The 72,089-nt window shown below is 48.1% G+C and overlaps 4 non-coding genes across 4 annotated transcripts; all 4 read right to left on the bottom strand.

Annotated features, from left to right (window-relative positions):
• Positions 1-20,440: 20,440 nt before the first annotated feature.
• TRNAK-CUU (transfer RNA lysine (anticodon CUU)) lies at positions 20,441-20,513 on the bottom strand. The gene has a single exon. It is a non-coding gene; the product is annotated as a tRNA-Lys (tRNA).
• Positions 20,514-38,218: 17,705 nt separating this feature from the next.
• Positions 38,219-38,291, bottom strand: TRNAK-CUU (transfer RNA lysine (anticodon CUU)). Its single transcript has one exon. It is a non-coding gene; the product is annotated as a tRNA-Lys (tRNA).
• Positions 38,292-49,575: 11,284 nt separating this feature from the next.
• On the bottom strand, positions 49,576-49,647 carry TRNAK-CUU (transfer RNA lysine (anticodon CUU)). The gene has a single exon. It is a non-coding gene; the product is annotated as a tRNA-Lys (tRNA).
• Positions 49,648-70,242: 20,595 nt separating this feature from the next.
• TRNAG-GCC (transfer RNA glycine (anticodon GCC)) lies at positions 70,243-70,313 on the bottom strand. Its single transcript has one exon. It is a non-coding gene; the product is annotated as a tRNA-Gly (tRNA).
• Positions 70,314-72,089: the final 1,776 nt, after the last annotated feature.

The following is a 72,089-nucleotide window of genomic DNA, read 5'->3' as shown; positions in this document are numbered from 1 at the left end:
TGAAGCCCTAGCAACAACAGAAAAAGAGCGGCGGAGTCAAGGTGAGCTGGGGAGCCGGCCCTCCCAAGACGCTTTTTGCTCCGCACAACAACAGCACAAACACACAAACAGAAAATGGAAAAAGGCTTACTGCCAAAATTAATAACATCAGGAAGGAACAAGAGCAGACCCGAGAGGAAAACGACAGCTTAAGAAACAAATAAGCGAATTAATAGCGGAAATGCAAGAGATGCGAAAGGCAGGCTGCTCCCCTGTCAGGGCACCCTCACCCCCACAACAGAGTGTAGCAAGTTTAAAAACTAATGAAAGAGGAAACTCAACAATAGACGATCTAAAGACATTCATGCAGCAGCAAATGCAGCAGATGCATCAGCAGATACAGCAACTAAATCAAAAGATGGCCCTGCAAGATCAAAGCTTCCGCAACTATGTAAAGAGTCAAAACACACAGAAAACAGTAAATGACGCTAGGGACCGCCTCTACAATGAGCGCAGGTTTGGATCAGAATCCCAGGGAACAAACAACAGTACCAATACGATAACATGGCAGGACAACAACTAGAGATATGGCAGTGGAATTGCCGGAGCTACAGGCGTAAGCAAGGGCTCTTACAGCAATCCATTAACACTAGAGGAAACCCACCAGATCTAATACTTCTACAAGAGACAAATTGCACCCCAACCCTAAAAGGATACTCATGTCAGGAGAACGGAAGAACAGCAACTCTCATTAGCAACAAAATCACAACCATAGCTCATAAGGAGTTTGAAGACACACAGCTATAACACATAATAACTGAAGTGATTCCCAAGAGAAAAAGAAAAGCTAAAAGCACTTTTATAGTAAATTTGTACAGCCCACCTAAAAATAAAGGAGACTTCATTAAGCTTTTTGCGGAAGCAAAGAAGCTTGCAGGGCAGAATACCCTAATAATAGCAGGGGATTTTAATGCGAAAAGCCCACAATGGGCAGCAGGATCGAAGATAAAAAGGGGCGCGGCATCTGCACAGCAGCGGAAAACGTAGGCTGCGAGTTACTCACAGATTAAAGTCAGCCTACTATACAGGGTAATAGCGTAAGCGTGGACACATGTCCCGACCTAACCTTTGTCAGGGGCGCTAAGCAAGTCGAATGGGAGAACCTGCAAGAAAATCTTGGCCGCGAGCACTACATCTTTAGGGTCAGCACAGAGGCAGAAAGGATCAAAAGGAAGATCGGCAAGGCAAACCTAACTGACTGGGATGCCTTCCGCACCTACTGCAAACAACTTAAGGACGACATAACTTCGGCAGAAGATAGGAGCCAACAGCTTAGACAAATCAGGGATCTCTACACTAAAGAAGTGGATCGAACAGAACAAGCACCAGAAGTGGACAAGCGACTCCTCAGGCTCTGGGAGGCAAGACGAGGCCTGAGCAAGCGGTGGAACGCCAAAAGCTAAACAGAAAGCTAAAGAAGAAGATTGCCGAAATCAACAGGCAAGCAGAGGAATATGCAACGCAGCTGGCAAGACAAGGGTGGCAGCAGTTTAGTACCTCGCTGATTGGCACCCTCAGCACGGCTAGAACGTGGCAGATCCTCAGAACACTCATGGATCCGAGCAAAAGCGAGGCGGAAAGCAGCAAATCCATCCAAAGGCTAATTCATCAGTACGAAGGTACAGAAGAACAGCTGCTCCAGGTAGTACGAGAGAAATGCTACGGGAAGGACTAGGTAGACGGCTACCAAGGCGACTGCCAGGGCGTAGAAACCCCAACCACGGACAGACCCATCACAAGAGAAGAGGTCGTCGAGGCCATAAGGGCAACAATGAAAAATACGGCAGCAGGGGCGGACAAGATTCATAACTCGTTAATCCGAAATTTAAGCGACGAAGCAGTCAGCCAACTCACCCGATACCTAAACAAACAATGGGAAAAAGGGACGGTCCCAGCGGAGTGGAAACACGCCGTAGTCGTCATGATCCCCAAGCCCGGCAGAAACTCCAAATTGAAAACCTCAGACCGATCTCGCTAACATCATGCCTAGGCAAGCTGTACGAGAGAATAGTTACCCGACGAATACAAACGCATCTAGAAGACGGAGAATGATACCCCAACACCATGTTCGGATTCAGGGCGAATTTATCAACCCAAGACATCTTGCTACAACTAAAAGAAGAGGTACTCGAAACAATGCCAAAGAACAGGGAGAACGTTGTCATGGCCATCGATATTAAAGGGGCCTTTGACAACGTATCCCATGCCGCCATTATGGAAGGACTCAACACCACCAACTGCGGGAAGATCCATGACTACGTTAGAAGCTTCCTCACGGACAGAACAGCGACGGTAGACCTAGGAGACCTGCGGAGTGACACCTTTCAAACGCCATGCAAGGGCACTCCGCAAGGCTCAGTAATCTCGCCAATACCTTTTAACATAGCGATGGTCAACCTCGCCAAGAAACTCAGCCAAGTCCAGGGGATTAGTCATGCAATGTACGCAGACGATATCACTATCTGGACCACCCAAGGCTCACTGGGGGAGAAGCAGGAGGCGCTACAAGAGGCTGCCACCTGCATTGAAGAATACACAAAACAAAGAGGACTTAAATGCTCCACGGAAAAATCTGAGCTACTCAGAGTGGGTAGGCACCCTACGGATGCTCCGCTCGAAATAAAACTAGAGGGCCAGAACATCCCGGAACAAAAGATGATCAGAATCCTCGGCATGTGGCTGCAAGGAAGCCGGAAATGCAGTCATACACTCAGCCTGCTAAGCCAAGCGGCAGGACAAGTAGGCCGGATGATCAGCAGAGTAACGCACAAGAGATATGGCATGAAGGAGGAGGACACACTCAGGCTAGTCAACAGCCTAGTGGTCAGCCGGGTAACATATTCATTACCGTACCATGTGACTATCAAAGCAGAGAAGGCGCAAGCGGAGACAATACTCCGGAAGGCATACGAAACAGCTCATCTCCCAAGAAATACATCCAACGACAAGCTCATGCAACTCGGAATCAGCAACACCTTCGAAGAATTAAGAGAATGCCAGCTCAAGGCACAAATTCGAAGACTCAGCAACACAACGACTGAAAGGGCGCTCCGGACAAAGCTAGGTCGAGAAATAGAAAAGCCACAAAATAGCAGGGCCGCAATACCAGACCCGCTAAGAAAGAAGCTATGCATACAACCTATCCCCCGAAACATGGATCCAAACCGCCATGCTAACAGGAGACAGGTTAGGGCAGAATTTTATGAGAGGAACATGGGGCATCGGGACAACACAATCTACACTGATGCCTCCCTATACCCCCAAACACACAAAAATAGCGCGGTAGCAGTAGTTGTAAATTACCACGGAGAACACATCACAAGCCTCACAGCCGAAGTATCTAACATAACGGAGGCAGTGTCGCCCTGGCAGCGAATGAAGGATATAGGACAGGGAGATCCCTTAACATCTTAACGGATTCACAAGAGGCGTGCCGGAACTATACTAGAGGCAGAATTAGCAGCACGGCACTCAAGATCCTCAGTAGAGCTCTGCTCCCTGAGGGACGACCAATACACAACATAATCTGGATGCTGAGTCACGCAGGGATCAGGGGCAACGAAGGGGCAGACAACTTAGCTCGAGGAATGACCAGCCGAGCAGGAAACTCATTAACACCGGAGGGGCCCAGATTAATTGCGGGGACAGCTATTCGGAATTATTAAACCTATATAAGGGGCTAAGATTCCAATACCACCCACCACATAAGCACTATCCAAGGAGGAAGCCACAGGATGGCGAAGACTGCAAACAGGCTCCTTCCCAAACTTATACATATTAAACAAGATGTTCCCCACACAGTATAGCGCCAACTGTCCGTGGTGCGGAGCAAAACCAACACTATATCATGTCACATGGGAGTGCGGAAGAAATCAAGCATTCCACAAACACAAAACACCAAGTGCGGAGCAGTGGGAGAGCCGGCTCACCAGCTGCGAGCTAGGGGTCCAAAGGGCCCTCATAGCACACGCAAGTGAGGTGGCCCGACTCAGTGGAGCCCTGGACTAGGGGCCCACTCACGGCCATGGAGGACCAAGCCTCAAGACGAAGACTTCGTCCTCTACCGCTGCTACTTCCTAAAGGAACCAATAAAGTTTTTCGTTCATTCATTCTTGTAGCAAAGAGCACATTCACAGCATCGAATGTCCTGTATGCAGGCATAACATTGTTCTAAATAACAACGTTTTTGTTTCCGCAGAACGAAGTTGTGAAGGAACTTCTGATTATATATGTTACATTGTTCTTTCACACTGCTGGGTACTGTATTGATTAGGGCGAAAGCCTTATTTTCCTCACTGAGCGAAAACCCGTCTCTCTCTCTCTCTCTCTCTCTCTCTCTGTGTGTGTGTCTTGTATCCGTCGAGCAGCGCCAGCACTTTGGCCGCCGGTCAAAGCTTATGCGTCGACGCTTCTTCGGTATGCCATCGGCAGCGCCGGCCGCCTGGGACGAGCTCAAAAGTGCTGGCGTGCCTTCTGAGGTAAAAGCAAACGCGCCACGATCAGTAACACTGATCATCACTTCATGATAGACTGCTATGCAGTCGATCCGTGATGTGTACGTACCTTCCGTCACATACGCCTGCCTCCCACCTTCGAAAACAGGTGCCTCGTTTTCGTCAATAATAATAATAGATAGATAAAGAGGAGGATAGAAAGGCAGCGATGTTAACCGGAAAGGAGATCTGGTTGGCTACCCTGCACTGGGGAGTGGGAATTAGGGGACTGAAAGGAGGAAGAGGGAAGAAGAAAAAGGCATAACACACACACACGCACAACGCTGTCACAATTTGTCACTGAATCCAGTCGCTCTCAAGTAGGCAAAGAGTGTCTTGTCTGCCTTGAGGGCAGTCGACTGCTGTGGCCACGGACCGAGGATCTTTTGCTCTTTAAATGGGCGTGGATCGAGGCGGTCCAGGGCACAACACAGTGTATGTCTTCACTCGCAAAATGGAGGGCACTCACAGAGAAGATGAGCGATGGTCTCCTCACAACCACAGCTCTCACAGGCAGGACTGTCGGCCATCCCCATCCGGAAAGCATAGTAGAATATTACTATTAAAAATGATAATAATAATAATCATAATAATAATATTAATAATAATAATAATAATAATAATAATAATAATAATAATAATAATAATAATAATAATAATAATAATAATAATAATAATAATAGGTGTTTGGAGAAAGGAAATGGCGAAGTATCTGTCTCATATATCGTTGGACACCTAAACCGCGCCGTGAGGAAAGGGATAAAGGAGGGAGTGAAACAAGAAAGAGGTGCCGTAGTGGTGGGCTCCGGAATAATTTCGACCAACTGGGCATCTTTAAAGTGCACTTATATCGCACATCACATGGGCGCCTAGCGTTTTGTCTACATGAAAACGCAGCCGCCGCGGTCGGGTTCGAACCCGGGAACTCCGGATCAGTAGCCGAGCGCTCTAACCACTGAGACACCGTGGCGGGTGTCGTCAAAATTCGTGAAAACTCATTGCTGCGTCGACGCTCACCTCAGAACGATCGCGCGCAATTGGCTAAAGCAGACACGAAGAAGAAAACAGGTACTTTTCCGTGATAAAAAATAAAAGAATCTGAAGCGCCTGCAGCGCCCCATGTGCCTCAAGAGCTGTGCTGAAAAGTGTAAAAAGCACGTGTTGCAGTATATGTCGCAATCGTATTCTGTTTTGAAAACAATATTGCTCAGCGCGGAGAATTTAAAGCACTACTCTCTCTCAACATGGCCGCAAGCAGCGCATACCGCGTCATCCGATCTAGTGCGTCCAGAAATATGAGGGCAGCTAAAAACTGTCCCGGACTCGTTCCTGAGCAGTAAGACCGTTGGAAGAAGCTGTGCCGTCAAATACTCCGGGACGACAATCGAAGAGAGCAAATGGAAACCGACCATGAGAAAGGCAAAAAGAAAGCGCTACTTGCGTCGGCCGGGAATCGAACCCGGGTCAGCCGCGTGGCAGGTGAGTTTTCTACCCCTCAACCACCGACGCCAACATTTGCGACACTTTATTGACCATCTATTTAAAGATCAGATCATTATGCAAGTTTCTCTTTATGTAGGTCATTGCGCCGGCCGTCGTCTGCTTACAGGTGGCTGCTGCTCTGGTCAGAGGACCTGTCGTCGTTACGTGCTTACTCACCGCAGCGCCAGAAAAATCTTCCTGGGTGTGTAATTCTTTGTTTAAATGCTTTTCAAACCTCATCATTTGATTCCAAACAATACCTTAAGTAGTTTATGTAGCAGGAGCTTTTTTTTCGTTTTTAAAGTCTTTGTCCTCGAGTCACTACTTCACAAAGCCGTGTACGTCGGCTTGCAGTCGAATGTCAACGTTTCATGTAAAAAATAACGCGCTGCTTTCACTTGGTTCCATGAGTTTTCATTTCTTCATTGTTTATTCACCAAGGCTATACTACCACGACCTCCTAATGGTACCACTATCTGCAACATGTTCCGTAGCCGCTGCTTTTTAGAGCCGTACTTGTTAAGGGGAAGGCTGTAGGCTAACGCTTGTGGGGTTCGTGGTTGTCGTCACCACAAAGCGTCCATCTCGTACGTTACCATCTCGTACACGTAGCCAGCGTAGCGCGCTAGCTTCGTCGCTATCAGAAGTGCAAGTCGATTGTTTTTTTTTTTACTATGTTCTGTATTGCTGTGCTGAATTCTTTATGCGTTTACTGTTGATGTAATTAACCCTCCCGCAATAAGTCCAAACGGAGAGCTGTAGGTACCTTGAATAAATGAATAAATAACTAATAACGAGACGGGGCTTCATTCGAAATCATTGAAACGTCGCACAGATTGCATCTTGAAATGACTGCCTGCATGACATACTGCCCTACTGTAATTAACCCTCCTGCAATAATTCCAATGGAGAGCTGCAGGTACCTTGAATAAATGAATAAATTCTAATAACAAGACGGCGCTTCATTCGAAATCATTGAAACGTCGCACAGATTGCATATTGAAATGACTGCCTGGCATGACATACTGCCCTACTGTAATTAACCCTCCTGCAATAATTCCAATGGAGAGCTGCCGGTACCTTGAACAAATGAATAAATACTAATAACAAGACGGCGCTTCATTCGAAATCATTGAAACGTCGCGCAGATTACATCTTGAAATAGCGGCCTCGCATGACATATTGCCTCACTGCGCAAAGCAGCCGCAGCAAATATGATAATTAAAGCTCCCAACCGCGACATATCGCACATCAGTCGCGATGCAGGAGGGCCACTAATGGAGCCGAAGCGGAGCGTTGTGCTCTGAACACGCCCGTATGCGGCATACAAGATCAGCAACTGCGTGGTGGTTGAAACAGGCCAAATACTATCGGGACGATAATCGCAAACGATGCTCAAGCACGTGAATACAAATTTCTCGCACCACAAAGCAAGCGCTTTAACCCTGCCAAAACTAAAACGTAGTCGTCATACAATCATTCGAGGCAACAGGCTTCAAAACAAATGCAGCAATTGTCAAAGCACAAAACTTCTCAAAAAGCACAACACAAAAATTTCGGTCATCGTAACAAATTTTTCGTATTTTTGGCCAAGAGCTTGTGCCAACAACAGAAATATTCTTACCAGCAACAAAATTCTCGGTATTTTTATGCTGTCCCTTGTTGTAGGGACATAATTACAGAAACATGCTGCAGAAAAATGTTTCATTATAGTTGTACAGGAAAGTACCACACTAGAGAAAAGTCGGTTCGTTAGGATGGAACGACAAAAAATTTGTTGTGTTATTCTGAGCAAGATTCTGTCACTTTTCTTTTGCTGGGAATGTGAGTCACCCAATACTAGAGTGATCATGCGCATTTCCAGGGATGTGACCGCCGTTTATTATATTTAGAACATTTCCGCCCTCAAGTAACGCATTTGAAAGCCCTCATCTTTGCTTCACGTATGGGGACGAAGTTAAATTTTCTGTACAAGCAGGGGACGAATTTCACTGCCACCTATCAGTTCTCACTACTCCGATGTTCATTCTTTTACAGCTACAGCATTTTATGCTTGGAGTCAGCGTAGCATGCGTAATGAAAATGCCCTAGTCGCTCGCTTCTTAATCAAAGGCGTGTAGTGTCAGTTATTCAAAAATGTCGAAATCATTTAAGAAAGTATTCTGTAAACATTTTACGAAACCGTACTCACGATTCCCTTTCGCGCAAGTACGGTTTCGGAAAATGTTTACTGAACGAAAAATCTAAAAAAAATCAATGTGGATTAGATCAGCTAATCCGGGATATACACAGTGAAAGCTGTCGGCGTCCATTGTGTCATTGGCGTCGGCGTTGACAACGTTCTAGACTCCAGTTATTTTGAGGGAAGGAGGGGCGCTTAACTGGCTCCCTCGTGCACCGGACTCCTCAGTCGCGCTTTGAGGTACAGGGCGATGGTGGTGAGAGAGGGAGATGTGGGCTGCATGCATTAGCGCTGGCAACGTTGTGGCAGACACACAGCACTGCACCATTAGCTGCCACCTGCCAGAGTGGCAAGGTGGCGCGCTCCTTATCCAGAGTGCAGAACGCAATCAAAGCAGGTTTTTGCAGTTTGACACCAAGGCCACGTATGTTAAAGCGAGATTCAGGTGTCCACTGACAAAGGCAGCCAGATGTGCGCCTTCCTTTTCGTGAAAACGAACGGCCTCTGCAACGTTGTGGTGGTGGTGGTGAAAATATTTATTGTGTAATCATTTATAGAGAGGGGTATTGGGGTCGTTACCTGAAGGGTCACGCGTTGTCAACGCCAATGAAGCCAGTGAACGCTGGCTTGTTTTGTTTTGAAGAAACGAAATGGCACAGTAATGTCTCAAACATCTCGGTGCAAACCCAACTGCGCCGTAAGGGAAGCGACACTCGCTGCGGTGGCTCAGTGGTTAGGATGCTCGGCTACTTATCTGGAGTACCCGGGTTTGAACCCGACTGCGGCAGCCGCGTTTCGATGGAGGCGAAACGCTAATGCGGCCGTGTGCTGTGCAATGTCGTCGAAATAAATCCGGAGCCCTCCACTACGGCACCTCTTACTTTCTTATCTTAATCCCTCCTTTATCCTTTCCCTTACGGTGTGGTTCAGGTGTCCACCGAGATGTCAGACAGATACTGCGCCATTTCCTTTCCCCCAAAACCAATTTCCACTTTCAAGGGAACTGATAAAGGAGGGAGGGAAAGAGGTAAAGAAGAAAGAGGAAGTTGAAAATTGAAAATTGGTCTGAGAAAAGGCGCGGCGCGGCGCGGCGGAGTGGGGTAACACCTGTGGAACGACGCAGCTGGTTGCCATACATACGGCGCGTGCGCAGTTGTGGCCTCGGACAGGCACTGCGAAATCCACTTCTACTAGCCTAGCGTAGATTTCGCGACAAAGTAATTTCAAAATTTCTTACAAAGATAGCAAAGGATATGCTAGTAGCTGGCTAATAAAAAGTGTTTTTTACTTGTTAATTGGTTTTATCGGAAAGGAAATGGCGCAGTATCTGTCTCATATATCAGCGGACACCTGAACCGCGCCGTAAGGGGAGGGATAAAAGAGGGACCGAAAGAAGAAAGGTAGAAAGGGATGCCGTAGTAGAGGGCTCCGGAATAATTTCGACCACCTGGGGATCTTTAACGTGCACTGACATCGCACAGCACACGGGCGCCTTAGCGCTTTTCCCCCATAAAAACGCAGCCGCCGCGATCGGGTTCGAAACCGGGAACTCCGGATCAGTAGTCGAGCGCCCTAACCACTGAGCCGCAGCGGCGGGTTAAGAAAAACTGAAAATTGGTTTTTCCGGAAAGGAAATGGCGCAGTATGTCTGACACATCGGCGGACACCTGCACGCATAGAGTTTCTTACTATTACCTAGAGGGAAAACTGGAGCCCTGTCTTTGGCAGCTTGCATGGAGCTTCCTCGAGACCACATCAGCCACCATGGGCGCTCCAAACATCATGGGACGAACAGCTACCGACTGCAGAACCACAACTTTTGTCAAAAAATAATGCAAAAATAAATGTTGTTTGATGATCAAGAATGCCCTAACATTCAATAGCATGTCTATAAATTGGAACAAACGAGCAGAAAAGCATGTAAATGTAAAGTTTGCCCAAAATAAGATCACCTGCTCTCCTATTGGCCAAGTATTGCACACCACAAATCCAATATTTCGTACTTTAAAGGAGCACTTTTAAGAAGAAATATGTTTAAAATAAATGTTGCTTAGGCACTTTAAGAGGTTTTTTAATGGCATTTCCGAAAACACAAACCTTTTATTGGCGTCGTGTGCTGTCGCGTTTTCGTTACTATGGCTTTTGCGCACTACGTTCGCGCCAAAGTCGTCTGCGCGCGGGGCGCGCCGTGGACGGAATGGCACATCTCAGTAACGCTACTCTATGTTCCCGCAAAAAATTCACCTGCTCAGCACCAAGTAGCTCACCGGCCAATGATGCTTTCAGCGTCCGTGGCGGCTGAAGTGCAGCGCTGCCAGCATTCTCTCTAGTTAATGGTATGAAACTCTATGCCTCAACCGCGCCGTAAGGGAAGGGGTAAACGAAGGAATGAAAGAAGGAAGGAAGAGGTGCCGTAGTGGAGAATTGCGGAAAAAAATCGAGATCACTGCGGTAACCCGCACTGCAGTAATGCGAAAGCATTGACGCCTCCTCGGCACTCGTCGCCTCTCTTTCTTTCTCTTTGATTCTCTTTGCTCCTCTGTGCCTTTCTTTGCTCCTTTTTGCCTATTGCCGCTATGTGCCTGAGAATTTGTGCAATTCGTCTAATTCCCACCACGCTTGGTTCCAAACTTTCAAATTTGGTGCCGCGTGTTGGCTCCGCCCACATTTCCGGTGACGTGGAACTACTGTTCCTGCGTTTCAAATTTAGCACCACTTTTTCCCCGGCCACACCCACTTTTTTCACATTTTTGACTCTAATTAATTAACTGTTCTTCCGATCGTCATCAATTTTTTTCCCCGCATCCTCATATCATCCTCCTTCGATTCTAACCACTTTTAGACGTTATCTCTCTCTAATTCCCCACCATGGCTGCGTACACGTTTTGATGGCACGAAACCGCCGACATCGCCTAGTAAAGCTCTCGCTTTAATAATTTCGACCGCCTGGGGATCTCTTTAACGTGCACTGACATCGCACAGCCCACGGGCGCCTTAGCGTTTCGCCTCCATCGAAGGGTAGCCGCGAGCTGCCACGGTGGCTCAGTGGTTATGGCGCTCTGCTGCTGACCCAAAAGACGCGGGTTTGATCCTGGCCGCGGTGGTCGAATTTCGATGGAGGCAAAATTCTAGAGGCCCATGTGCTGTGCGATGTCAGTGCACCCCATGGGGTCGAAATTTCCGGAGACCTGGGCTACGGCGTCCCTCATAGCATGAGTCGTTGTGGGACGTTGAACCCTATAAACTAAACTAAACTAAACTAAACTAAACTTAAACGCCGCCGCTGCGTTCTGTCCGAACCCGGGTACTCCGGCTCCATAGCCGAGCGCTCTAAGCACTGAGCCACCGCGGCGGGTGCGCGAGAGTTAAAAAAGAATAAATTGAAAGCTGGTTTTGAGGAAAGTAAATGCAGTAATTTTGACATATTTCGCTGGCACCAATCAGAGCGTGCTCTCCAGCGGTGGGCGGGCTCGTGCTTCGCCAGTAACGGTAACGGTAAGACTGTACAGGGTACGCTGGCGCACCGTCGGTATAGCCACCAACAAACATGTCTGGCACTGTAAGGACTGCCAAAGTAACTAAAAAAAGCGCCACCGTGATAGCAATCGAGGAACAAATGAGCAACAGTACATATTGAAAAAAGGGCTGCTGATTGTGTGAATGAGGGGTAGCACTGAGATGTGCACCTTCTCCTGTTCAGCACTCGTGCTCATGTAAAAAGGCGCTCCTGCGCAAAGCCTCCCCGCTGCACTGTCTCCTCCTCCGATCTCTACGCACGTGGGACCCCATATCGAAACACGAAGTGGCGTGACACATGGTGCCGGATGCCTCTGCTACAAGCGTCATGAGTTTCTCTGAGATGGCAGTAGGACCCATTAGTTATAATTAATTTCTGTCTAAAGTGAACAACGACCGATCGAAAAGGTATATTTTGTCGCTATGTTTCCTCTTGAGCTAGTGGTTGTTGAGGATGGGGCTCCAACCTCATCGCAGGGAACCAGTGTTCGGGATTGGACCTCTCCGAATGCAGGATCGCCAGTTTTGATTCTCATGCTTGTAAAAATGTAGACAAATTCTACTGTACAGTTTCCCTCCTTAACGGAGTCCAACAACATCATTCGGAGCCGGGGCCTGCGGTGCTGAACGAGTCAGCATACTCAAGGGCCCTTCCATCTCCAACTCTGGTGGCACCGGTGGCGTTGAAGCGCAATCTGGTTGAAGCGCAACACTGGTGGCCTGCGATGAGGTTGTAGCCCCATTTCTAAAATGGTACAGGATACCTCTCTCTTCCTTTCTTCTTTCACTCCCTCCTTTACCCTTCCCTTACGGCGCGGTCCAGGTGTCCAACGATATATGAGACAGATACTGCGCCATTTCCTTTCCCCCCATAACCAATTATTATATATACAGGATACCGAATTATGAATGCGCAGATAAAGACAAAGGATGACAGAACTGGAAGACACGGCAAGGCAACAAAAAGAACAATGCAATTTGGATCCTGCGGATTCTCCGCAAAGAAGCTAATAAAAAATCAGTGCCTAATCCATGTTTTGAAAGATCTCGGAGAGCTTCGAAGAACTGGTCCTAAAGGTTATTCCAGCTGAGAGGCAGGGCAGGTTCGCCGTCGTTCCGAAGGAACTCTTCGCTGAGAAGGAAGATCTTCATATCTACGGCTGGGGAAGAGGCCTAGACGTACAAGAGAGATTTGGCGCTTGTGGACAAAGTGGCCCTTCAAAACCAAAACGGCGAGTTCTGACGTCAAAGGCAGAGGAGTTGAATGGAATTTTTTCTGTGGCCAAAACCGACAAAGCGCTGGTCTTAGCCAATTCTGTCATGCTATGTCTTAACCTGTGCCTTCGAAATTCGGTGCATTGTATTAAGTCAAAAAATGAGGGGGGTTTCCTCTGGTGTGTGGAAGTAAAAGACCCGTACCTGGTCGCTGGTGCCTCCCACGTCCTTTTCCTAGTTTCTCACCTCTTCTTCCTTTCTTCTTTCACTCCCTCCTTTACCCTTCCCTTACGGCGCGGTTCAGGTGTCCAACGATATATGAGACAGATACTGCGCCATTTACTTTCCCCAAAAACCAATGATTGTTATTATAAATCAGCATGCCGGCCGCACCCGCCGCGGTGGCTCAGTGATTAGGGCGCTCGACTACTGATCCGGAGTTCCCGGGTTCGAACCCGACCGCGGCGGCCGCATTTTTATGGAGGAAAAACGCTAAGGCGCCCGTGTGCTGTGCGATGTCAGTGCACGTTAAAGATCCCCAGGTGGTCGAAATTATTCCGGAGCCCTCCACTACGGCACCTCTTCTTCCTTTCTTCTTTCACTCCCTCCTTTACCCTTCCCTTACGGCGCGGTTAAGGTGTCCAACGATATATGAAACAGATACTGCGCCATTTCCTTTCACCCCAAAACCAAAACCAATTACATATATTTCGCTGGACACCCGAACAACGCCGTAAGAGAAGGGGCTGTTCGGGTGTCCAGCAACCTGTGAGACAATACTGGGGCTTCTTTCGCCCGCCATGGCGGCTCAGCGGATAAGGCCCTCGCCTACTGAGCTGGAGTGTCCGGGTTTGAACCAGACCGCAGCTGCCGCGTTTCGATGGTGGTGGTGGTTGAAAATTTTTATTGCTCTCAGAAACGTTTATAAAGGAATGCATGACGCGGTCCTTAGGAGTCCAGCCCTTACAAATACAAGGTAGGGTCCCTAGTACGGGACCGCAGGTACGTCGGCCGCTGACCGGGCGCGCTCGACCAAGGCCTTTTTTGGCCCGCAGGTCATAGCAGCCGAACAGGGTCGCCTCTCAGTCATTCCGAGTGGGGAGGTGGAACGCAAACAGGCGCCCGTGTACTGTGCGATGTCAGCAGCCGCGGTGGCTGAGTGGTAATGGCGCTCGGCTGCCGGCCTGAAAGATGCGGGTTCGATCCCAGCCGCGGCGGTCGAATTTCGATGGAGGCGAAGTTCTAGAGGGCCGTGTGCTGTGCGATCTCAGTGCACGTAAAAGAACCCCAGGTGGTCGAAATTCCCGAAGCCCTTCACTGCGGCGCCCCTCATAGCCTGAGTTGCCTTGGGACGTTAAACCCCCAGAAACCATAAAACTGTGCGATGTCAGTGCACGTGAAAGATCCCCAGGTGGTCGAAATTACTCCGGAGAACTCCACTACGGCACGCGCGACGACAATGCGGCGTCAGTGTCCCGGCAGCTGCGAGATTCAATCAGGGCTTGCACGGCGCTTTCTCTCTTCAGAGGTGTGGTTTGTTCTCACGTTTCTCAAGTGATGCGCTCCCGTATGCAGCTGAAACTGTTTCTAATACTTGTAAAAAATAAAAGATGTGTCGGCCGAGAATCGAAGTCAAGCCACCCGCACGGCAGGCAAGTATTCTACCTCTGAACCACCGACGCCTTTTTGTCTTCATTGCCTGAACCACCGACGCCAACGTTGGTGAGGCATACTGCCCGTCTACTAGACATCTTCAGCATACAGTGTACCGTGTTACCGTTAGCATTACCGGAGTACCGGGATTCCGCCCACTGCCAGTGAGCACGCGCTGACTGGTCCCGATGCGGGAGGCGAGCGCGCCGCTGCCGGGCACGTGCCGCTGGCGCTGCTGAGGTGATCTGCGCATGCGCATTGGCGATGGGTGGGCTCCCGGTACTCCTGTAACGCTAACGGTAACCCGGTACACGGCATGCTAAAGGTGTCTATACGTAAGTCTGCCTTTCAATGTAGTTCGTTGCGCCGGCCGGAGTCCGCTATACAGAGGCGCGGTCCTTTGCCGAGAGGAACTTCGGTATTAAGAGTGTACTTACAAAGGGCGCAGATTATATTCCTGGGCATTTAGTTCTTTGCTCGAATACTCCTCAAATTATAACCGCTGTAGTAACTTCTTAAGTACTTAGTGCTAACTCAAGAAGTTCTCGCATTTGTTAATATATGTCCGGAGGAAACTGACGGACTGTACTGAGGCGTTATGCGTAGGAAGGAATGGAATGGAATGGACCGACGGGCGGACATTAATGCTATTTTTAATCTATAAGTTATAAGCTCTATAACTGATTTCTTCGAAGATTCGTGAAATTTCTCCATTCCGCTTCTACACCACCAGTAGTCTAATCTCTTACTCGTCTCTACTGTTGACGTGTTAATTTTCCTTTCACTATTCCTAAAACCCACAATGCCGAAAGCCTCACCATGTCCTTTCTGAAACCTGGATGTAATGCTTTACAGATTACTAGAATATGTTGAATGTTTTTGTTACACTGCTCCAGCATGGTCCACGCATATCATCTCCCTGTTCATGCTTCCTTCTATATTGTCTGGTCCTAAGGCAAGCTGATCTAGCCTCAAATAAATGGGCACTGCCTCTTGACTTATCGTTTTCTTCCAGATTTCTCTCTTTCCAGCAGTGTTCAAGGAATGATTTTTTGTGTTCATTTTTTGTCGCCCCCTCCTGTATCATTTTCGCGGAAAATTGAAAATTGGTTGTTTGGAAAGCAAATGAGCAGTATCTGTCTCACATCTCGGCGGACACCTGAATCGCGCCATAAGGGAAGGGATAAAGGAGGGAGTGAAAGGAGAAAGGAAGAAAGAGGTGTCGTAGTGGAGGGCTCCGGAATAACTTCGACCACCTGGGGATCTTTAACGTGCACTGACATCGCACAGCACACGGGCGCCTTTTGCGTTTCGCCTCCATCGAAACGACGTTCCGATAGAGGCGAAACGCAAAAGGCGCCCGTGTGCTGTCCGACTCACCAGTACGGTTACGAGCGAACGTTCGCCCACGCTAAGTCAAGGGAGCAACTCCGAGGCCGGACGGGACGTGCTGACCGGCGAATGCTCCTACCACTAGGCATCTCCCCTCTGGCCGAAAACGGAGCGCGCCGCGAAACATCTGTACGCGTCGAGTTCCCCATCTCCCCGCGCGCGCGCAGCAATCACGCCGTCCGTGGCAATCGTGTCGCTACGACGCCGGTCGCCCTCCTTTGTCAGTTAAACTAGAAACTACTTGGGACCTATCGCGGGGAGGAAACCAAAGGGGGCGAGTCTCCAGAGCCGAGGACGGCAAACCTGTAGGAAGTGCGGAGAAGCCTGCATAAGTTGTAAGGACGCCTAATTAATGGGACTGAAACGCCACTGTGTCCCCAAAACACTGTGCCCTATAGCCATAATTGGATAAAAATGGAGAAAAAAGCGGTTTTTCCCCGTCAACGGACTCCCTTCCAGCCAATGGCGTCGGCCGATGCTCATGAACCTGCTAGCGCGAAAATGCAGGCATGGACGTAACAATGCTGAGAGGGCACCGTAGCCTCGACATTGCTATGAGGGTTCAATCCCCATTTATCTGCCACAGCATGCATTGCCACGCTAGCAGATTCATCATAATCGGCCGACGCTATTGTCTTCAAGGGGGGCCTCTGACGGAGAAAGGACGCTTTTTTCGTGGCTTGTGTCAGACTATATAGCGCTCATCATCCGCTTTACCAGGATGCGTCATGTGCGCCCATTGGAGACAAATACAGGGGCTTTTAGCTGCTGCAGCGATGGCGTAGAGGTAGAACGTCCGCCTCGCGTGCAAAAGGACCGGGGCTCAAATCCTGCTGCCGCGCAATTCTCCACCGGGCTTCAAAACAAAAATCCGCGTGTTGATGGAATTGCATAACCAGGCCTGGAGTGCGGCCTGATCTCGGTGACCAGAACCGACAACGCACTCTCTCACCAGAGCAGGATTTGGCCACCCTGGTTTAGTACTTGGCCACAACCTTCTATGATCAAACCAATTAACCCTCGGCCCTCAGTCCCGAGCGGCTGCGGAGCAACTGACCGCGGCGGTGGTCAAACCTGTGACGCAGCGGAGGGTGCTAGGAATCTCTGGCTCCGGACAGGCCGCCATTGGAATCTGAACCTGGCAACGTTTAACGCTAGAACTTTATCTAGTGAGGCTAGCCTAGCAGTGCTGTTCGAGGAAGTAGCGGGAATTCAATGGGATGTCACGGGCTTAACGAAGTTAGGAGGACAGGTGAGGCGTATACAGCACTAAAGGACTGACACATACTGTGCTATCGCGGATTAGAGGATAGACGAGAACTAGGTGTGGGATTCCTCATTAATAAGGATACAGCTGGCAACGTAGAGGAGCTCTATAGTATTAACGAGAGGGTAGCAGCTATAGCAATTAGGCTGAATAGGAGGTACAAGCTGAAAGTAGTGCAGGCCTACGCACCCACATCCAGCCATGATGATCAGACCGTTGAAAGTTTCTATGAGGACGTAGAATCGGCAATAAATAAAGTAAAATCGCAGTACACTGTACTGATGGGCGACTTCAATGCGAAGGTGGGCAAGAGCAGGCTGACGACCACGCGGTAGGTGACTATGGGATAGGCTCTAGAAATAGCAGGGGAGAGCTATTAATCGAATTCGCGGATAGAAATAATTTACGGATCATGAATGCCTTCTTCCGCAAACAAGAAAACAGGAAGTGGACCTAGAAGAGCCCCAATGGTGAAACTAAAAATGAAATCGACTTCATACTATGCGCTAAACCTGGCTTCATTCAGGATGTGGCCGTCCTCGGAAAGGTGAGTTGTAGCGACCACAAAATGGTAAGGTCTAGAATTAGCTTAGACTTGAAGAGGGAACGGAAGAAGCTAGTGAAGAAGAAGACCATTAACGAGTTAGCCATAAGAGGGAAAGCACAGGAGTTTAGGATAGCGCTGCAAAACAGATATTCAGCCTTAACTGAGGAAGACGATCTTGATGTTCATTCAATGCACCATAATCTGACATCAATAATTACGGAGTGCGCAGTAGAAGTTGGCGGTAGGACAGTTCGAAAGGATACCGGGAAGCTATATCAGGTGACGAAAGATCTGATTAAGAAGCGCCAAAGCATGGGGGCGTCTAACCCTACCGATAGAATAGAACTAACAGAGCTATCAAAGTTAATAAATAAGCGCAAGGTAGCCGACATAAGGAAGTTTAATATGCAGAGAATCGAGCATGCTCTAAAGAACGGAGGTAGCCTAAAAGCAGTGAAGAGGAAACTAAGCATAGGTAAAAACCAGATGTATGCATTAAGAGACAAGCAGGGCAATGTCATTAGCAATATGGATAAGATAGTTAACGTAGCCGAAGAGCTCTACACAGACCTGTACAGTAGCCAATGTAATCAGAGCGTTAATGAGAAAGACAGCAGTGCACAGCAATGCGTCATCCCGCCAGTAACGAAAGATGAAGTAAAGAAAGCATTAGAAGCAATGAAAAGGGGAAAAACAGCTGGGGAGGATCAGGTAACATCAGATCTGTTGAAGGATGGAGGGGACATCGTGCTAGAAAAACTAGCCGCCCTGTATACGCAATGCCTTCTGACCTTGACTGTACCAGAAGCTTGGAAGAATGCAAACATTATCTTAATTCATAAGAAGGGAGACGCCAAGGACTTGAAAAATTACAGGCCGATCAGCTTACTATCCGTTGCCTACAAAGTAATCGCTAATAGAGTCAGGGCAACGTTGGACTTTAATCAACCAAATGATCAGGCAGGCTTTCGTAAAGGATATTCCACAACAGATCATATTCACACTATCAATCAGGTGATAGAGAAATTCGCAAAATATAACCAACCTCTATATATAGCTTTCATTGATTACGAGAAAGCATTCGACTCAGTGGAAACCTCAGCAGTCATACAGGCATCGCGTAATCAGGGGGTTGAAGAGCCTTATGTCAAAAAACTGGAAGATATATATAGCAACTGCACAGCTACTATAGTGCTCCATAAAGTCAGCAATAAAATTCCAATAAGGAAGGGCGTCAGGCAAGGAGACACGATCTCGCCAATGCTGTTCACCGCATGTTTACAGGAGGTATTTCGAGGCCTGAATTGGGAACAGTTGGGAATAAGAATAAATAGAGAATACCTAAATAATCTGCGATTTGCTGATGACATTGCCTTGCTGAGTCACTCAGGAGGTGAACTGCAAATCATGATCAATGAGTTCGACAGGCAGAGCAGATCGATGGGTCTAAAAATTAACATGCAGAAAACCAAGGTAATGTTCAACAGCCTAGCAAGGGAACAACAGTTCACAATTGGCAGCTAGAGCCTAGAAGATGTGACGGAATACGTCTACTTAGGGCAGGTAGTGACAGCTGATCCTGATCATGAGAGGGAGATAACTAGAAGGATAAGAATGGGGTAGAGCGCATATGGCAAATTCTCGCAGATCATGAGTGGCAGTTTACCAATTTCCCTCAAGAGGAAAGTGTACTTCAGCTTAATCTTACCGGTACTCACCTACGGGGCAGAAACGTGGAGGCTAACGAAAAGAGTTCAGCTCAAGTTAAGGACAACGCAGCGAGCCATGGAAAGAAAAATTATAGGTGTAACGTTAAGAGTCCGGAAGCGGGCAGAGTGGGTGAGGGAACAAACACGGGTTAATGACATCCTAGTCGAAATCAAGAGAAAGAAATGGGCTTGGGCAGGGCATGTAATGCGAAGGCAAGATAACCGCTGGTCCTTAAGAGTAACGGAGTGGATTCCAAGAGAAAGTAAGCGCAGCAGGGGGCGGCAGAAGGTTAGGTGGGCGGATGAGATTAAGAAGTTTGCAGGCAAAGGGTGAATGCAGCTGGCAAAGGATAGGGTTAATTGGAGAGACATGGGAGAGGCCTTTGCCCTGCATTGGGTGTAGTAAGGCTGATGATGATGATGAGGAGGAGGATGATGATGATGGCAGGGGCTTTTCGCCGGCTTGTTGCAATGATGCTGATTCCGACTGCAACCACAGCTAATTCCGCGCAGATGCATTGTACTGCAAAACCCACGAGTGTGGTAGCCCAATGTTTAGGGCACTCGGCTACTGAGCCGGTGTTCCCGGGTTGGAACCCGGGCGCGGCGGCCACGTTTCGATGGAGGAGAAAGCAAAGGCGCCCGTGTGCTGTGCGATGTCAGCGCACGTTAAAGATCCCCAGGCGGGCGGAATTATTCCGGAGCCCTCCACTCCGCCCCTCTTTCTTTATTCTTTCAATCCCACCTTCCTCCCTTCCCTTACGACGCTATTCGGGTCTCCACCGAGAGGCGAAACAATTACTGCGCCATTTCCTTTCCTCAAGAACCAATTTTCACTAAATTAATCTTTGAATTGTCCGGAATAACACGCACTCGGAGCTAATAATCAAGTGCCGTTAAAAAAATTTGAATTTTAAAAAAAATCTTAATAAATAAAAACAAAAGCGCCCAACGTGGGGCTCGAACCCACGACCCTGAGATTAAGAGTCTCATGCTCTACCGACTGAGCTAGCCGGGCGACGAGGATTCGGGGGCTCAAAAGAAGCACGCAAAGAATGGGACCGATGAGCAAAAGGCGGTGGTGGGTTGTGAAAGAGTGGTAGCGCATGTCGTTAAGTGGGAGAAAGTCGGTGGCGTCGCGGCAGCCGGCCTGGCATCTCTGGCGTCCTGAGAAGGTGGGAAGCGGTGCGGAGTGTTGCGTCTCGCGCCTTTTTTTTTACCCTCTCTCACGTTCCGCTCCCACATGTCATTCTGCAGGCCGTCTGCTGCGCTCGACGGCTCGCAGCAAATTGGCGCTGTGCCATCGAACGCAGCAGGAAATGTGAGGCCCTGTCAAGCGAATGCGGAAATAACCAACGAAAGTTGGAGAAGCCGCCAGTAACGGTCTTTTATGGTTCGTACAACTATATGTGAAATAGAACAGGTGAATGGGTGCTGTGTTGTGTATTGTTGTGTCATGTCGTGTAGCGCTGCGTTGCGTTTACTGGCACGTAAACATCTAAGGCTATCATGCGACAAGCTCGAGGTATAGAAAAATTCTTTTGCCCAGAATTCCATTAAAAAATTTTGAAAAACAACGATGGTGTAGAGGGATGGGACGTTCCCTCATTCCAGAGGTTAGTCACAACGCCACCTAATCTGTTTCAATTTAGGAGCCCTGGTGAAGCGAGGAGAACTGAGTCAACGGAACTGTAACCCGGCAAAACGTTATTTATTACTCTGCCTGAAAGTGAAACGAAGGGGTGCGCTGACGGCTGGCTTTTGGAAGAGCTGGTTGTTTGTTTCCTTCAGCTCAAGGCTTCACTCCAACCCGCTCATCTTGCCTCGGCGGTCCGCGCGGTCCGCGGCTGCTTTGGCTGTCCTGTGGTCTGCCTCTCTTCCCGGAGCCCGGCTCTCCTCTCCCTCGTCTTCTTCGTTGCATCCGTCGCGTCTGCCTGGGGTATCCTCTCTCAATAGGGTTCCTTCTCGCCCAACGGCCCTTCCGCCGTCGCTATCGTTGCAGCCAATATAATCCGAAGTCCTCGGCGCGCGGGCGAGCGCCGGTGGCGGTCGGCCTCTTAGTCGGCACGCCGCGCCAAGCGCAAATTTGGCCCGCCTGTCCGACTGCTCCGACGCGACCCAGACGCTGCGTCTGGAGAAACGCATGCGCAGAACGTCCGACACGCCCTCTGTCGTGGATTCGCAAAATAACGCTGCCCATCCAAGGCCGGTCTTGACGTGCGCTTTCGCTCTCTCCTTACGGCCTGAGCAGGCGCCAAGGTACAGTGAACTAGAAGACTTCTAGTTCACTGTAGCCAAGGGGACAATGCATTTTTTTCTCGCTGCTCCACCGCTGATCTCCGCGAGAGGGCGCAGCGAGCCAACCCTTCTTGCGGGGGCGCCGGAGCCGGTTCTGAGCAGCCAGTCGCCACGTGCATGGGCCCATTTTTTCACGTGCTGGTTTTGTCGCTGTGCTTAAACGTGTGAACGAAAGGCTTGCCACGTGAAGTCATCAATATGCCGGTCTCATGCTTCGCTCGCCATCCTGGCAAGGTCACCTTCCCCAGTAAGTTTCTGCGTCGGACTTCTCGTGGATACTCGTCGTCTCACAAACTTGTGAAGTGAAACTTCGCTATAGTGCGGCCGTGGTGTACTGTTGTGTGCCGTTCTGTCAACCGCGGTCCGGAAAGACTCCCGGTGTGTCGTTTCACCAGTTTCCAGTTGACCAGGAACTGTGCACCAAATGGCAAAAAAAATTTCTCGGGAGAATCTCGTTATTAATGACAAATTAACCTCAACTACAGTATGCAGCAAGCATTTCTTGGCGAGTGACTGCGTAAGTGATTCTAAAATAAGAAAACTGGTTCTCGGCGTGGTTCCAACTGTATCTGAAGGGTATCCTTCTTACCTACCATCCAGTGCGAAGAAAGCACGCAGGACCCTAAAGGTCAGAGACATTGCTCCTTCCAGGAAGCCAGCAAAACGAAAGGCAGAGCCGGAAAATTGCGAGCATGCATTGTTAGAGTCGCTGGAAAGTTAAACCAATCAGATGGCTACTGTATGCACGCAATCAACAAACAATGATGAGCAGCGAGCTAGCCGATACCTTTTAATGACAGCGAAGCTTCGTTCACAGGTAGTTTGCTATCGCTCCAAGGTCTCAAAAGCACAGCAGCAACCAGAAGCAGAAAGGAAGGTGGTATCCACACATCGCGACGACAAGCGCTACTCATGTCTTAAAAATATTGCTTCAGACGCTGAAAAGGGGGAGAAAAAGGGTGTCTTCCTGCTTCACCAAATCGACGGATATCAGAAGAAATTCCAGTCTTATATCGAAGAAGTAATCAGAGAGTACGCCATATAGCGATTTCTTCCGCCGAGGGGTTATGATCATGCCCGTGCTACTCTGCTAACGCTGCCACATAAGTGCACACTGCAGCGCTACGTTGTTCCCAACCCAACGTCTTCTGGAATGAGTTACGCCATGAAAGGAAGGTTAATTCGGGAAGCTTCCCTTCTCAGCCACAAACAGCACATGGCTTCATTAATATTCGATGAAGCAGCAATAAAGCCGAAGCGCATATATGATCGGAAGTCCGACGTGGTTTTGGGGATCAGAGACAAGCCAGGAATCGGTGCGCCACGTACCAAGAACGAAACGCTTGCTAACCGAGTACTATGTTTCGTGCTCCACGGAGTGGTCAGATCGTACAAGATACCATGCTCATACTACTTTACAAAGCAACTCAGCGGGAGAGACTTGTATGCGTGGACGAAGGACGTCATCTCTGCAGCTGAGGAATGCGGCTTGTAGTCATTCGTATCGTTACGGATAACTACTCAGCCAACAGAACTTTGTTTAAGCCCATGGGGAACGGTTCGTTGCAACTATAGTGAAGCATCCTCAGGAAGATGAAAGAGTAATTTTTTTAAGCTTCGATCCTTGCCATGCTTTCAAGAATGTCCAGAGCCAATTTTTGGAACGGGAGCTCACAGACGGCACTGGCGTCATCAGTGATGCATTTGTGCAGAAACTGTATGAGCACCAGAGGAAAATGACGGTAAAGTTGGCCAGAAATCTAACACGAAAGCATGCGTATCCGTCAAACCTTGAGAAAATGAACATGCTACGCACCGTGCAGCTGTTTTCGCTCCAAGTCACCGCGGCTCTGGAGCACCTCCAGCAGAACTCGCGAGTCAGCCCCATTCTCTTTGCTTTCAAAGACGCAACATCTACGATCAAGTTCATGAAAGTGATGAAGAAATGGTTCGACATTCATGACACAACATACAAGGGAAGTGACTGCAAAATGCCCAACTCTAAGGAAGACGATGGCCGGCTACTCTGGCTGCAAACAGAGTTTTGCAACTATGTGAAGAATATTCAAGACTGTTCCATCGCCACTGGCGTTGGGAACTTCACAGAGGAAACGTACAGTGCCCTACTTTTCACCACGAAATCCACAGTGGAGGTAACTCAATATCTACTGAGAAGAGACGTCAACTACGTTCTCACTAGAAAGTTCAACAGTGATCCTGTCGAGGCATTGTTCGGAAAATTGCGCTTTATGTGCGGAGGTAACGCCGCGCTGGACGCAAGAACCATTACAGCAGGTCTGGATCACATTGTTAAGAAAAAAGCACTGCCATCGAAAGAAGCCACTAATCAAGGTGAAGACGCTGAAAAAGCGGCCGCCTGTGTTCCCCAAGATGTAGTTGAAGAACTGAAAGCTCCGCAAGCACATCTTCCAGCTCCGCCTGCGTCTGTTGCTTATTCAGGCTTGGTGTACGTAGGCGGCTATATTGCCAAACTTATCAGTGATCTTGGGTGTGACGCTTGCGTTATGCTTGAGACGACGAACAAGACTAGCAGCCCCCTTTACAAACTTCTGCGAGCCCAGAAGAATGGTGAACTTCACTACCCAAAGCCAGAATTTCTAGCACTCTTGGAAATAATTTCGGCGTTTTTTTGAAAAGGCGTTCAAGGATCTTCCACGATCAAATATTCTTGAAGCCTTGCAACTAATCGTTGAGCCACATCTTGAAGATTATACCCTCCTATGCTGCCCGGAAGGTGTTGACAGGAGCCACGCCAAACGCTTAGCGCATCTGATCTCTGAAAAATTTCTCCGAATTCTTCTCGTCAATTACACAAAGAAATTGACAGGCCAAAATGACAAGCCATCTGGGTTTATCCACAAACCAACGCTAAAGCATTTCAGGCTCTAAACGACATCACTCGGAACTGTCAGTCACACGACAATGTTGTATAATTCATTACAAGCAGTTCTTGTTATTGCTGTAAGTTCTTTCAAGTATGGGAAACGTTGTCAGAGTTTCAAAGAGCAAATCATCTATGTTATCTATTGTGTTTCGTGCAGTGCGAACAGATTGAACAGATGCGTTTTAACGCATTGGAGCGGCAAATGCTATTATTGTCAGAATACATTTTGAAGCACCGAAAGACACTGTGCCGGCCTTTGAGATGAAAATAAATGATTCCTAACCCTGGTTGTTACTGAACTACCTTGCTTCACTTTTATTCGAGCCAGTCCTAAATGATCCAGCCGAGCTATGCGCCATCATTGCATGCCAACTTCAATGTTTTGAGATCCATCTACTACTTCCCTGCTTTGCATGCATATATAGCGATGGCTCCATAATACACGGTTGCCAGGTTCTTGTTCAACGCTGGGAGCAGCCGTTCAGTAACAGGCGCAAGGTGTCAGAACCAGCGCGCGCTGAGGCTGCCTCCAGCGAACATTTCAGCGGCTCTCTTCGAGCGGAAAGGGTTAATGTCAGTGGAAAAATTTTCAGAGTACCGCATTCGTTTGCCCCTCGCCGCCGACGCGTTCAATGGCCCTACCGTACCACGTGACTTTGGGGTGCCATATACCTACCAAGCGCCGGGCGGGCCGGCTGAGTTAGAGCGCAGGCAGCGCAGGTTTCTTGTGTTCCGATTGTCGCCCTCGCGTTTGACTGCAAGGAAATCATGCCTGGCTGCTGTTGCGCCTTCGAATGCAGCAAACGAATCGAGTCTGGAAAGTCTTTTTTCTCAATTCCGACCGTGATAAATGACCGCGAGCGTCGTTCTGCGTAGTTACACAGAATCGGCACGGAAAACTTCAAGCCTACACAAAACACCCGCGTGTGCGAGGTAAGTACACCTTGCTTGTGCTTTTCGGCACTGTTTTAGAAGATATTTAAGCGAAGTGCACGCGGTGTCAGTGATGCTAAGAAAATAGGAGTTCATTGCAGGGATCATTCGCGCCTTGCTAGCTTGACGCGGGTACACGTGTACGCGTTTGTTGCTCAGCACACGCGATTATTCCGTGCTCGTGGCACGCGAAGGCACACTTGTCACGCGAAATTCCGCGTCCTCACGCGCACCAGGTACTCGCATGATTTCTCCGCGCACGTGAGCGCGCTCTCGCCTCGTGTCACATCGACCCATGGCGTTTTTTTAAGCGAAATTTATTGCCCCAGGGCATCAATGGTGGGTGAAGGTGTGATGAATGATGTAGTAGAGATTAAATGAATGAAAAAAGGTTAGCTGATTTGATGAAGTCCAGTAGAGAACGATGGTACGGTCCCTGCGTCCAGGCAATGTATGAAGCAGGGTTGCTTGGTGAAAGACCTGCTACCATCAGTTGCCGGATCCTTGTAGGCTTGAGAGTTGGACAATCCCACAGTAAGTGATGAATGTCGGCCTCAATGTCCTCGTGTTTACATAGTGGACACCCTGGACGAGGAAACAATTCTCTGTACTGAGGCCACTTCCCATGGCGTTTGTTTTTCGCAGACCGCGACGATCGCTGTCAATAAAAGCCGTCATAAATAAGCTCGGAAGAGCAGCCGCTCATGAACGCACTAGACAGCCGCGTTCATAAACCGCAATAGCAAACTCTCACTTATCAGTGTACAGAGGTACATATACGCTGCTGTAATCACGCAAATGGCTCATATTGGCTTTCCACAAGATGTATTGCGCAAAATGGCCATCGAAGTTGGTTTTTACGCCTGCTTTGCACAGATCGGCTTACGATCACGGCCAAACACCGGTGCGCACACGGCAGTCACAGTGTGTCCTGCATACGGCGGACAAAGTCGTTCGGCAGAGTTGAGAACGAGCAGTATCCGATTACAAACTTAATTGAATGTATCCGATTTAGCTTGTGAAATTATACAATGAGCGTACGTGCCTGGGACACTGTCAGGTGTTAGTTTCGTCCTCCTTAAAAACATTCAAAACAAGCCGACGGCGGTCCACGATGTTCATGCCCAAAAGCACAAGCTTGCCTCATTGCTGCTCGAACTAAGACGAAATGTATCCTTCGTAGCTCGCTCCGCGGAAAGGAAAAAAAACGCGTGCATAACCTCCCGATACAGCGCTAAGCTGTTGCCCACAATCGTACAGTTCCAGAAGTAAACACGATCGGCGTGCAAAACAACACCGGCTGCAATAATTCGCACAAAATAACATTTTCTATTCGTTCATAGCAACCATCATCTCCGGGCACACAGTATTTGTACTTCAGTAGACACTCGACCCGATGTTTCACCGAATATCGAGCTCTTCCAACACGGCGGCCTTCCTGCGACGCAGTCGGCTTGAAAGGTATATGGCGGTGGCCGCTCAGTGTTGCCAGTCAAGTCCAGACCTTTGCGGTACTATGAATTTTTTTCCAGTGACTCTAGAAAGGGTTGTCTCGCAGCGCCGCCGGAGAGATGCGGTGGTAGGTCGCAACTGCCCGTCTTGCTCAGGCCGTAAGAGGGAGCGCTCTCGAGACCGGCCATGCCCCGACGAAAGGAGGAACCGGTTCGGTCGGCCGGCGGCGGCCGGCGCGGCCAGCGCGAAGTGTAGCCTGCTGCATTCGGCGCCGGGAGCCGTCGGACCGCGCTGGCAGCCGTCGAAAGCGCCGGCGGTCAGGCGCCGCTGGAGTGTCGATGGTCGCGTTTTTCCGACGTGACGTCGCCGTGCCGCGCGCGCGTTACGTCGGAGTATAACCGCGCCTTAACCGCGCCTTTACAATGGGAAGGCCAACAGCCTCGCTGGAGATGTCTGGAGATCATCGGGTGTCTCCCGGAGGGCATCACTTTCCTACAGCCAGCGTCTCGGCCCTTCTGCTAGCAGCCGCTGAGCTCCATACGCCAGTTCGAGCCGTGTGTAGTCTGTAGCGCATGCTGCTGGTAGGGCCGCTCGTCGGCGTGCGCACGACGGGGAAGGGGGGCGACACAACCTTGCCACAGGCCGCAGGGAAGTCTGGGCTGAGCGTTGCGCGAAACACGCGGTCTCTCGTCTACTCCCCTTTAGCCGTCTTTGCACGTTTGTCACTTGTAGCGGCCGATGAGGCGAGCACAGTACAGCCCTGTGGTTAGAAAGCGCTTGTCCTGTGTGTTCGTCCCTTTGCGTATTTTGGTAGGGCTCACCAATACCTAGAAGGATAGCCTTCACGTATTCAGTCCTTGACGGGGCCTCAAAAGTTAGTTGTGCTATCAAAGGTTATTCTACAGAATGTTGGGAAAGATGTGTCAGCCTTTCATAATCTATTTGATCGGGGCTGGGAGCAGTATGTGTGCCGGCAGACAGAACTCTGTTTCTTGGATTGTAATTTAACTATATTGTACGGTTCGTCTGTGCAACCACTTGTTGGAAGTCTGTTTCGCAGCTGTGTTTTAGTATTTAAAAACGATTCTGTATAGTGTGAAGAACTGGAAACACTTGAGAAATGTTCACCTAGGATATCTACTTGTTCCACTACATTTGTTTGTGTACCAGCGGCTGTAAAAAAAATGAATTGTTAATGGAGAGAAGTTGCCATCTAATTTACGAACTTGCTCCCACATTTTTTTAGATATGACGGAACTGTTTATGGATGATACATGGTTTTGCCAGGAAGTTTTCTCAGCATTGCGAAGGATGCGCCGTGCATTAGCTATCGCCGTTTTAAAAGTGCACAGGGCTCTCCTGCGTTAAATACCTGCGAAAAATTGTCCAGGCGTTATTTTGTTTCTTTTTTATTGTCTGCATCCTTTGTTATACCGAATCTTGTGGTTACGTTGTACCACTCCTGATGACTGAGGAACAGCAAGGCATGCAACAGTATTGAGACGGGTTGTGAATATTTAGTTTAGTTCATCGACACTAAGATCGTCCGAAAAAATTTCCTCCAGAGCGGCTTTTTCTTGATATAGTGCACAGTCATCTATGTGGAACTTCTAACAATGTTGTTTTGTTTGGGATCATCATCATCATCATCATCCTGACTACGCCCACTACAACATACAGGTGATCGCTTCCATGGGGGTTGTCTGTCATGATGCCATGACGAGTCAAAAGTGTCATCATGGAGTGTAACTGTTAGGTGTGGCTCAAGATATATAGAACATTTTCTGATTGCCTTAAAATTAAGCACAATGACTGTAACAGCTGTGCGTTCGGTTTTAAGCTTGATTTCACGAGTTGGAGCATCACCCTAAATGACAATGGCAGCATCTCCAGAGAGCATAGATGCTTGCTATCGGTCGCAAATAAAGCCTTTGTATTTCTTTAAAATGCTCCTGTACTGAGGTCCTAAGTTTTTTTCTTGTAGACATAATGCTACCGAGGCGAATTAATTCAAAAGATCTTTTATATCGCAGTAGTTTTTAGCAGACCTCGACAGTTCCAGTGAATTATAAACTGCATTTTTACTGGTTTCTAGAGAGTACGGTTTAAAACCTATGCTTACAGTGCTTGGTTTCTTGGCACGCTCAAATAAGCTGGGCCAAACCTGCATCGCGGATGTGCTAGGGTCTATGTCTATTGACTCACTGGAGGTCCAGATGGAAGCCGAGGGCGTGTGAGGCGCAGACCTACCCGGTCGGCAGAAGACCTGTGAGCTCCCAACTAAAGGACCGGCGGTCCCTTCCGGGAATGGCCGGGCAACCTTCGCTGTGTCTATTGGGGGCACGGATGGTCCTGCATCAGACTCACCGTGCGTGGCCTGGGCAGGTGCAGAAGCGCGGTGTGGTGCCACGCCTCGTCGCATCACGCCGGCGAAATTTGTTTCCGCACTGAAAGAAAACGCGCTGATGTTATGTGATAAACTTTTCCGCGCTTCTTTATGTGAAACCTCTTCATTTGTTTTCATAGTGATTATTTCTTTTCAGTTTTCCATGTTGGACAGGACCATGAGTATATAGGCGAGGTGTTCGCCTTCGCAGCTTGCGCAGTGTGGTGAAGCTTGACAGCTCTCGGCAGGATAGCTTTTTGAAGCGTATTTGACCACATGTTTGTTGGCCGCGACAAGTTTGTGAGCCTTAACTGCCCAAATTTCTATCAGTTGAAACATCGACTGGCATTCGGAATATGTGCGGCGGACTTTTATATTGGGCTGTTCTACATGTATTGAGTCTGGAAGTTTGCTTTGGTTGACCGTGAGGGCTATGTGCTTTGTCGAGATTTTTTTGTTATGCTTCCTGATTATTTTCTCGGTGAAGATCGGTGACACCGTGGTCACCGAGCCCTTGCAACATTTCCCTCTCTGATGAAATAATAAAATCGCTTTCTGAGATCACACCATCGACGGTGTCCAACCACCTATGAGCAGTTTTGAGTTCTGGGCCTTATCTTTGACTTCAGTAAAAAATCCCCACCTGCCATTTTGGTTATCTCATATCCTGAGCCCAACGCTTCTCTAAAACACTTTGACACTAAAAAATGGTGATCAAATCCGAGCCGGTTTTTCTTCGACTTCGCTGCGAACGACATGGAATCTGGGTAAGGTGTCCTTTTTCTGGTTAATTCTGCTGTCACTTCGGTCAGCTCTCTTTTTTGAGGGTGATATCATTTGCAGAAGAAAAGGAAGCCGTAAAAAGGAATTGTTTTTCGTCTGCGGTGCCAGCCGCGCAGCACGGAGCCCAACTAGGGAACGAGACAGAAACTTACAATCAAGTCCTACACACGGCAGCTGTACACCCCAACTATAACCTAGAGTGGCGTAAAACAGTGTTGTCAGACACGCAAAAGTTAACCGTAGCCGCCAGGAAAAAAAACGAAAAAAAAAACCAAGAAGTGAGTAGGAGACAGGAGAGTTGTCAGAAAGTGATGGGAAAGAGAAAGATCGAGGACAGGAGAGGAAAAGGCGACTGCCGATGTCCTCCGGGCGGGTCGAGCCGGAGGTGCCGTTGTGATGAACCAGTTTCTTAAAATGGCCCTGGGTCCACACTGGGCATGAGGAGATTGATGCACAGACTCCAGAATGATTTTGAAGTGATTTAATTAAAGCATCTGGCTCGATGCCGCTTACGGGACAGAAGCTGGGCTCGTCGTCGCCGGGGCTGAGTCAGCATGGTGTGGCACGGGCTCGATGAATGGCTGGTTGTCTGCAGCGGCCGGGCTGGGAGTTCCTCGTGGCTGTGCTGCCCTCGTTCTCGGCTGGTCGTTGGATGAGCTGCCAGGCGTGGAGGCGCGTTGGCGAAGGTCGAACGTTAGCGACGGCTAGACCCCGGGCTCAGGTCAATGCGCAGCCCCAGTCTTCTGCCTCGCTCCGTCTCCGGCCCTCTCGTCCACTCGCCCCGATCGCTCTCTCCTTTCCTCCCGTCGGCTTCCGCTTTTAAAGCCTTTGCTTCTTTCTTCAGCCGTGGCCGCGCCTTTGTCCACTCCCCCGTGGCTCTCGAGGGGTGCATAATGACGGGGACACTCAAGCGTCGTTCGACAGGGCCGTCGACGGTTACCATATATGGTCATGTTTCTCCGCCACAACCATATATGGTCATGTCTCTCCGCTGCGACCCGACCCCAGGACGGCGCGGCCAACCGTCTCCAGGAAAAGTCACTGACCGGCTCGCCGTGGAACCGGTGCATGTGCACGAATCGTCACATCCGCTCCTTCTTAAAAGGAATGTTCATTGAACATTAGGAATTCGTCATACACACACACGCGCACACACACACGCCGCGCTGTTCGGGCCAGTATCCCGCACAAGTCGCTCCTTTCTTCCCCACGAGCACCGAGCCAGAGCGGAGTTTCAGAACAATTCTTCACCGTAGATACCACTCGAGTGCACAATATAAGACCATAATTAACAGTATGTACAACATCTCCAACAAGAGAACGAACAAAAAATGAAACTAAACGAAGCGCACTTGTAATGTACAAAACAAGGAAATGTAGTCTTAGCGAGGTACCTCCCTGTCCACTACTCGGTTACGGAGGTAGTACCTAGCGGCTGGAATACGTCTGCCAGATTGGAATGCCTCCTCCTCGAGAAGGGCGCCTCCGAGCTGCGACTGCATGAAGTGTTCCAGTTCATCACATGGACTGAAATTTTTGTGCCGGCCGCTCTGACCGCTTTTCTGCAATGCAGGGTTATTTACAATGGCGGGCTCCGTGCGAAGCTTATCCTCCCCCTCCTGTTCCCTTGAGGCAGCCGTTTCAGAAAGAGGCGAGCATGTTGGTGCTTGCTTTAACCGGTTAGCATGGACCACAGCGGTTGAGGCCCCTGCGATCTCCCGAATCCGAAAATTAACCGGCGATAGCTGCTCTACTATGCGGTAAGGTCCTTTCCATTTGGGCGTTAACTTACGGGCAAGCCCTGCCTTGACCTGCACCCACTCAAGGTATACGCGGTCTCCCACCCTGAAAGGAACCGCCCTAGCCCTAGTGTCGAACCGCCTTTTTCTTTTGTCGGCTGCTTCCCGTAATGCTTCGGCTGTTACGTCATGGGCCACTTGCAATCGAGACGTCAGTTCGGCTCGATAATCATCTAGTGACCCGTATGGCACCCGTCTCTGTCCATCAACCACCGAATTCGGTGTGTCTGGATCGCGACCGTACAAGAGGTAGAAAGGGGAGTCACCGGAGCTCTCGTGCACCGCCGTGTTGTAAGAAAAAACAGCAAACGGTATCCAGAGGTCCCAATCCTGTTGGTCTCGCGAAACATAATGGGATAACAGTTTGCTTGCTGTTTGATTAAGCCTCTCCACAGCACCGTTACAAGCCGGGTGGTAAGGGGTGGTCTGTCTTTTGTCAATTCCCAGAAGGTTATACACATCTTTCATCAACCTCGACACAAAGTTTGACCCTTGATCCGTTAACAACTGCCGCGGAACGCCGTGCCGCAGAACCACTGTTTCTACAAAGGCACGTGCCACAGTTTCTGCTTTTTGGTCGGGCAGTGCTGTTATCTCAGCATACTTCGTTAGGTGGTCAACGCACACCAGTACATATTTGTTTCCTGTTGTCGTAGTCGGAAGTGGGCCTAGGATATCCATGCCAACCCTCTCAAAAGGCGTCGAGACTTCCTCGAATTCCTGAAGGGGGGCCGGCCTGCGGTTTTTCGGAGTTTTTCTTTCCAGGCAAGAACGGCAGTTAGCGCAGTACTCTTTAACATCTGAACGCATGCCCTGCCAATAGTAGTAGCGCTCCAACCTCCTTTGCGTCTTCATTACTCCAAAATGGCCCGCGTATGGGGCATCGTGAAAAACCCTCAAGACGTGCGGCACCATTGACTTTGGTACCACCACTCTTTCCCACACCTGGCTAGCCTTCCTTCCTGACCGCGTAGGCCGGGTGCGCTTTCGTAGTGTTCCTTCGTTGTCAACAAAGTAAGAATTGTCGGGATCCCGGGCGATCCCCCCAGAAATGGCATGAAACGTTTTCTCTAGCCCTTTGTCCTTTCGCTGCTCGGTGCGGAGATCGTTTGTATCTATGGCCGGACAAAACTCATTCACGGTGCGTACCAAGTTAGCTCGACTTAATGCGTCCGCGTTAGTGTGCACCTTGCCTGGCTTGTGTTCTATCTCGAAATCGTATTCCTGAAGTTGCAGATTCCAGCGCGCGAGGCGCGAGCTCGGATCCTTCACGTTTAGAAGCCACTTAAGGGGTTGGCAGTCGGTCACTAGCCTGAATCTGTGGCCATAGAGGTAGCACCGAAAGTGCCGCACAGCCCAAACCACTGCAAGACACTCCCGCTCAGTGGCACTGTACCGCTGCTCGACTGGACTGAATTGCCGGCTCGCGAACGCGATAGGGTGCTCCTTGCCGTCAAAATTCTGAGACAGCACTGCACCCGCTGCAAACTTCGAGGCGTCAGTCGCTACAATGAAAGGCTGGCTGAAGTTTGGATATCCTAGCAAGGGAGCGGTTATTAATTTTTCCTTTAGTTCTTCGAACGCCACCTCTGCCTCCTCCGACCATACGAACTCTATGTTTTTTGCTGTTAGTGCAGTCAGTGGCTTTGCGATTCGGGCGAAATCTCGCACATGCCTTCGGTAGTATCCGACTAAGCCAAGAAACTCGCGAACGCCTCGAACTCCAGTTGGTCTAGGGAAGTCGCGGACGCTACTTAACTTTCCCGCTTCAGGTTCTACGTCGTCTGCGGAAACGATATGTCCAAGGTATTTGACCTGCCGCTGTAGAAGTTGGCACTTTGAAGGTTTCAATTTTAAGCCAGCAGCTCGCAATCTGACCAGCACTTCCTCAATGGCCTCCAAGTGTTCGGCAAAGGTGCTGCTGTAAATTATTATATCGTCCATGTAGACGAAGCACCTCTTTCCCAGCAAACCGGCCAAGATTACGTCCGCAGTTCTCTGCCAGACTGCAGGGCTGTTAACAAGTCCCATCGGTATGCGTCTCCACTGAAAGTGGCCAGACGGGGTGTTAAATGCGGTTTTGTCGACATCGTTTGGATCCATTTCGATCTGCCAGAACCCCGATGCGAGGTCGACAACTGTAAAATACTTGGCTGACCCAAGCTGCGCGAGGGTTTCCTGCACCTGTGGCAGCGGGTAGGGATCTATCCTTGTAATGGAATTCAATCGCCGGTAGTCTATTACCAGTCGAAATGAACCATCGGGTTTCTCAACTAGAAGTGCCGGTGCCCCCCACGGCGACTTGGAATGCTCAACAATGCCTTTGTCGATTAGCTCTTGGACCTGCCTATCCATTTCCTCTCTTTGTGAGTAGGGAATTCTATAGGCCCGTTGGTACACTGGTGGCGAGTCGCCAGTCGTAATGCGGTGTTTAATCACTCCGCACTTTCCCAGGTCTAGCTTCGATGCAGCGAACACATCCGAGTAGCGCTGTAGGAGACCCTCAACTCTTCCTCGCTCTTTGCAGTCGATGTGAGAGAGGTCAAACTGCAGGTTCCCTTCTTTTCCTTTCCTTTCATTGACGAGGCCCGTAGTGCAAATCGGGGTACCCTGCTCATCTACCTCAGCCGTGGAGAATGTAGCTATGTTTTTGTTTTTCGGCAGGTGAAGCTCTTGTTGCGAGTAGTTACATAAGCGGACGGGAACCCTTTTCTTTGAGTCAACCGTGACCAAACAGCCCGCCACACTCAGTCCTATTGCGAGCCCCTCTATAGGTTCAACGACTCCTATGTGTCCCTCATCAATCTGAGCTGACATCGCTCCCACACAGATTATCTCTGACCGAGGCGGCACCACTGTTTCTCTCGTTGTCCTAACACTAACGCCCGCGTGTGTTAGCGAGCCCTGTTTCGCGCTCTGTTCCCCATAGTCCACTCGTGCAACGTACTCGGCCTCTCGATTTGCTAATGGGACCAAAGCCCCGCGACAGGAAAGGCAGTTCTGGCTTAATATGAGATCGATGCCATGCTGCCGTAACAGGTCCTGACCTACGAGGCCCGATATACCATCCGGCAACGACACAGCATCGGAACAAATGTAGCTGGGATGGTCAAAACTTTCGTTCCCGATTGTGAAGCGCAAAAGGTACAGTCCTCCCGTGCCGAGGTCAGCTCCTGTGATGCCCACGAATCTTACTTTCGGAGATTCTCGGGCCTCATGCACCTGCCTGTCTCCCTTCCTTGTCAGCAGATCAAAAAACTTTTGCTTAAGGAGCGTTATCCGGGAGCCAGTGTCAACCAACAGACTGCAAGTGACCCCGTTTACCACGAATTTGGCAATCGGGCAGGATTCTCCAAAAACGCTTACAATAGCACAGCTATTACTGCTCTCCGCCTCAACCGGCTCGGCTGCGGGGGACTCTACGCGTTTTTTTGGCACAATATATCTTTGTTCCATCCCCGTGTTGGTCGGAGCGCGCTGCTGCCCATTTGGCGTACCAGATTCGCGGTTTAGCTCGGGACAGTATCTGGAAACGTGTCCGTACCCTCTGCAAGCATAACAGCGAACCTGCCTCCTTTCACGGTTCCGGAAATTGCCCCTGTTGTTTAACTGTAGGCCTTCCGCGAGGAGCGCCTCCAGCCGGTCTAGCCTATCGGTCAACTGAGTAACATTAGCGTCGGCGCTTGTACTTTTTGGCTCTGTTACAAGCCGCACCTTCTCCTCACTGGAGACAAGCAACTCATTACGCTCCTCGTCTACAGCTGCCTCTACCGCTCCTTCAAAAGTAGACGGCGCCTTAGACAGAACAAACCTGCGCACCGGACCCCTCAAGCCAGTGATGAACTGGGACGTCATCTGCTCCAGAAGCAGCTCTCTGGCGTGCTTTTGCTTCGAACTATCAGGCCCCGGTTCTCGCGCTAGGGTTTCGTTCCCAAGGAAGCGAAGGCGGGAGGCAAACGCGCGTGCGTCTTCCCCCGGCTTCTGCCGAGCGTCGAGGAACCGCCTGAGCTTTACGCTAGAAGGTTCCCTGTCAAAATATTTAAACGCTAGCTTTTTAAATTCAGCCAACGTGCCCGCCTTCCTGACTCCCTCATCTCTCCAGGCAAAATCATGTGCTGCCCCTGACATGCGACATTTCGCCATTCCCAGCTGTTGTGCATCCGTTAACCCACCCATTTTGCACACCTGCTCCAACATGACAAAAAATTCAACAATAGACGGCCCCTGACCGTCGCCCGTGAATCTCTCCACCATGTTTGCTAATGCAAGTACGCTTGCCCCAAAGGGCTGTGCACTCGAGTGGGCTTCTTCCATATTAGACCAAATATAGTCAGTGCCTCAAGCTCCTCTCGCCGGGGGTGCAGTCCAGCTTTTGAGCTTTTGCCCAATGATTTAAGTGTGGACCCCACTTCTGACACCAATGTGATGAACCAGTTTCTTAAAATGGCCCTGGGTCCACACTGGGCATGAGGAGATTGATGCACAGACTCCAGAATGATTTTGAAGTGATTTAATTAAAGCATCTGGCTCGATGCCGCTTACGGGACAGAAGCTGGGCTCGTCGTCGCCGGGGCTGAGTCAGCATGGTGTGGCACGGGCTCGATGAATGGCTGGTTGTCTGCAGCGGCCGGGCTGGGAGTTCCTCGTGGCTGTGCTGCCCTCGTTCTCGGCTGGTCGTTGGATGAGCTGCCAGGCGTGGAGGCGCGTTGGCGAAGGTCGAACGTTAGCGACGGCTAGACCCCGGGCTCAGGTCAATGCGCAGCCCCAGTCTTCTGCCTCGCTCCGTCTCCGGCCCTCTCGTCCACTCGCCCCGATCGCTCTCTCCTTTCCTCCCGTCGGCTTCCGCTTTTAAAGCCTTTGCTTCTTTCTTCAGCCGTGGCCGCGCCTTTGTCCACTCCCCCGTGGCTCTCGAGGGGTGCATAATGACGGGGACACTCAAGCGTCGTTCGACAGGGCCGTCGACGGTTACCATATATGGTCATGTTTCTCCGCCACAACCAAATATGGTCATGTCTCTCCGCTGCGATCCGACCCCAGGACGGCACGGCCAACCGTCTCCAGGAAAAGTCACTGACCGGCTCGCCGTGGCACCGGTGCATGTGCACGAATCGTCACACCGTCTACAGGAAGCTTGGGCCGAAGTGGTGTTTCGCCTCCGCCGAGGGGTCTTAAAGGTTCAAACGGTCGGTATCGGCTCAACCACCAGGATCCCATTTTCCCCGGGCACGGTGATGCCACGCACGGCTAATTGCGGGTGCTCGGGTCCGTGGTGATGCACTGTTCACCATCATCCCCCTGCGGTGATGTTTGTGCGGATGCTCGGGAACCAGTGGCGTTGCCACTCACCAACGTCTGCATTCTGCAGATTCCCTTGCAGGGGAAATATAAAAAAATGCAGTTGAAAAAGCGTGAAAACGCGTTTTCACAGGCTTAATCAACGGTCACAAAAAACTTAGTTTCGCCAAGACTACAATAAATTTGACTACTGTCGTGACAGAGCGTCAACAGACCTTTCACAAAACACACCTCCGCCCGTCCTTTGACGAATCATGATTCAGACAAGCATCCCAAACTAATGTGGTACAAAACTATTCTGCCAACGAAATGCCATTTCTGTGCGAAATTTGACCACGAACAATTCACCCGGTTAATCAGAGAGAAGCATTCTGCTGCGTGCGTTTTATTGCGGAACGCGCTCTACGTACCTGCATACGTAAGTACCAACACACACACTCACGCATGCATGCAAGCATACATACATACATACATACATACATACATACATACATACATACATACATGCATACATACATACATACATACATACATACATACATACATACATACATACATACATACATACATACATACATACATACATACATACATACATACATACATACATACATACATACATACATACATACATACATACATACATACATACATACATACATACATACATACATACATACATACATAGACAAATTCAGGGGTATTTCGTTAGACGCATTACGATGATAGACACTGTCTGCAGCCACAGCTAACTCTGCGCAGAAGCACTGAATTGCAAAAACACTGAGAGCGTTCAGTCTACTCGGTGGTGGTACAGAACAACGCGCCATTAAAAAATCAACTCCTCAAAAAGTGAGTTAAAAGAAATTGAGCGCCCAACGTGGGGCTCGAATCCAAGACCCTGAGAGTAAGAGTCTCATCCTCTACCGACTGAGCTAGCCGGGCGACACGGAGAAGGTTCCCAAAATAGGTTCGCAAAGAATGAGAAACAAGAATAAAAGTTGGGGCGAGGTGTGAGATACTTGTAGCATATGTTTTTGAGGAGGAGAAAGTCGGCGGCGTCGCGGCAGCCGGCCCGGCTGCCGTCCTGAGAAGGTGGAAAGCGGTACGAAGTATTGCCTCTCGCCTGCTGCGCTGGACAGCTAGCAGCGCAAGTGGCGCTGTGCCATCGAACACAAAAGGAAATGTGAGCCCTTGACGGCCCTTGACCGTTCAGACCAGTGCTTACGTGAGCTCGCCAACAAGAGGTCATGTGACTTACAGCGACTCCAGCTTGGCTCCAGCCAGTCACCTCCTACAGGTGTACCTTGCGTTGACTGCCCACTCTTCCTCGCAAACCGTCCCAATGGTCACCGCGAGAGAGATCAGAGTACTGCGAGCAGCGTGCTAGCCACGCCCATTGCTCTTGTCCCTTCGCGCACGCAGCACGCGACGCCCCCCCCCCCCTCCCCCAAGAGGGACGAGGGGACTCTGAGTGGATGTGTCTCTGGAGGACGGTTTGTATAAACGTCTCCTTTGTGGGCTTGGAGGCCTGGTGCCCGTATGCGTGTGGTGCAAGGTGATCGGTGCCTTCGGCACGCGCGAAGATCAAAACCTTGGTGGCTGGTGGCCTGTTCCCGCTATCTATACACCGTTTTACGAGGAGCGCGCAGGAGAGGGAAAATACTCTCAAACACGTGCGCTGCATGACACCACACTGTTGCCATCCTCACCTAGGCTGATAATCTGGGGCGCGGGGCAACGTCAGGCTGCTTAGCCACCGGCCAAACGCGTATTTGCGTCGGTACAACAGAAGCTGCAATGTTGTATTGGGGCGCCGCGGTGGCTCAGTGGTTAGGGCGCTCGACTACTGATCCGGAGTTCCCGGGCTCGAACCCGACCACAGCGGCTGCGTTTTTTATGGAGGAAAAACGCTAAGGCGCCCGTGTGCTGTGCGATGTCAGTGCACGTTAAAGATCCCCAGGTGGTCGAAATTATTCCGGAGCCCTCCACTACGGCACCTCTCTCTTCCTTTCTTCTTTCACTCCCTCCTTTATCCCTTCCCTTACGGCGCGGTTCAGGTGTCCAACGATATATGAGACAGATACTGCGCCGTTTCCTTTCCCGCCCAAAAAACCAATTATTATGTTGTGCGAAACGCCAAAGTCCTCTGGACATCAATGTTTTATTGCCGGTTGAAACAATAGTCGACGAAAATAGAAAAAAATACGCCGCAAGTATTTACGCGCACCATGTTATGCGATGGTCTCAGTGCGTCTGCGATGTATAGTTCTTAAGCGCTTTCCGGCCGGCCCCGAATTGCATTGGCAGTGTGAACAGAAAACACTTGCGCCAACAACATGCTTACGCATCAGCACACTTCGTGAATAAATACAGATAGAAGCAAACCAACCCACTCCCTGTACTTAATATCGGGCGCGGAACGAAGCACAGCGGCTTGTTTACTAAACTATACTCTGCACATCGTTTTACGAGATAAAGATTTTGGATGGTTTACGCAAAACTCTTTTCATTCAGCAGTACAAGATGTAAGGACTTCATATATTTGGTCACAACTTCGTTTCGCCATCCCACATGCTCACGAATATCGGGAGCGTGCGGGCATCGCCACCTGAAACAAAAGAAAAACATCCCGTTAGAACAAAATACTGATCTATTCTGCACCGCATGGCATGAATGGAAGCGGCGAGACGAAACGTTACCAAACTGCAAAGTAAGCAATAATGCAGCCGCGGCCACGAAAGAAGAACACACGGCATGCACGGGACGGTAAACTCTGCCATGCATTGTAATAAATTGTTCGACTGAAGTCACATCAAATGCACTGTAAAAGAATCCACTAATTTAGACGAAGCATAACCGTGCCAGAGAGACAACAAACGCTACGACTTAATCTCCCCCACTTAGATTGGGATTCTCAACGCAGGTGCGCCGGCAGTTCGGCCTGCCAGTAAGCGGTAATAGTGCTCCATTAGCGTACCAGTCTATCAGTGCAATTACACGGTTTGTAGTATTTGTGATCCAGTACGTACTGGCGGGAGCGGAGTAGGCGAGAATGCGTATTGCTGTCAGTGAACTGGCTAGTCGTAGTATAAACAGACCTACGCGAGCGACAGGAGGGACCGAATTTCAGTTTCATCCCGCGTATCGCCGCAAACATTGCAATGATCAAACATTGATTTGCTTCGGTCACATAGCTCACCGTTGTCTCCCGAATGTTAAATTTGTCGTAAGCGCTGTATCTAAACTGTCACAGTCCTTCTGTCCAAGCAGGCAGCGAAAGCGTTCATGAGAAACTGTGCTCCACGAAAAACTAAGCATTCGACTGCTCTCCGCGACCTTGAGTCTCAGCACCTTTTGGTTTCGTTTTTTCATTATGCAACATCATGCCACATTTGCCCAACAGGCAATGGCGACAAAACTACACGCGTGAACTGCGAGCATGGCACTCACCGATGCTGATCGTTCGCTCCTTTGAAGCACCGTCGCCTGCTCCCGGTTGGTTGTTGCAGAGGCTAGTGGCTTACCACACGCGGATGGAGAACGAGATGAACCCCCACGCACAATTTCTAGGCTTGGCAAGAATAAAACGAACGGTCGACACTTCCAGAGATCACACGCTGCTTCGTCGGCAGCCCACGGGCTGCTGACCATCAGCCCGTGATGGCGTCGGCGGTAGGCGGCGCTCGGGTAAAACAAACATCGCGGCGCCCAGGTATCGAAACTAAAATCCTGTATAGCAACAATTTATACCAATCACCCTTCACTGCTGCAACAATATACTCTGGGAGGCATAACTCAACTAGAAACCTTTAGATTATCGCCAATTTTCTTTTCCTTTTAATGCTAAAGTATTTATGTTGTCGTCTCGCAAAAACCACCGGGTTTCTCTATAACTAAATTTTCTGATTGGCCAAGATGGCCGGGACGTCATCAGCAACACCAAATTTGAAAATCTGAAGACTAGGCAGTTAGAGTACTCTCCATTTCATTAAAACATGGAATTATAATATCCTGACCAAATAATGAATCTTAATTCACCTAAAAACCCAGTTTAATCACCCGATCCAACCTTTCACCACGGCTTAATAATAATAATAATAATCGGTTTTGGGGAAAGGAAATGGCGCAGTATCTGTCTCATATATCGTTGGACACCTGAACCGCGCCGTAAGGGAAGAGATAAAGGAGGGAGTGAAAGAAGAAAGGAAGAAGAGGTGCCGTAGTGGAGGGCTCCGGAATAATTTCGACCACCTGGGGATCTCTAACGTGCACTGACATCGCACAGCACACGGGCGCCTTGGCGTTTTTCCTCCATAAAAACGCAGCCGCCGCGGTGGGGTTCAAACCCGGGAACTCCGGATCAGTAGTCGAGCGCCCTAACCACTGAGCCACCGCGGCGGGTACGGCTTATCTGCATAATTCATTTTTTTGTGATGGCCCCACTTCCAAAACTACTGGGATCCTTCTAAATTTTCTCAGGTGAGCCAACTTGCAGATGCTACAGCATTTCCTTCTTTAAAAATGTGGTTAAGAGGGCCTCAAGTATTTGTTCTTTTTATTTTGCAGAATGAAACCAATCCTATGAAGACTAGGGTGTTTATTTGAGCATGGTATGAAGTCCGCCATTAGCGAAGAAATTTTATGGCGTCGCAAAGTTGGTATTTAGCAGGGTGATTTAGGAACCGTTTTGCGCCCAGCTCCGCTCATCCGCCGAGCACAGGCACTACTGCGCATGCGAAATGCAAGGAGCGGCACAACATAGCGCCGCAATAACCAGAGCTCCTTGATCTTAACAGTTGCGAAACTTCCCATAGGGTCCATTGGTTAAAAACAAAAACGGCTCGACTACTGATCCGGAGTTCCCGAATTCGAACCCGACCGCGGCGGCTGCGTGTTTATGGAGGAAAAACGCTAAGGCGCCCGTGGGCTGTGCGATGTCAGTGCACGTTAAAGATCCCCACGTGGTCAAAAATAATTACGGAGCCCTCCACTACGGCACCTCTTCCTTTCCTCTTTCACTCCCTCCTTCATCCCTTCCCTTACGGCGCGGTTCAGATGTCCAACGATATATGGTTACCTTACGGCGCGGTTCAGGTGTCCAACGATATATGAGACAGATACTGCGCCATTTCCTTTCCCCCCATACCAATTATTATTATTATTAACGATATATGAGACAGATACTGCGCCATTGCCTTTCCCCAAAAAACAAAATATATTATATATAGTCTTAAGGGCGGTTCACATGCAAGCGAATTGGCGAACAGAGCTAACAGCGGCGCGGCGCTGCGAAGCGGTTCGCGAGCTTTCGTTTTACATGCATCGCCGCTCCCCGTTTCCCACCGCAGCGAAAACCAATGTTGCTGGCAAAATGATATGCGCCTTCAACCGGTTTTGGTGGCCTGCAAACACAATGAAACCGTGCTATATAAGCATTATTTTGTCATTTCTTTTCACAGTTTATTTAAATCAATATAATTATTGCGTATTAAGGATTAAACTGCACTTTATACAATTTCTTTCCTAAAGAAAAGTTCGTACGTGCGGCGTACAAACTCGCGTGGCAACGCCGGGCCGTCATTGGGTGAGATGCGGTCCTGCGCGTCGCCGCTACGAAAATTTCCAACTTGCCCGAACCTCGCCGCTCCAGCCGCTGGGGCTTCCTCCGCCGCTTGAGAGAGGGTCTATGCGCCGCGGCGGCGGAGTTCGCGAGCGGTTCGCTTCCATGTGAAACAGGCTTTAGTGGGCCAGTTTACAAATTGTAGCGGCTACCGTGGTCATCAGCTTTATCTGTGTCGAAGTTACAAACTTCGAGATTGTTCATACACGCACGATCGCTTGGCAACGAAATCGGTGAAACAGATGCAGGAACGAAACTCTGTGGCCATGACAGTCTAAAAGATAAATTCAGAGGCAAAAAAGCTCAACAATAAAACGTTTTTTGGGAAAATAAAGGCGACAAACGGCGACAACATTTACTGGTCGCTTTAAGATGGTGCCGCTATCCATATGCCTCTAGAGTCATTGTATTGTAGCTGTGCGTAGAGTTGCGCGTAGGTCCGCGATATTGCTCTCCTAAGCATCCAAGTAATGAGGGAAAGCAGCACCTCTTGCATGCCGGAGGCGGCCTTGGTGCGGTGTTTAGAGCGAGTTCAGGCTCAATCCGCTTGATCTGTCTGCAGAACTTGCTTTGTGTGGCTCAGATGAACATTCTACTTCCGGCCACCGAGCGGGACGGACGCAGGATCATGAGCTCTGGCGGAGCGGCGACAGCGGCCCTTGCTGGCCGCGGAAACAGGATCGAGGGAAACGACGATACGGATTATCAGGTGATTTTGCCGCAGCTGCCTACCGGACGTGTGGTTTTAAACACACTTTTTCTGCACGGCGATGTTCGTGTTAGGCCCTTTCGGGTCGAGGATTTTCGTGATGCGCTGGCCCAGGCTGGCACGCTCCCTGACGTGGTGGCTTTGGGGGCGTACCAAATCAACCACGTTTGGGCTGTGACTTTCAAGACCGCTGAAGGAGCCAAGAGGCTTCTCGCCTTCAAGGAACTCAAAGTGAAAGGACGGCGATGTCTTATCATCAATCCGGAAGACCAACAAGTCAAGCTACGGTTCCACTGAATGCTCGAAGGCGTGGCCGACGACGACATCCGGACGGCTTTTGCTGCGTTCGGGAAGGTAACCGAAGTTACCCGGGAACGGTGGCGCGTCCAAGGCGTCCACGACAAGGGATCTACAACACGAACTGTACTCCTAAAACTGAAACCTCGCTTGAAGGTCGACGATCTGCCTCACCTGCTACGTGTCGCCGGGGAGTTGGCCCTTGTTGCGCCTGGGCGACCGATGCAGTGCTTGCGCTGTCATGGCACGGGCCACGTTCGGCGAGAATGTAAAGTGCCCCGGTGTTCGAAATGCAGGCGTTACGGCCACAGCGACAGCGACTGCGTCCGCACATACGCAGTGGCAACCGGGCTGGCAATTGGAGTCGACACGACGGAGCACATTATGGACGTCGCCGAGACAGACGAGGCGCCAAAGGGAACCGACGTGACGACGAAACCGGCGGTGACGACGGAGTCTTCTGGGCACCCGAGCGGCGACGGAAACACGGCCAGCGGTGGTGGGAAGGAACCGGGGACGGTAATTCCTGCTGGGACAAATGAAGAGTCGTCCAGCGATGGGACCAGTCATCCGGATAAAAATGTCGACCAGCCACTGACCAGCGAGGAACAGATGGACCAGAGCACCGCCCGTGGGACGACCGTCGCCTCCCCAGCCAAGCTACCTCACGACCTGACCGACAACGGAGGGGACAAGCCCGCAGCTGGCGGCGTTGAGGAGCCGCCAGCAAAAACAGCCCAGTCCAGGCGATCAACACTCACGCCAACGCCCAACCTTGCGGCAGGCAAGCAGGTCGCCGAGAAGGCGCCTCCACTGCCTCCGCAGCAAAAACAAGGCATCCGCTCCTGACGGCTCCGGTGGTGGCAACGGCGTCTAACTTCGTGCTAGACGTGAAAAGTGAGCACGGTGCTCTCGGCGTCTTCACACGTTTTGAATATGGCTTCTGCAACCTCCTTGGCTTTTGCTACGCTCAATGTCAGAGGTTTTGCCGCTAAGAGGAAGCAGAGCCAAGTGCACCGCATTTTAACAGATCATAATATCGATCTGCTTGCTATTCAGGAAACGAAAGTGGAAGGGGAGCAAGACATCGAGCGCATCGTGCAACGTTTTACGTCAAGATTCTATGCGGTCGTGTGCCATGTCGTCGGCACATCTGCCGGATGCATTGTGTTTATAAAAAATCTGCGTTGCCTCGTGGTGCAGGCGTACACATCGTGCCCTTCGGGTCGTTGTGTAGTAGTGGATTTTGCTTCCGCCTGCTCAGATTTGGGAAATTGTAGCAGGTGTTTTCGGGCAGAACGTTTTCGAGTGGAGAAATCCTCGGCGATGCTAACACCCTAGATCCCTTGCAATATTAACTGCCTGCATGAACTGCTTCTTTATGTTTGAAACGAAAGAATATAACGATTCCGGGCATTTGCTTTTTGTCTTGACACTACAAAAGCCTGTATGTTAATGAAACGCACGCGACCCACACAGCGAATATTAAAAAAATTGCAAAAATAATCTTATCTAATTAATTAAGTTAAATTTTAAGATACTCTGAGCAGCACCACAGGACTGGAAACAGTACATGGTTGATTTCGCCTAGCCCCGATGCTCCATTTTTTTTATCGTTGGTTCAAGTTACGTGAAACACCCTGTATGTATGTATGTTAGGAGCGCCCCCTTGAGCGGGGGAGTGGCAATTGCAAGCTTGTTCGCTATTACAAACTCCTCTAACCAATATTTCAGACATAACGTAAATATAAATTCTCCTCACATGTGCACGGGGTGGCAACAATGCAAACTGAGGTTTGGCCCCGATTAGCTAGCTTGGCCTTTCCTAGATGTGGCCAGCACGTGCAATTGGAACTCGGGACCTTGTCGTGCATCACGTTAACGTGCAGCGTCCTGAGCAGGGCGCTCCCTCTCGTCTGGATCAGCTCCCGCCTAGCGGCGACATTCGCTCCCAAATGATGCTGCCACTGTCAGTGCAAAGCAGGTTGCCCGAAATGCGGTTTGACGCTTAATTTGTTACATTACAATGTGTCAAGTACCAGAAACCCTTGTGCTTGATACGCAGTGTGTTTACGCTTACCAGCTGAGTTCCGTGCGTGGGCACTAATGTGTACGCAAGGAACGGCGCTGTTCCGCCTTTCCGCCGTGCAACTCCCCTTCCCCCCCCCCCCCCCCCAAACTCCTCCACTCTTTGCTATTCTACGCAATCGCCCTCCTTCTCCACTGACTGCTCGACCTGCTGCATTTTGGACGGAAGACAACACCGCGATATTGGGAAAACTAGGCCTCAGCAGGTGTTGCTAAAATATTTCTGTTTTGCGAAGAAAATATATTTCCTACGAAACTGTACAGGCTTGTAAAAACATGCCGCAAAAGCAAAACATGCGTCGGCCGGGAATCGAACCCGGGCCAACCGCGTGGGAGGCGAGTATACTATCACTGAACCACCGACGCCGATGGCGAGTTAGCGTGCTACCCAGCTATTCATAGCGTAATTCGTTGCGTAAGTTTCCCTTTATGTAGGTCACTCGACCGGCTGGCGTCTCCTCTGCTGGGGAGGAAATGTCGTCACAAAGCGCGTAGTGGGCGAACCGCGCCACCAGAACAGGCCGCCAGATTAGGCAATCAGTAGGGTAATCTTGTGACATTATGCGCTGGACTGGTTTGAACTTCTGTGGGGCGTGTTAATAAATCCCACCGCAGCGGTGGCCAAGTGGTTGAGCATCCGCCTCGCATGCGGGAGGTGCTGGGCTTGATCCCCAGTGCCACCGGGTACTCACCGGTGATAGAATGGGTAAAACCTTTCCCCTGGTCTGCTGCTTGGCTTAAATGGGGTTGAAATGCTTGGGAAATGGGTCTTTGACCCCACCTTGACTAATCAAAAATATCTTGTGCCATGGCGCTCTTTGGCCATAGATCTCCTTGCGTCATAAAAATTCATGTTAATCATCATTTTCTTCACCGTATTAATAAATCAAAATTACCGGGGGCACTCAAGCAACTTACGTGCGAGTAATGCGAAATCATTCATACACTAATTTTAATGATTCAATTCCACTTTAATTTCATTCCAATTACTTTATAATTCTGTACTATTTTTATTCTATTCCTCTGTAGGTGGAGAGGATATAGGACTTAAAAAAGAACAGCTGTTGGTATGGTTTGGGAGGGGGCTTAGCGCCATAGAAACAAGGACATGAGAGGGACACAGAGAAGGAGCACTAACCTGCAAGTGAATGAAGTGCAATCAAATGTACATGCCCGAGGAGTCAAACGCGCATGCCAAGTTATGTCCAATGATTTGGTGAGGCGGCTAGATATCAAGGGAAAACTGAACTAAGATAATTGGAGGGCTAGAAAAAGATCAAAGGAGCGTGGAAAAAAATTAACAGGAAGCTGCTCCCTCATTTTCGAACATCAACAACGACCAGATCATTCAGCATATAGCAACAGATTATTTCCGTAGCAAAACAACCGACGTCTCAGTGCCGCACTTATCGCTTTGCAACTTACGAATGTACGAAGCCTAAATAAGCTCCCTTCCTAGTTGCCCTTTAGATCGGCCAGCAACTTCAGTTTTTCCGAAAAGTTCAAGACAATGGCAACGTAAACAATGCTTAGGAGGTTGTTAGTTGTGGCAGTTACAAGTTGGGGCGGGAAGGGGACGCTGTGGTGAAACTTTGCTCCCCCTAATGGAGAACCTGCGTGCCTATGGTTTGTAACTCTGGGCCATGGTCCGCGCGACGACCTGAATTACTCTGCTTGCCAATCGCAACAGTAAATAAAGTCATCTTTTTAATGTTTTACTTTGTTCCAATCCTGGTAGAAACATTATAAACTTCAGAATTTTTTGCTATGTTCAGAAGTTTTAACAACGGACTACATTTTGTCGTAGACGAATTCTGCGCGGGGTCCTGAATGTGGGCGGAGCTTCTTAAGTTGTACCTGGCTATAGCACTGCCTATAAAATGAGTTGCATAAATGTCAGCAATGCTGTAAAAAGCGACAGCGAGTTCTGGCAACACTGTACAGCGCCGCCATTAATGTGCAGGAACGTGCGCGTAAGCGAATCTTGCCGCGGTGTCCATATGCCGCGTCAGACCGTCTCTTGTCTCGCAAGCTGCAACTGCTTCGGCGATATACTTGAGGAAGATTCGCAATTTTCTAATCGGACCGGCAGTTTTAGGAGACTGAAAGTGACGGCGATAGATAATGCACAGTTAGTTTATCTCATTTCCATTTTTCAAACAAAGATAGCCAGCTGATATCAAGTAGTTATCGCAATGGCGAGAATCACATCTATCAACAGCTGTTTCGAGCACTGTTAAAACGTTCGCCATGTGTGAGCAAAAGAAACCTTGGGGGGTTTGTGTGCAGCCGACCCTCTAAAGGGCAGGACTGCCCTTTAACATCCCAGTCTCAATCACGGACTGACTTAATGACAGAGAAGCAGAGTCATTAAGTTTAAATTAAACACAGTCACACGTAGTCATGGCAAGTCCTTTGATTTTGTCCCATTGTAATTATGACAGGAGGGGAGGAACCCTCGTCGTTCCCCCGGCTTCCCCGCGTTCGCAAGCTGCTCGTATCATTCGATGCCGACCGAGCAGTCCCGGGAAGAGTCTCAAAGGAAGGAGATGCTCACATCCTGTGTCTTCCCACCCTAAGCGAAGGAGGGCTCAGGACTCCCTTTCCCCACCCGTGCTTTACGCCACTGAAGGAAACGGACTATAGGAAACTAAGCAGAAAGTATGATGATAACAAGGGCAGAGGAATAAAGAGCGTAAAACTACAGGTAAAATCTGAAGAAAGTAAGAAATGCCCTAACTGAATGGGAGAGAAGTAGACTGTAGAAGTATAAATATATGAGAAAAGTCTAATATGGAAGATATACGCGTAGTTCTATGGCAACTCAAGAGGCATCGCCCTATTCTTTGAATGTGGATCAGGGTTTCTTGGAACATAAAGGTACAAAAGAAAATTTAACCAAGGATATGACTTAGGTGCAGTGTGTGGTAAATGTGTAAAGACAATAATTGAACACAAAATTCTAGAATGTGGCAATATCCACACGGATGACGATGGAGATCCAGCCACTTTCCTTAAGGCCCTAGGATTTGGGGATAACAGAGGTACAGTGAATGAATCAGCGGCAAAAAGAGCGATTGGAATATTGGTGGCTAGAAAGCACAATTTTGACGTAAGGTTATCAGCGAAGGATTGAAAATTTAAAGATAATGAAGGATTAATTGACTGATTTATTACGTATATCATTTACACCGTTAGAGAAATATATATAAAAAACCAAGCATGATAGCAATCTCTATCATACCCATTTAGGAAAGGCTCCGAACTTCCGTCCGTCCGGCAATCCGTCCATTCTCCATGTGTCAGTTCAGGATCTGCCCACTGGAGACAAATGCAGGGTTATTTGACTGGACGCATTAAGATGAAGGCGACTCCATCTGATGCCACAGTGAATTCCGCGCAAAAGCATCGAATTGCAAGACCACGAGGGCATCGAGTTCATATTTCGGGTGTCGAGAAGAACGCACCACTAAAAAAAATCAAAGATCGTCAAAATTGTGAGAAAAACAAAGCGCCCAACGTTGGGCTCGAACCCACGACCCTGAGATTAAGAGTCTCATGCTCTATCGACTGAGCTAGCGGGCGACATAGACAAGGCTCCCGAAATAGGTACGCACACAATGAGAACAGGAATTAATGGTGGCGAGAGTGGGTTGGGAAAGAGTGATAGCACTTGTTGTGGAGGAGGAGTAGACTTAAGGCAGCGTCGTGGAATCCGGCCTGGCATCTCCGCCATCCTGAGAAAGTGCTAAGCGGAGCAAAGTGTTGGTTCTCACCACCTTTCTCTCGCATCTCTCACGCTCTCTCACCATATCATTCTACGAGCCGAATGCTGAACTCGACAGCTCTCTGCGAACATAGGAATCAAATGCTGCAGGAAATTTAAAACAAAATTAGAGGGCAATTAAGCTCCTCTTTTAAGGGTACGATGTGAGAGGGGTTTCTACCATACAGACACTCTTTCCTCTTCAACAATCGCAGTCATTACATAAAAGACCACACAGCATAAATTCAAAGCCCCGCTTTAACCAAGCCGTACGAACGTACCTGCGTGGTGTAGCGGTAGTAGACACTTTTAGTTGGACGTACGCAGTGAGCTTGCGCGCGCAACGACACTGCGGGTAACAAATGCGCATGCGTAGAACGCAACGTATCTAGCCGCGCGTTGCGGACGCCTGCTTAGCGTACGCCACGTGGGACGCTACGTGCTGCGTAGAGAACATGGGGGCGACCATCTCGCCCGCTTCGGAATAAATACATGTCGCCGCTGGGTTCTCTTACCCAATAGCTCGCTCAAATGGTAGCGGTTCACTTTTATTTCACCTACTCTTGCCCACACATACCGGCATGAGCGATAACTGGCCCCTGTTTTTCAGATAATTTGGCGATTTTCAAGCTTCTAAGCCTAACTAAATGCACTGTGTTTTCCTCGTTGCAACGACACCTGGCGAAGCAGTTTTTTAGCTTTTAGGCAGTTCTTACATTTTCCTCGGTTTGCACAGTTTTTCTTGGAAAAAAAGGCTCGCAATGCACTCACCCTAGTTACCAGTAATCACGGATGAAAATTTCTTCAACCGAGCGTTGATGGGCTTTGACGTCTTGTCACTAGATGGCAATACTGTTTACGCGTGTGCCTGAGGGACGCTATGGCGCGGCCAACTAATGGTGTCTTCGACTGGTCGCTCCCGCGATCCGGTTAGGATCTGGCAGAGTGGGAGCCGCTCTCGCTCTGGGCGCATAGCGAGACTAGTCAAGCCGAATGGTCAGCGAGTTTTTAGAGCGGAAGCGAAGGAGGCAGAAGGGGGACGTAACTTCCGGAACCACTACACGGCAGCGCTGCTGATGTCAACAGTAGCCGAAAAGGTCCCTTGATTACCTTTAGCCGCACGTGGTCGCACACAGTTTGCATCACGGTCGCCGCTTAGCCTGTATCGATCGCTACCCCGGCTTTCCGTCCCACGGGGCGCTCAATTTTCTAACATCGCCTTGTGGGTAGCACTGTCGTCCTCATCTGAGCTGGTGCTGGAATCGCTGTTGTCATGCGACAGCAACACAGACCGCGTTCCTAGCGTAGTTACCCGGCGTCTCTTGGAGATTTTGCCTCACATAGCGCGGCACCCACAAAACACAACACAGCAAGGACGCCACGACTGCGTCAAAAGCCTACACTTGCTTCTGCCTATGCGCAGGGGACGCCGAGGCCTCGCACCGCTTTCGCGAAAAGGCGGAAGTGGCTCTGTCACGTGGGACTCATCTCAGAGCCGTTCCGACTTTTTTCTCGGAGCGCGTCGGAGCGCTCTGAGCTGGAGGCGAGCGCTCAGAAAGAACCAGCCGAATGTAGTCAGAGCGGCCGGTTTCGACCAGCCGAATGTGCGGTCGCCTCTCAGAGCGCTCTAGAGCGATCTAAAGCGACCAGTCGAAGACACCATAAGAGTGTCGTGTTTACACTATTCACAGCGTGCGCAACGCAGTAAGAGATGCGTACGCAAGCTTACTGCGTGCGCCCCAAATAAAAGTGTCTAGTGTGACTCGCAACGCGAGGGCCCGATGGTCAGGGGTTTCTGACGCGCCGCTGGTGTAGGTGGTGCCATCTATGGGAGCCTCACGTAAATTTTCCGTCACGCCGATGGCAACGACTCCGGCCTTTCTGAGACACGGGGCCTTTACGCTTGCGCGTAAAAAAGGAGGCCCCCGGAGAGAGTAGGGAGAATGCGGAAAAAGCCAACCAAGCTTCGAAGCGACGCAACTAACTTTCTTTCGGTTCGAACAACAGTACATAACTTGTAGAACAGGCGAATAGAATGGATTTGCCAGCGGAACAATGAGAGAAAATCGGCTTTGAGGAAAGGAAGGGTGCAGTAACTGTCGATGGGCCATTGGGCTCCCAAGCTCAAGTTGGACGGCGCGACAGCAGCGCCGCTTCGGCGCGAGGCGAAGTTGTAGGGAGTGCCGCGCCTAGGAAAATCAAGCGCAGCGGCGCGTTGAACAGCGCCAAACGCTCATCTCGCGTGATATTATTGAAGTTTTTGCAATGGCATCAGCTTCTTCGTGTTCACGGAAACCTCGAAGCAATTACTGTTGTGTTGTGGAGTGCCATAACAGTCTGCACAACACGAAGAACCGGGAACCGCCGGTGAGATTTTACCGCTTCCTTGGCATGTGGTACGAGAAAGAGAGGTGCCAAGCGTGGATCTCAGCAGTCCGCAGAATCAAGTTAGTGTTTCCTTTGCGGTAGTATGAGCTTAATTCGTATAGCACAGCAATACTAGTGATCCCAGTCATACCTGTGAGGCTAACTAGCGCGAAGACTGGCTTAGCCCGCAACCGATGCGCACGGCAGTTGAATGTGTGGATGGGCTCTTATGTTTATCGCGCACTTGAAGGTTGTTTATCGCGCACTTGAAGGCAGCACGCGTTTTTAGCAGGTAGATTGTAATAAGCATGACAGTTCCGCATAATTTGCAGGCTATGGAGTTTAGTGGGTTTTTGATCCAATCTGGATTAGCAACGCGACAGGACGAAACACCGAACGAAAAGAGACGCTTGTATCGCTTCTCGTGTTTTTCGCGGTGCTTTTCGAAATGGCACTATGATACTTGACAGTTTTCGTTTCGGCTGTAGTTAGTGACAGGTCATGAAGGCACCGGATTGTTGGCTTCGCCCGGTAAGTGTGTCGTGATAAACGAATTCACCGTCGTCAGCTGATATGAGGGAGGGCCGTGGTAGGGCAGCCGCTTTTTAAGGACAGGTAGAACAACTATCCGTTATTAATCTCCTGAACAACTTTTGCCAAGGCTACTTTTTGTTTAGTGTTACCATGGCACGCTACTTTTGAGCTATTTATTAATATTATGCTCACTTATGGGCTACAGCTTCTGACAGGCACTTTGATCAATGACAATTAATGCGGAGGCTCAGCGTCTTTGTTTTAGGATTGAATAGTTTTTTTTGAACTGTGATTTTTTCCAGTAATAAATATTACTACATTCTGCTGTTACATTAGAAAATGCAGTAAAGCACAGAATATAGCTTTAACAATTTCTTTATGATTTTCTTGGCTTATGCCTGGTGTCTCACTACACTACGTACTGTTCTTTATGCAGTCCCGACGGCACCACATGGAAGCCAAATGCTTCATCAAGAAATTGCAGTGACAACTTCGTGGGCAACTCTAAGAGTGATATCAGTCACCATCCTTCATATGTGCCCAGCGTCTTCCCTTCAGTCTAAAGGGAAAAAATGCCAAACCAAGAGAGGGCAAAAAGGATGTAAAAATGGCTTAGAAGTATGTATACCTGAATGTATGAGTGGCACAGACAATACATAAAGAGTGGTAAGATGCACAGGTATGCTATCAAGATATTGTGCAAAGCATGTATTCATTCAGCTTTCAGAGGATGGCAGTCATAGTTTTTTTTTGTTTATACAAAACAGGTGGCTGAAGCGTTTTAAACAAGCAGCATCATCACCTGAGGAAGATGATGTATCACGGCAGCAGCAGAAAGTGGCGGTCAATGTCTCCACTCCTACATATGCTGCTGATTCAGCGAACTCCATGGATGACCTGCAGCTTGCGCGTATGAACAGCACTGCAGCTGAAGCTTCCCTCCCAACACATGCTGATGTCGTAAGTACATCTTTAATTGCAGACACTTCAGTGTATCCTGAGAGCACCTTCGCAACATTGTAGGGCATTTTCACTATCACCTTCAGTTCTAGAAGCTATAACAAAGATAATGACATTCAAGCAGGTTTTGTTTTTGAGTTGCTAGACAAAACCTGCTGAACGTGGAAATTCTTTCTACTTGTGTGATGAATGGGGCTAGGGCAGCAGCCTCTGCTGCTCACTCGGCTGAAGTGTGGCTATAAATGATTGTTTGCATACATAAATTATATGTTGTGTTTGGTGTTAAGGAATAAACGAAATAAAGGTAATGCAGGTAATATGCTACCATAACAGGAATAAGCCTTGCGACTCATTACCAGGTATTCACATGTACCATGACAGCCGTGCTGCTTTGAAATGAATTTCAAAACTGTTTTAAAGCACATCCACCTACCATTGTCCAAATACAATGCAATCCAATGTGTTGCAACTGCTTGTAAGGAAAATGTGTGCCTTAGGGGAAGGGGAAAGCTGCGATTTGTGGAAATTTACATTTACCTAATTTGTAAGTTTTTGTGTTCATAAAGAAATTGTAACTACTGCAGTCTGTGAGATGTTCACCGTAAATTAAAAAGCCCTTGCGATGTGGCACTTTGGGGTTAGAATCGTACAGGGAAGTATCGACATAATTGTGCTTGGAGATTATACACCTATAAATTTATTCTTTTAGGACTGCAAAACAGCACCCTCTTCAGGAAGGCTGACCCTGCTTCTGTGTGTGACCAATGGGAGTGAAGCATCCACCCAGGTGTCTCACACAGAACTGACAGACCATGTTTGGCTAATATTTATTTGTAGTTCAGTTCTAGGGACCTGTGTTCTACTGCAGTGAATTAGTCATTTTTAATAATTACTTACCTTTGAAATGTTCCATTTAAGTAGGTGTCTTTTCAGCTTGGTTTTTAAATACTCATTTTCATCCTTGAAGGTGACCCTGACAGATGGATCGTGGAAGAGAAGCTGTGGGTTTTCTGGATTTTCTTCTCTTAAAGACAACGAAGAAGCACTTCGAGACCTGTGTGCGTCACACTGCCGGTTTTCTGCCTCCTACTAAACTTGATGCCCCGTTCTAGGTACAGAAGAAGTGATATGGCAGCTGAGGACAAACTGTGCTTGTTTTTTACAAAGCCTCGGCTCGGGATTGCCTATGCCGCGCTGGCAGTCATTTTTGATGTAACAGCTACGACAGCATCAAATGTGTTTGTGAAGACTTTAGACATTCTTAGTGCGGCGTTGCAAAAGTGGATTTTTGTACCTCCACGAGAGTTGATTAGCCTGTCTATGTCACCGCCATTCAAGGAACACTACCCTAATTGTACATTCATAATTGACTGCACGGAAGTACGAACTGAAACACCATCTAATCCTGAATGTCAGTATGTGATGTATTCAAACTACAAGAGCGGCTACACTATAAAATTTCTTGTTGGGATCATACCAAATGAAATGATCACATTTGTGTCTAATGTGTATGGTGGGCGTCAGACGGATTCTTTTATAACTCAAGATTCTGGGTTCTTGGAACTCCTGAAGCCAGGTGATTTAGTCCTTGTGACAAAGGGTTTCCTAGCATAAGAACTACTGTTGAGGGGAAAGGTGCGGTCTTACTTATGCCTCTTTTTAATGTAGGAGGTGGTCAACTGTCTCAGGAAGTCATGGAAAAAACTTATGAAATCGCATCCGTTCGCATTCATGTTGAGAGGGTTATTCAGAGACTAAAAATCTCCCGCATTCTGAGCAACAAAATTCCTATCAAGTTGATGCCACACATGAACAAAGTAGTTTCTGTGTGTGCTGCTCTTGTTAATATGCAGCCACCAATCATCAAGAAATAAGGCTGGTGTGTTCACCGCAACTATCATCATCGGTCCAATATGCCAACTGCAGGATGAAGGCCTCTCCCGTATCCCTCCACTTATGCCAGCTGCGGCTGCCTTAACCCCACAAGCTTCCTGATGTCATATCCCAACCTGGATGTGTTGCACCTGCTATATTTACGTTCTCTTGGAATCCAGCCTGTTACCCTTAGAGACCATAAGCTAGCCCCTTTACTAATCAATGCCTTGCTGCCCATGCCCATTTTCTCTTCAGCTTAAGTGGGGTGTTAGTGACTTGTGTTTGCTCCTTAACCCTCCCCACTCTCACGCTGCGCAAGCGACATGATGGTTACACTTAGTTCACACTCAAGACCTGAAATCAGTTTTAGTTCTCTGTAAGTTTTGATATGTGTTGCCGGCATCATTACTATATCGCTAAATGCATGTCCGCTTACCTGGTATAGTTGGGAAGGGAATCACTGGTTTAATGCTGATAAGTTGTTCCCTTTGCTTTGTCCACTAGCACGATATTTGAATGCTTTGCACTTGCATTATATTTCATGGTATTTTCTGGCTCAGTGCTTTAATAAATCCAGCCTCCTTCAAAAGGCTCCAGGCTTTCTGCCTTTCTCACCTTAGTGTCGAAGCTCTTAAGCAGTTCATTGTTTTTAAGTCGGTGGCTCAGCCTTGAATCAATAACAAATGAGCAGACCTTCACTGTTTTATCGACTTCGAACCTGGCAATCTTTTTCGAAAGCTTATGCACTGTGCTTAAATACAAGAATTCAAATGACTTGCGTACTAGCCTAAACCACTTTGAAAAGGCCAGTGGATAGTGAAACAGATTTTCTTGTGTTCACATATTAGTTGTCGTATTTGTTATTCTACTGCTATTTTTAATTATTTGCAAATAATTGTATTACTTACATTCCTTATGTGTTTTACTCATTTATGCCTTTAACGTATTTGTATCATGCACTGGCACCTCTTCTTTGTACCTTTGGCACAACCAGCAAGTGCATTGTCGTGTGTTGAACAATAATGAACGAATGCACTGTGTCATTGCAATGCTAAGCTCTGCAGTGCTAGCATATTATTTTTCTGACTGCTGTTCTCTTTCACGTGTGCCATGCCAATGACAGAAGATTTTTTGCAATGTTACCTGATGGGATGTTTTTGCAGATTTATGCACAGCTTGTGCATAGTGGCACTACCATTGTGTGGTATTTTATGTCGACATATTGGTGGTTGTTTTTGTTGTTCTATTGCTGTTTTTAATTATTTCCAAATAATTGTATTTCTTAGATTCCTTATGTGTAATACTAATTGATGCATTTCACGCATTTGTGTCATGCACTGGCACCTCTTCTTTGTACCTTTGGCACAACCAGTAAGTGCACTGTCATCTGTGTGCAAAGAAAATGAACAAATGCACTGTGTCACTGTGGCAATGCTAAGCTCTGTAGTGCTTGAATATGTTTTTTTCTGAGTGCTGTTCTCTTCCACTTGTGCCATGCCAATGACAGAAGATTTTTTTGCAATACCTGATGGGATGTTTTTGCAGTGGCACTACTACCCTTGTGTGATATTTTATGTTCACATTTTGGGTTGTGGTATTTGTTGCCCGCTGTTTTTAATTTTTGCCGATAACTGCATTAAATACATTCCTGATGTGTATTTTAATAATTTTGTGTAAGGAGCATTGTTTCTATGACATAACGCATTTATAAATCTGGAAGAAAGGTTTTATGTTTGGTGTTAAGTATTGTGAAATGATATAGTGTACCGAATAGAGCTGCAAAAAGTAAACTTTTATTTCTGAAAACATGAGTACAATTAGTATCACTGGTTACAAAACCAATTCACTCAAATAAGTTATTGTCGCTGTTCAGCATTTCACTATACACTCATAAATGCTCCCAAAAATATTAAGATGTAAAACTGCCATCATTACTTGTGCTGTGTAAGAATGCAGTAACAATGTTTAAGGACTAGAAGATGGAGTGAAAATATTGCACTTAAAACAGAAAGCTTGATTTGTTGGCGTACTGAGCACCGACTTACAAGAACCCTCTTTGCTTGTGAGTGGAAACAAAATAAATTATACTAAAGTCTAGATAAGGTTTGGGATGAGAAATTTGAAATAAATGTATTCCATCTTCGGGATGAGCTCAGACAAAAATGCTTCATCCCTCTTTACTGCTACAATCACATTGCTGAGGAGTGAAAACATAAAGTAGTGCCTTATTTAAATTCAAAACATACAGTTGTACCTGGATTTGGGTGTAGTATTGGTGGCTAGACCTAAGCTCAATTCGGTCGTTTCGGAATTCCAGGTAGGGCAATTTTATAGACCTTTCATCATAGTTGATGAATGGCGTATCTTTATATTTAAATGGGCACTTTATCTCCACGAGGACTGTCTCATTCTCAAGCTTCACAAGTCCATCAGGGCTACAACACAGCCATGGCTGCTCAGGCAGCACTACCAACCCTGTCTGGAGAGGGAAGGAATTAAAAATAATTTTGTGAAATAATAGGTTCTTCGCAAGGCAGAAGCACATATTATGCGCATTAGAAAAGCAAACAAACAAAATCGCACCTGAAATATGTGTGCCTCAAGCCGCCGCCCCAGCTCCTTTCGTGCTCTGGCTTCTGTGTTGATACCTGTTGAATATTCAAGTTTTCCATTTATTAATCCACATGTCAATCACTTGATTTAAATGAACCTCATTTGTGCTTCAACTTTGCCTTCGACACATCTCATATTTAACTTGAGAGCATGCCATTGTCATCAGCTTTGCATCATAATGTGCAAGATAGAAGTTAGATCTTACAGTAACGCATAGCAGCGTTCTTGAATGAGCATGCAGTCTTCAGTTGCTGAGCAGCTTTCCTGTAGCCACCTTCACCACTTTTTGTGCGCACACAATGTGCTTTGGTGCTGCTAATCCGATACCGGCGTTCCTGAAGCCACCTGCACGTTTTAAACGAATGGTTTGAAATCAGCTAAAAGATTGCCTTCACTACCATTATAACTTGCCGTGGACACTTTGCTTGGTCTTGTATTAGGACAGACAGTTTACAGGGACTGCAAGAGAGGACCACTTCGGTTTGGTACTTAGCAGCCTCTAAGCTATTCATCTCTATTGCAAGGTCCCTGCGCATGATTGTTTTTTTTTTGTTGCACTGTTGTCGACAACTTTCAGGCAGTGGTACACAGGCCGCCGTGCCGTTAATTTCAGCAGGTCTTCCAAAATTTCTTCATCTGCCACCTTCGAAGCTTGATCTACAATTTTGTTAAGCACGTCCTGGCACACCAATTTTTACGCATCCATTTGTCCCATTTCCAAGATTTCCTTCTTCGAACTCATTATGTCCGGGTAGTTCAGCAGAATGGACGAAGATGCAGCCTTTGTGTTGGCCGAATTGCTATCTTGACCTGTTATGCAAAAGGGACATAGACAAACGTCCATAAGGTTACACACGTTCTGAACAGAGAAGTGCAACTTTATTTTAGTATAAATACAAGCTGTTTGGACATTCAGCGCAGCAAGATGCTAAATAATTGCAAGACTTTAACGTTTCTGTTTGCTTCATATGCGAAGAAAAGCATGCGCACAGAACTTAAAGTGTATGAAATAACCTTAGACAAAATGCAATAGTGCTGAGACTCACTGGGAAAGAGTGCCATCAAGTCTTGGTTCCGTGGCCTCTGGGGTTTCATGCTCGGTTTGCCCCACTGTTGAGGCTGGCTAGTGCAGGAAGTTTCCTCGTAGCGGTTGATGTAAAAGCACACCGCGGCGGCATGCTTGCACTGCGCTGCAATGCCCGCTTTACAAGTGCAGCGGCCGTCCTTTATGTGAAGCTCCTGCTTTGCATGAATTGACCAAGTTAGCTGTGGTGAAAAAAAAGAAAGTGCCGCTTAAATTCACGCAGTCAACACTGTGACTGGATCACTGTTCGCAAGTCGAAAACAGCCTTCAGTCACACTGTGACTCGTCCGCAGAAAATGATCACGCGAATTAATGCAATGTTTTGAGCTGCCTCCCCTACGCGACGACTCGGTGATTAGTGCCCTCGGCTGCTGACCACGAGGGTGCGGGTTCGATTCCGGCTGCGGCAGCCGCGTTTCGATGGAGACGAAACTCAAGGCGCCTGTGTACTGAGTGATGTCAGTGTACGTTAAAGAATCCCAGGTGGTCAAAATTAAGCCCGCCACAACAGTTTCACAGTTTAGAAATAAATGTCTCAGAGTGCATGCCTCGACAAGCGCGCAGTTGAATACGCGCGGCCAAAAATAAGAACGGAGTCATAAACAGCAGAGTGCTCGCGCGCAGTCGTGATCCAAGCATCAAATGGCACATATCAGCTCTGCTGTTGAAGTGCGTGCGTACACACGTGAACGTGCGAACTAGAATGCCATGGCGTGCTGAACTGCGTTTGCATGCTCACTCACGAGTCGAATGTAAAAGCAAACAGCACTTGAGCCATGAGCCTGTAATGCAATCTGAAACCACATGCGTGACAAACTGTGAGTTCGGGCGAGTGCGCCGAGCATGCAAAAATCGACGCGACACAGTATGCAGAACGCGAACAGTTACTCACTAGCAGTAAAATGTCTTTACTCTCCGAAAGCGGAAGGACTGTGCACTTACCTCGAGATGCATGTCGTAGGTGACGTAATCGCTCACTTGCGACACGCACTTCGCTTGAACACAAACATCATTGTCCTCAATGATCTGCTTCACACTGTATACATTAGGTACCAAACGCTTTCCTTTCATGAGATTCGAGCGGCGAAAATGTCCATCAAGATCACTTATCCTTTTAAAGCCGCACCGCAATCGATACATCGCGAATCGAAGAGCACCAGCTGCCTTCGTCCCGCGTTTTGAAAATCCCTCCGCAGAGGGCGCTGATTGTCTGCTTTCACGGCGCCGCCTGGCCGAGCATCGGATCCCTATTGGTGACCGTTGACCAGTGATCACCATTGAAGCGCTGGCAGCCATTACGAGTTTGTGGCGTGTGGCCGCCGTTGAAACAGCTTTTATGTCAATGTATCCTTCTTTGCTTAAATGTCAATCTAATAATCTACTCCGCGAGACATAACGAGATTTTTTATATTGTTGGCTTAGTTTCAATCGATCGCGTTAGGCGGTCGTTTTACGAAAACTGCAAAGTTTCTCGGTTTGCTTGGTTGAGGGGCTCGTGACGTCATCAGCCCCCAAAACTGAATATCTGAGGACTACAAGTTTCGAGTAGATTCAAGCGGATTATCATATGGAAGTATACTAACCTAATCTAATAATTCACCTTAATTCGCCCATAAACCAACTTTATTCTGCCCATTACTTCTGAATCAGCTTAACCCACCCATTCATACCCACCAATCCACATGCTAATGAGAAATACTCGAATTTAATCCATTTTTTTCTGGGGGAGGGGAGGGTGGGCCTGCTTCCAAAATTGTGGCGGTCCTTTAGCATTATCGGGGGTGGGCCACCTTACGAATTGCATTTTCTTTAACGGCTGGTTCGCATGCCAGCGACTGAGCTAATTGAGCGATTGGGAGGCGCGTCGCAGCGAAAATTTCCAACTTTTTGGAACCTCGTCGCTCTCACCTCTCGAGCCACCGCGAAGGCTGGAAACAATTTTTTTGCGCCGCGGTATCAGGAGAGGGGAGCGTTTTCGCTTGCACGTGAAACAGGCTTGAGAATGTGGTCGAGAGGGCCTCCCAAGTTTTTGTTCTCGTTATTCTGCAGAACAAAACCTATCCTATGTAGGCTCAGGTGTTTATATCAGCATCGTATGCAGTTCGCCATTGGCGACGGTATATTATGGCGTCGCAAAAGTTGGTATTTAGCAGGGTGATTTAAGAACGGTTTTGCTCCCCTCTCCGCTCACCCGGCGAGCAAAAGCACTACTTGGCATGCGAAATGCAAGTAGCGGCACAACATAGCGCCGCAATAACCAGAGCTCCTTCATCTTAACAGTCGCGAGACTTTCCATAGGGTCCATGTATTAAAAAGAAACCCGGCAGTCTGAGTGGGCCATAATGAAGCAGTTTACAGTTTGCAGGGACTACCGTGTCATTATCGTAATCTGTCTGCAAATTACTAACTTAGAAATTGTTGATAAACTCTTCATCGCTTTCCAAGAAAATCGGTGAATCAGATGAGAACGAAACTTTACGGACATAACACTTTGAAAGATGAGTTCAGACGTAAAAAAAAGCTGAAAATTAACACGTTTACAAGAAAATAAGGAATATCGACAGCTTTTACTGGATCCTTTCAGACGGAGCCGCCACCCGTAATCCTATGCAAGTCTGCAGTGAAGCTCCACTAAAGCCTTCTAGAACACTGTAGCTCCACCCTCAGTCAGGACCGCCGTACTGAATTCCTCCTCGACAAAAAGCGGTCCGTCGCCAAACATTTTCTGATACCTAAAGAAGAAGGTAATCATAAGAAACAATTATAAGGTCTAAAATTTTGACCCCCCTGGCTTGTTGGATATGGTCAAACATTAATAAATTCATTTCGTTCTCTGTTCTGATTGAAGAGCGGGATAATACAGGGCGACGCGGACATGGCTCGTTGTTACCGAATGTTGTTTCTGAAGCGAAAGGTTCACTACGCCAGGTTTTCAAGAGGATAGCGTAGTTCCGTTTATGACCTTGAAAAGCTTTAAAGGTGAAACCGTGGAGCAAAGTCAGGTAGCCAATGGTGGCGTATATATGCCAAACCAAGATGGTGGACCAACGCCAAATCTCTCGAAGGTCAAGGTACAAGGTTTAAGAGCTGGGACAACTTGCGATGGTGAATGACGGTGTCGTCATATAAAAAGACTTTGAGCAAACAAGCCCATCAATCACGGAGATAGGTACTCTGCATGTGAACGGTGTCGGAGCCACCGACTGTGACGTCAATGGAGAGCTGTGTATATATACCAACGGCGAGCCTGTGGGAGTAGAAACCGGTTTTGCTGTTGAGGATGAAGAACATCCTGCCGTGATAGCGCGCCGCAACGCGAAGCTTCAACGTTTCATTGAGGCTAGGAACAAACGCCGTGCCGAAGAGACAGAAGAAGAACGTGCCACACGCGCCGAGAAAGGACGGAGGAGTGCTACTCGAAGAAACAGCAGAAAGTTCTTCAGGCCGTACGTCTAATGCTACGCAGATTCGGAGGTTTCTTTTGCTTCTCACCAGGTTTAACCAACGCTAAACCACAGCTAATTTATTTAAAGTTGTATCCTACTATAGCCACGTTTTAAAGCGGATTTTCCCAACTGGTATGATCTAAAAGCCTGATGACAGCAAGCGCCCGCGATTGCGTATCGCAGCAACAAGTTCTCGTCTCGCAGCGAGAACCTGGGCACCGCGACAATGACAAACAAACCAATCCAACATGACAGCCGCCTGTCCGACCATAGACTAAATAGAGTTTCTCAATTTACCTAGAGGGAAAGCTGGCCGAGAGTCTATGCGAGCACTTCACCCACCGCGGGAATGCCGGGAAGACGAGGTTTCTTACTTGGCTCGGCTAGCGTTGGGCCTAAAACGTGGATTCTGCCTCCGAATCGAGAGCAGCGTTGCTGTGCTCCGCGATGCTGTCTTCTGCACGGAGATGAAATTACTTCACCAGTGCGCTTTTCACTTCAATAAAATTCACGCATATATTAACAGCCTTTCATCGAGATTTGACTCTCTCGCTTCGGGTCATTGTTCTGCACATGCGCAGTGGAGCCCCGCTATTCCCTTATCAGCTTAATCGATATGGTCGTTCCCATATTGTAAAATTCAGCCTTTGCGGAGCTCGGCCTGGATAGATCGGCTCCAAGGAACGGGTCAACTGTTCGGGGTTGTAGCTCAGATGGTAGAGCGCTCGCTTAGCATGCGAGAGGTACGGGGATCGATGCCCCGCACCTGCAGTTCATTATTTTTATAATTTTTGTTTCGTTTTTTTCAATCATCAACAAACACGGTGCCATCCGGCACCTGCTTGTCGCTACCTTCTTCTTTTATTTTGTCAAAGCTTTACTTAGTCATTGTTTCGCGTATTTCTTTTGCATAAATTGTCAGCACATACGAACATATGCACGCTCGTAAAGTCAACTGAAACAAATGGCGGCTGCTGGACTGTACTTGGCTAAGCTTGACCTTGCCCTCGTCAAACCAGGTAGTTGATTACGTGAAAGAGGCTCGAGGAAAGAGGCAGAAGCGAGGAGAAACGCGGATCCCGCGCTTCAAATCAGCGCGTTCCGAGACACGAACTCCGGGGCCGCCAACCTCTGAACCCGGGATGGATTACAAGAAATGACAATGCGACACAGTCGTTCAAGGAACAGTGTGAGGAATGGGGTGACATTGAAAAACCTTGAATGACTCTTTCGGACTCAGGCTACCCCGAAATAAGGAGAAAGAGTTACAGGACGGCAGATGCCGCAGCATTTATTGCAAATATAAACATGTACATTCTCAAATCATTTCTAAGCAGTGAGATATCCAGTGACTCAACAGTGAGATGGCACTGAAAGCCCCCAAACGGCAGTCGTTGACACCATAAGCGGGCAGCTGGCTGCAGCTTCACGGTGCCAGTGCAAGCTGGACCGACGTACGCGCGCCTAATTTTCCGCCAATGTGCGTCGCGTACATCTTACTATGCTGCGAAAGCATGACCAGGGGAATCACATTGCTTTACAGTGGACCTTTACCCGACGTTGCAGCTCGCAGGCACGCTATCATGTCCACACGACCTTGCCGCAGGAGAGGGTCGCGGAGGCTAAGTCGAGGAACTGATTATAGTATCCCGCCTCCGTAATAGTTGTGCACGTATAAAAGTCCCGTACTACTACTAATACAACATATGTGTGCCTGTGTGTGTGCGTGCAGGGTGTTTAACGTAGCTTGAACCAAAGATTAAAAATAAGGTGAACACCGTAACTGCGTCACACCAACGACATATTGTTTCCCGTCGTGTGGCGCTCCTCGAAGTGTTTTTAAATTCATGTTGATAAGTTAATTAGCTTAGATTAATTACGCATACATTTATTATTCACTTCAGAACAATGTGCGTTTCGATTTACTTGAGAGGGAGTTACGAAGTAACCGTTACAGGTTTTTGTGCCAACATATACTTCCACGTGGTATTTTTTCCAAGAATTTTAAGACTGAGCCTGCGAAGCACCAAAAAGAAATCCGTGTTTGCGCTTGCGCTGCCGTATTGCAGTGCTGCCAAGCGGGTCCTCGGTGAACGAAGCGGGCGCATTCGTCATATCGAAGTGAGCGGCCGACGCCTGTTCTGAACATAAGTCTGTAAAGCGCGTCAGCATATTCTCCCTGAACCGTAAAGCGTGAGCCGTGGTCGGCGATTAGTGATAGGCAGGTCATCGACCACCAACTAAGGCGGAACCCCTAATCAGTCATCGCATAGGCAAAAACGAAAGGAAGGAAAAACGTTGAATTTGCGCATTTCAATCAAGGCAGCCTCCATTTTTTCATTTTTATAGTTTTGCAGCCCGTCCGACTGAGCAACGGCCGCTCACTTAGAGCGCTCGTATCGTTCAATCAAAACACGGTGGGAGCGCTGGAATGGGGTGGCTCATGAGAGGCAGTCATGCGTTCTTTTTCTTTTAATATTTTGCTGGTCATATTTGAATGCCACAAAGAAGGAACATGTAGGATTTACATTGCTACAAAACAAAAAATCGACTGATATTTCATTGTTTGCAATTTTCAATACCTCAAAGACCCCATGGCAGTGGGATTTTGCATAAGGGGTGGGTTAACATGAATGAACAGAAAAATTGTTCGATGGCTGTTCTGAAGTGGCTGGGGTTATAGCGTAGGATGACGCCTGCGAGAAGATCGTTCCAGTCGATGGCAGTCTTTACAAAAAAAAAAAGGTGTAGAGGTGGGTCGTTGTTCGGGCATTTGGCGGATAAACGGCCATGGTGTGGGCGATGCGGTTGAAGGTCCGATGAATTGGCACAATGGCTCTAGTGCTAGGTGATAAGGCTTGATAGAATTTTCTGAAACAAGCAGAGTCTTGTTATTTTCGGTGTCCTTGTAGTCTTGGAAGACCGGCTTTAACATTTAGGTTATGGACGCTTGTATCGCGGGGGTAAGCAGAAAAGATAAATCTGGCAGCACGGTTTTGAATCGATTCAATGGTAGCTGTTAGGTGATGGTGATGCGAGTCTCGTAATGCGCACGCGTACTCCACCTTGGCCCTCACGAGGGTTACGCATGATAGTTGTTTTACGCGTGAAGGCGCATGAATTAGGTTACGTGCAAGGAAGCTAGGAGCGTGCTTAGCATCTTTAGTAATATTTGTAATGTGAGAAAACCATCTGAGAAAAACGGAAATGTGAGCGCCTAAACATTTCAAGGAGGAGGCTCAAGAGATAGTGGACCCGCTCAGTAATTAGTTACTGGACGGATAATACTGACGTCTGTGGAAGGTAATTACAGCTATTTTGATAACATTGGGAGTCATTAGACAATTTCGACACCATTCCTCGACTTATGCCAGGTCGTTCTCACGAGCTAAATTGTCAGTATATGGCTATATTTACGACGGTAAATAACGGGATCGTCAGCGAAAAGACGTACATTAGAAGAGAAGCATTAGGGTAGGTCAATAATATATATGAGAAAAAGAAGAGGGCCTAGTACGCTACCTGGTGGTACACCGGAGACGACTGGGGCAAAACTAGAAGAGTAATGATTAGCATCAACAAACTGCAGGCAGTCGGTCAGAGAGTCTTTGAATCTTATGCTTATTTGGAATCTAAAAAAATGGCGCCAGCGGGAACTTTTCAGTCTAAGTTGGAACTCATACATACATACATACATACATACATACATACATACATACATACATACATACATACATACATACATACATACATACATACATACATACATACATACATACATACATACATACATACATACATACATACATACATACATACATACATACATACATACATACATACATACATACATACATACATACATACATACATACATACATACATACATACATACATACATACATACATACATACATACATACATACATACATACAGGAATTTTATTGAAAGATATATAAATATGCAGTACATAGCGCGTGCCCGCAGAAGCGCGAGCGCTTGTGGACGGGCCACGGGCCACGGTCGTTTAGAAACAGTGCCAGTTGTGTGTCGCAGAACAGGCCTTTCTGAAAACCGTGCTCATTAGGGTGAAAAACCATGATGGGTTCTAGGTTCTTTATGAGGCGTGACTAAAAAACATGTTTCAGGCGCCCGTGTGCTGTGCGATGTCAGTGCACGTTAAAGATCCTCAGGTGGTCGAAATTATTCCGGAGCCCTCCACTACGGCACCTCTCTCTTCATTTCTTCTTTCACTCCCTCCTTTACCCTTCCCTTACGGCGCGGTTCAGGTGTCCAACGATATATGAGACAGATACTGCGCCATTTCCTTTCCCCCAAAAAAACCAAATGATTTCTGAACACACATTCGTTAGTGATATGGGACGATATGAGTTACCTGGGCCTTTCTTGGGGGATTGGAACGATCTTGTCCACCTTCAATTATTTAGGAACCGTGCCAGTTTATATAAGCACCTGAAAAAAGTGTACTAGAAGTTTGCTACTTACGTCTTTAGTGTTTTTCAAAACTTTTTTCTTGATCCCTTCAATGCCTGCAGATGAAGTGAGTTTTAATGAATCGATTATCTTTTCAATGCCGTGAGTAGTTAACGTGAGAGCAGCCATGTTTGGATGATCTCAAATAGAATGATATGCGAGGCTAGTATCGGGTTTATGAGTAAACACTGCGGTGAAGGTAAGGTTTAGGTCTTCAGCTACATTCCCGTCAGATAGAGGAATACCCGACTGGTCAGATAGAGATACTGGTGCTCTTGAGCCTTTGGGATTAATAGTCCTCCAGAATTGTTTCCTATTGCGACAGACTAATGACGAGAATGTCGATGAGAAGAAACGTTTTGAATTCATTAATAACTTTGGGAAAGCTTTTAATGTCGAATGGTATCTTTGCCATGCGTGTCAGTTGTCTGTGAATTGCGCCGTTCTGAAATATTGCTTTGTTTTATTTCTTAGCCGCTCAAGAGCTGGCGTAAACCACGGTGATGAAAGGGGGACACAAATATTTCTGACGCGGATGCATTTTTTATAGGTTTTTGCGTTTTAGTTTTGGAAATTGACCAGTTTAATTCTACTGAGCGTCCTTCATACCCTGAGAGAAATGGATTGCAGAAGTCGCTTAGTTCAGCGTTCATAGATGTAAAATCACCTTTTTCATGGTGCGGTATCAGTTCAGTGATGGCGTTCAGACGTTTCAGCATGCACCGAAAAGTTCCATGAATTACTGTGTGGTCGCTGATGGCGTCTATATAGCTTACGGGAGATGGACTGTCGGGATGGGATGTTAGCACGAGATCGAGTATGTTGGAAACGCGGTTGGTCCGTCTGGTTGGCGAATTTACCTTTTGTGATAATCCAAATTTTAGGCCCCTGTGAACAAAATGGCTTTCGATGATTTGCTTTGACGATATAGAAGCAATGTCACACCAAGTGATGGACGGAAAACTGAAGTCGCCAAACATAAGGATTGGCACGTTTGGGAGTTGGAAAGTTACAGCTTGCAGGGCATCATGAAACTATGCAACAAAAGTAGTGTTAGCGTCTAGAGGGTGGTAGCGAACTGCGAGGATTAAATGTGGGTGAGCGGCATTACATCTGACAAATATGATTTCTAGAGGAAATTTACCGGGACGTGAGTGCAGGGCAAAGAGGGATGAGCACCTAAGAGGACGCCCCCTCCTCGCCTGGTGACGCGATCACATCTGAATATGTCGAAATGAGGTAAGTAAGATTGAACGTCAGAGTGATTAATAGATGAGTTTAACCAGGTTTCGGTAAGTACTATCAGGTAAGCGTCGGATGTGTTGATAAGGCTGCTTAATGCGTCGCCCTTTGGCAGAAGGCTTCTAATGTTGGTGGAGAGAATGATATTTGACTGCAGTTTTGAGGACGAGCTGAAATGGGGGGCTATGGCTTATGTTGTATCACCTTCTGGGTTTCGTAACCGAATTTATATATTTTGTCACCAACATTTAGAGTATCGTGCCGGAGTTTATGAGTGATGTTCTCGGATTCAGCAAATTGTAGTAGGTGTCTCCAGGCAGAACTTGTTCGAGTGGAGAAATACTCGGCGTTGCTAACACGCTAGATCCCTTGCTATCTCCACTGACTGCAAGAACTGCTTCTTTATGTTTAAAACGAAAGAATATAACGATTCCGAGCACTTGCTTTTCGTCTTGACGCTACAAAAGCCTGTATGTTAATGAAACGCACGCGACCCATAAAGCGAATATTAAAAAACGCAAAAATAGTCATAGCTTATTAAGTTAAATTTTAAGATACTCTGAGCAGCACCACAGGACTCGAAACAGTACATGGTTGATTTCGCCTAGCCCCGATGCTCCATTTTTTTTATCGTTGGTTCAAGTTACGTGAAACACCCTGTATGTATGTATGTATGTATGTATGTATGTATGTATGTATGTATGTATGTATGTATGTATGTATGTATGTATGTATGTATGTATGTATGTATGTATGTATGTATGTATGTATGTATGTATGTATGTATGTATGTATGTATGTATGTATGTATGTATGTATGTATGTATGTATGTATGTATGTATGTATGTATGTATGTATGTATGTATGTAGGTATGTATGTATGTATGTATGTATGTATGTACGTACGTACGTACGTACGTATGTATGTATGTATGTATGTATGTATGTATGTATGTATGTATGTATGTATGTATGTATGTATGTATGTACGTACGTACGTACGTACGTACGTATGTATGTATGTATGTATGTATGTATGTATGTATGTATGTATGTATGTATGTATGTTAGGAGCGCCCCCTTGAAGCAAGGGGGTGGCAATTGCAAGCTTGTTCGTTATTACACACTCCTCTAACCAATATTTCAGACATAACGTAAATATAAATTCTCCTCACATGGGCACGGGGTGGCAACAATGCAAACTAAGCTGTTGTCCCGGTCAGCTGAGCTTGGCCTTTCCTAGATGTGGCCAGCACGTGTAAGGGGAACTCGGGACCTTGTCGTGCATTGCGTTAACGTGCAGCGTCCTGAGCAGGGCGCTTTCTCTCGTCTGGATCAGCTCCCGCCTAGCGGCGACATTCGCTCCCAAATGATGCTGCCACTGTCAGTGCAAAGCTCGTTGCCCGAAATGCGGTTTGACGTTTATTTTGTTGCATTGCAGTGTGTGAAATACCAGCAACCCTTTTGCTCGATACGTAGCGTGCTTCCGCTTACCTGCTGAGTTCCGTGCGTATGCACTAAAATATATGAAAAGAAAGGCGCTGTTCCGCCATGCAGCCTCCTCACCCCCCCCCCCCCCCCCCAAGCCTCCTCCCCTCTTGGTTCTTCGACCCAATCGCACACCTCCTGCACTGACTCCTCGCCGTGCTGCTTTTTGAGCGGAAGACAACGACGCCATCTTGGAAAAAATACGCCTCAGCAGGTGTGGCTATAAAGTTTTCTGTGCTGCGAAGAAAATATATTTACTTGTAGAATGTACAGGCTTGTAAGTACTATAGCGCCGCAAAAGCAACACATGCGTCGGCCGGGAATCGAACCCGGGCCACCCGCGTGGCAGGCGAGTATTCTACCACTGAACCACCGACGCCGATGATGAGTTGGCGTGCTGCCAGTCTATTCATAGCGTAGATCGTTGCGTAAGTTTCCCTTTATGTAGGTCATTGGATCGGCTGGCGTCTCCTCTGCAGGGGACGCACTGTCGTCACAAAGCGCGCCGTGAGCGAACCGCGCATCCAATACAGGCACCTGATTGGGCCATCAGTAGGGTAATCTTGTGACATTATGCGCTAGACTGGTCAGAACTTCTGTGAGAGGTATTAATAAATCAAAATTAAAGGGGGCACTCAAGCAACTTAAGTGTGACAAATGGGAAAACGTTCAAACTCTATTTAAAATGATCCAATTCCACTCTAATTTCATTCCAATTACATTACAATTTTATACTATTTTTATTCTATTCTTCTGTAGGTGGCGAGGCTGCAGAATTTAAAAAAGAAAAGCTATTGGTATGGTTTGAGAGGAGAATTAGCGCGAGAGAAACAAGGACATGAGAGGGACACAGAGAACGGGCGCTACCTGCAACTGAAAGAAATGGAATAAAATTTACCTGCTCGAGGATTCAAACCCGCATGGCCAGGTAACGACTGATTTGAGGAGGCGACTAGATAGATATCAAGGTAGAGTTAGGATATAATTTGGGGGCTAAAAACGATCAAAGGAGCGTAAAAAAATAAACAGGAAGGTCCTCCGTCATATTCATGCATCAACAACGAACAGATCATTCATCATATAGCAACAGATTCTATTCGTAGCAAAACAACCGACGTCTCAGTGACGCACTCATCGCTTCCCAACTCACGAATGAACGACGCCTTAGTACGCTCCCTTGCTAGCTGCCCTTTAGAGCGGCCAACAACTTCTGTTTTACCGAAGCATTGATGACAATGACAACCTAAACAAAGCTTAGGCAGGTTATTAGTTTTGGCAGCAACAAGTTGGGGCGGGAAGGGGTGGGCTGTGGTGAAGCTTTGCTCCCCCTAATGGAGAACCCACATGCCTATGGTTGGGCCACTCTGGGCCACGGTCCGCGACAACCTGTTTTACTGCGCTAGCCGATCACAGCAGTAAATAAAACCTTCTTTTTGATGTTTCACTTTGTTCCAATCCAGGTAGAAAAATTCTGGAGTTCATTACTTTTTCTTAAGTTTACAAGTTTTAACAACGGACAACTTTTTGTCTTGGGCGAATTCTGTGCGGGGTGCTGAATGTGGGCAGAGCTTCTTAAGTTGTATCCGGCTGTAGCACGGCTTATAAATCGGGCTGCATAAATTCCAGCAAAGCCGTAAAAACCTACAGAGAGTTCTGGCAACACTGTACATCATCGCCATTAATGTGCAGAAACGCATGCATAAGCGAGTCTGGCCGCGGTGCACATATTCTGCGTCAGACCGTCTCTTGGCTCGCAAACTGCAGCTGCTCCGTCGATATACCTGAGGAAGATTCGCAATTTCCTAATCGGACCGGAAGTTTTAAGAAACTAACTTTGACGCCGGTCGACAATGGTCAATGTTTGACATATTTCCTTTTTTTTAACAAGTATAGCCAGCTGGTATGGAGTAGCTATCGCAGTGGCGAAAATCACCTCTACCAGCGCCTGTTTCCAGCACTGTTAAAACGTTCGCCAAGCCCGAACAAAAGAAAGACCCGAAGAAAGCTTGGAGGGTTTGGCGCAGCCGACCCTCCAACGGGCAGGACTAACCTTTAACATCTCAGTCTCGATCACGGACTTACTGGATGCCAGGAAAGCCGAGGCATTAAGTTTAAATTAAACACATCCACACGTAGTCATGTCAAGTGCTTTGAT

This window comes from Amblyomma americanum, chromosome 4 (genome assembly GCF_052857255.1).
Source record: "Amblyomma americanum isolate KBUSLIRL-KWMA chromosome 4, ASM5285725v1, whole genome shotgun sequence".
In the NCBI taxonomy this organism is placed as follows: domain Eukaryota; kingdom Metazoa; phylum Arthropoda; class Arachnida; order Ixodida; family Ixodidae; genus Amblyomma; species Amblyomma americanum.
Note: the sequence above shows the minus strand (reverse complement) of the source record. Positions and strands in the feature narration are given on the sequence as shown.